The sequence below is a fragment of the Eretmochelys imbricata genome, chromosome 5, assembly GCF_965152235.1.
Source record: "Eretmochelys imbricata isolate rEreImb1 chromosome 5, rEreImb1.hap1, whole genome shotgun sequence".
Classification (NCBI taxonomy): Eukaryota; Metazoa; Chordata; order Testudines; family Cheloniidae; genus Eretmochelys; species Eretmochelys imbricata.
In genome coordinates this window covers 85,831,877-85,903,965 of record NC_135576.1, presented here as the reverse complement: position 1 = coordinate 85,903,965, position 72,089 = coordinate 85,831,877, and positions in this window count along the sequence as shown.

The window sequence follows — 72,089 nt, the reverse complement described above, 5'->3', positions numbered from 1 at the left end:
CCTGGAATTTAAACTATGGGGAATCAAACTCATTTGTGATTTTAATACAGAACTTCTTTAATATGATCCAACAAAGAACTCTCTTACCACATTCAAAAAAATTGCATACATGGCTGATGAATGCACCGATGCAAATGGGCATCAAGTATTAAGTCATTGTGTACGTTATTTTGATGTCAGTTGTAGGCCACTAGATGCATTTCTAGATGTTCAAGTTATAGAAGACACATTGGCTGCATCTGTGACAACCCACATCTTAGAGTTAAATGCTTGTCAATTGAACCCCAAACAGATGGCTGCTTGTGCATTTGATGGAGCTGCGAACTTCTCTGGAAGACATGGTAGAGTACAAGCTTTGCTCAGAGAAAAGTGTAACCCTAATCTCTCCTATACACACTGCAGAGGCCATCTACTCCAACTAAACCTAGTATGAGCTGCAGAATCTTCAAAAGACATTAAAAAAAGCTATAAATTTAATGTCTTCATTATATTCTTCTTTCAGCAAGTGTCCAAAAAGACTGTATATCTTGGAAAATGTAGAAGATACACTGGGACTGAAGTTCATATTAATCCAACCTGGGAAAACCCTCTGGCTTTCTCATGGGCGATCCTTGGCTGTTTTTTTAAAATTACTCCAGCTGTTATTACTGGCTTTGGAAACTATCTACCAACATGGGATGGATCTAAGTAGTGAGGCTGGTGGATTACTTTTGCTACTACGTTCAGAGAAGACTATTGCCATTCTCTCTCTCGTAAGTCTACTGTTGAAACCACTTGGGTCATTAAACAATGGCATCCAGGCATCTGCTACAACAGTAGTAGATCTTTGTCAAGCAATAGAAGCTACATTTGGATCAATCAGAGAGCTATCCACCGAAAAAGTACTGGAAGAAACAAAGACTTCAGTCCAGAAGTTGACTAATTAAGGCATTTGTATTGAATCCTTAAGTGAAGAGGACAAGAAGTGTTTGTTAAGCCATCTGAAAAAGTACACAGACTTGATTCTTAAAAATCTACAACAGCGACGTCTAGATTCTACTCAACCTCTACGTAGCTTTTACAGATGCCTGTCCTATAAAACATTGACAGTTGAGTGGAGTGAGGCACTACCAGCAATGCGGCTGCCATGTGATCAGGACACATTAGAGAATTTGAACACAGAGTGGAATATCATACAATGAATGAATGAAGATTTGACTAGTGGCTTGACCCGATCTTTGTGCTATGTTTCCTGGGATGAAAGAAGTAGGAATTCATCTCTTGCTACTCTCAGCCAAAACAGCCAGAGTTCAGTGTTCTTTTTCATCATTGAATAGAATTTTGTGTTCTGAAAGAAGACTCCTTCTGCCTGATCATGTGAATGAACTAATGAGCATATCAACTGAAGGAATGGAAGTACCGGACACACGAGAAGCCTCTAAAGATGAATGCATTGCATTCAAGAAGTTCATTAACAGAGTTGTACAAAATTATAACAAGAAACCAAGAAGGATGTAGACGTAGTGCATCATAGAAGGCTTGAGTAGCCAACTTTCATTTGTGTGATGATTTTAAAACAGGAGTTAAATCTAATAAAATGGTCATGAAACATTTTTCAGTTTTTACTATGGTGCCATAAAGCCCACCTTCACCCTCACAGTCTCACCCTTATTGTTGCTTAGCAAAGTGCACAAGAAAAGCAAAGAATACTACTAAGACAATCTAGACAATCTTCTGCAAGTGATGTCTTGCTTTAATGTCCCAAGTGGGTGGCGCTTGGGACAGCACTAGCTCCATTTCCCCCCAGTTCAGCCTTAGAGCACAGCTGTCTTGGCAGGCCATGGATGGAGATGATATCACTGATGTTCTGAACTGGCAAAAAACACAGATTGAGAATCCACAGAGGAAGTGAAACAAAGCAGTGATGTACTCAGCTTCTGTATTCAGACCCAGCTGCAACAAGTTACAATAATCCAGCCTGGACCTGATGAACATGTGGATCGCTGTGGCCCATCTTCACCCAAAAGGAATGGACAAAGTCTCCCGGCAAATTAAGTTGGAATTAGAGATCCATCTTTTCCCTTCCACCTTGTAAGAAAAAGAACAAGGTGAACATAGGTAATGGATACATTTTTTCTTCAACAAGGAAAACATATATGCTACCCTCATGTATATCTGCTCACCTAGGGCTTAACAAAATTTATATAATCTGAGTATATAATGCAGGAGGTTTGTGATCTTAGTTGCTTCCACAGGGCAAGAAATATTTGTTTCCTTCTCCCAGTGCTGATGAAGGTGCTCATAAAGCAAAAATGATCAATTTATGTACATAGCCAGTACTGATTGTATGTGTATATAGCGCCTAACACATTCTGATCCATTATTGGGGGGACCACAATGCAAATAATAATAATAGGAAAAAAAGTGTATGTTCTTTGGCCTCCTCTGCTGGTTGAATCTCACTGGAGCATGGCCTGGATGTTAGTTGATGGAATTTAGATAAACATCTAACACTATAAAATAGGAAAGTAAGATAAGCAAAATAGCTATTGTAGATGCATTAAGATTGTTATGCGAAACTTTACTTTTGTATTTCCTGACTTGTGATTGTTTAAAATTATAACCTTGATATTATGTGAACATAAGGGAGGTTGTTTTTGATAGTTAAATGCTGAGCCCACTAAGTCTAAATAATAAATGTCATTTCCTTTTTTCTTTTTGTGTTTGTTTAAGAATAATGAAAAAATAGGTTCATTATCTCACCTAAATTTAGTGAAATTAAATTAAATTGGGGATAAACCACTAGTCTATTTACATATTTAAAAAAGAAAACAACTGAAAGTCTTATCTTTCACACAGAGAACTGCAAACAGGTAAAAAAAAAAATGCATGAGAATTAAAACTACCCCCACTAAGATTATAATGTAGTGATTTTTACCAATAATAAGACCAACTGGAAAAAGAAATAATTTTATTTAATACCACCTGAGAAATGTCAAAGCTCCATTTTCAGCAAGACACTTAAGCATTCCATCTGCAGTCAGTGCATACAACTCTAATTCAGTATGAATTGTGGGAAATGAGCAGTATGCAGCCTTAACAATGCAAATTACCTGCATTTCCTGATCTCTAAATACACCTATCATAGCTGAGATGTCTCTCTACCATTATCATTATTTATCTAACATGCTTAACAATCTAAGAACTCCCAAATTGCCAATCTCCTTCATATAGAAAAGCAATGGAATGGTTGTGTATATTGGAGAATTAATTTCTACTGCAACAATGAAACAGGATTTTATTTTTAATTTTGTGGTCTGGAATGACTTCAGTGAAAATCATAATCACATATCAAAACAGCAATCAATGTACCGTGCACTTCATTTTCAACGAACATGGACTGAGTGAAACTGCTTCTAATTTAGTAGAATGAAAGTCCCAAAGTTTCAATGTATTACAATTTCATTTATACTGAAATTCTGTTTACAGGCCCAGATCTTTTCTCTTTTCCTCAGGAGTTCAAGATTTGGTGGTAGTAGACTTATTTTACCATGACAGGTGTCCACTGTTTTATAAGGTACCTCAGACTAATTACTCTAATAAACAAAAAGCATAGTCTGTTAAATTAACCAAATATTAAAAAAATCAGCTGCTGACTGCAACTCTGATGGTTCATGAATGCAGCACTGTAAAGTATCTTTTTTTAACCTGCAATGCGTTTGTCACCCGGAAATAATGCTGCATCAGAGAAATAACGTAAGGTGTGCACCTCTCTCTGTGTATCTTTGTGTCATAGCAACTGCTATCAATGTAGGTAAAGAATGAACTGGAGCTGAATAAATGAGACCAGAGATTAATTTCTGGCCGCATACTTAACCTACAGAAACAGTCATTATCTCCTGCACGAGTGCAAGAAACACGCACAACAGGTGAGTGAAATATGGAGCTGCTGATCAGTAGAAGAACAACAAAAGAGGAGTATACTTCTGACTCATTCATGGTCAGTATTTAAACTTTTTCTCATGCCAAGTAGAGCTTTTTAGCTTGGAAAGCCTATCAGAACTTCTATGCAGTATATGAAATACCATTAACAAATTGTGGCAAATTGCCAGCACTACTTTGATTTGTCTTGCTCTTTCTCTTCTTGAGGAGGGTTCAGGGCACCGTTTCTCACCCCTTTGAACTGAGGTATTAACTCCCTCTTCTAGGACACTAGTGGGGCAAGTGGAGCAGGAGGGATCCAGGCTCTACTCCAGGTCCTACTCTACTCCAGGTCCCAGCTCAGGAGCCCTAGGGATAGCGGTAAACTGCTTGAACCTGTTCTTTCCCCTAGGCTACTTCCCTCTCCTGCCCTTCAGCCTGTGGGGCTTCCGCCCTCCCTCTGCACAAACCAGGTGTCACTTTACCTAGGGTCTTGGTTTTCTTAGCTCACCACAGCACTTCTCCAAACTCTCCTCTGCTTCCCTCCAAACTGCTCTCTGCTCCAACACCAATCCACTCTGCTTCAACTCCTTCCCTTGTCTGATTGAAGCAGGGGTGGGTTTATCAGGTGACTGGCTTCAGGTGCTTTAATTAATCTATAGCAAACTTTCTTCCCTCTACAGGGAATAAGGCTCCCTTCTAACACTCTCGTGCTGCCCTCTGGCCATGCTGTATCACAAAATATTACGTACAACTGATTAATAAAGAAATACTGGCTATTGGTTTTCTTTTAAATCTGTTCTTTTTAAACACCTGTACAAAATCAAGAACATTCATAGATTTTGGAATTTTCTTGCTGACTATATATATTTTTCTGAATAGTTCAAAGATGGCATTAGCAAGTGGACATTGGATTAGAAAAGAGGTAATTGGAGACTCTCCAAGCCCTAGGTATGTCATAAGTAATAACGTACTATTGTCTACCAGTCTCCTTCAAATAGTGTGTTTTCTGTTTTACTTTTATACAGTAAAAGTGTGAGTCGAATTTAGTTCATGTTGTTGCACCTAATTTGGCCTATGAATAAGAAAATCAGCTGTTATTCAAACAGTGTTTCACATTGTCTATCTGCCCTTACAGCTTAACATTAATTAAAAATCACATATCTTTCAGATGAAATATAAAACTGAGATTCTGATCACTTGTGATTACATAAGATCCCATGATAAATTTTTGGCGTGGTTGGCAAACTTCTTGGCTTGAGGGCCACATTGGGGAATAGAAATTGTATGGCGGGTCATGAATGCTCACAAAATTGGGGTTAAGGTATGGGAGGGGTGAAAGCTCTGGTTGGGGGTGTGGGCTCTGAGGTGGGGCTGGGGATGAGGAGTTTGGGCTGTAGGAGTGTGCTCTGGGCTGGGACTGAAGGGTTCGGAGGGAAGGAGGGGGATCAGGGCTGGGACAGGGGTGCGGGAAAGGGTGCAGGTTCTGGCTTGGGGTGCAGGCTCTGGGGTGGGGCTGGGGATGAGAGGTTTGGGGTGCAGGAGGGTGCTCCGGGCTGGGACAGGGGGTTGGGGCATGAGGAAAGGCTCAGGGCTGCAGGCTCTGAGCGGCGCTTACCTCAAGCGGCTCCTGGAAGCAGCGGCATGTTCCTTCTCTGGCTCCTACGCAGAGGCGCAGCCAGGGGTGGCTCTGCACGCTGCCCCATCCACAGGCATTGCCCCTGCAGCTCCCATTGGTGCGCGTAGGAGCCGGATCGGGGCCATGCCATGGCTTCTGGGAGCTGAATGGTGTGGCCCCCGACGCTGCGCCCCAGCTAGAGTGCCAGAGTGGGGCAATGCTATGGCCCCTGACCTGCGCCCTGGCTGGAGGGGGGCCAAGCCACATGGTACGGCCCCCAAACCAGCGCCCCAGCCAGAGCGGGGCCGAGCCACGTGGTACGGCCCTGACCCAGTGCCCCAGCCAGAGTGTCAGAGTGGGGCCGAGCCGTGTGGTCCGGCTCCTGACCCCGCTCCACAGCGGGAGCTCATGGGCTGCCTTAAAACAGCTTGCAGATTGAATCCGGTCTGTAGGCAGTAGTTTGCCCACCCCTGCGCTAATCACTATTATAAAAGCGGTTTGTAAAGTGCTTTGGGATCTTGCCAGATAAGGGTTGTATACACAAGGTAATTCTGATGATGATGATGATTGATGATGATTATTATTTCACTTCACTCATTATGACAGAGTACCTTAGTTATCCATCACTCACTGAAGAAATCTCTCAATTTTATTTTTTAGCTATTATAGATATCAGAGTACTTTATTTACCTCCCAAAATTTAAAAAAGTTCATGGTGTTAAGCAGATGTGCTTAATATATTTGAAAATTTGCGTATATTTTAGTAGTTTAAATGCACCTTAGGATCTGTGTGTGCAAATGTGTTCACAGGAGTAGGCCTATGGTTTTAAAGTGGCAAGTGCTATTCCAGCAGAAACTGGGGAGGGAACCACTCCCTACCAACCATTAATTTGTTTGAAAAAATATTAATGGGATATATCAAGTCTAGATAAAAGTAGGAGATGAGTAGGGGTGTTGTAAAAAGGAGCATCTTTAATGAGGGGCGGGGAAAGAGTTTATGGATAAGAATATATAAAATTAATTCTTTTCTTGACGCTAATGGTCCATCACGTCATTTATTGATTTAATAAACCTAACCACACAGGCACTTGGTGATATTTTTTTTTTTTTAATTTACTGAAATTCTGTAAATATTTTTGTTTGGTCATTAATTTTCTAACCTTTGTACTTGGATACTTAATCACAGCTGAAGCTGTGCTGGAACATTCTTTATATTTGAACAATTCATCTCTGGAAAACAACTATGTCCCAGGGCTTGGTAACTAGAAGGACACACTGGTGATAATAATCTAAAGGATTTTTTTATTTCCCCTTCTCATCTGCTACAGTGGCCCGTGCTGCTTCATGTGTTTGAAGTGCCAATATTCCAGTCACGCAGCAGAATGTGCTTTCTTCTATTTATTTTCTTCTAGTTTCAGGTTCTCTGTTTACAGTGCTCTCTCCTGGATTGCTTAGTACCAGAGAAACTTTGCTTGTATTAGTTTCAGTTATTCCTTGACATTAGACAGCCCATGGAATAAAACAGTCCTAAGAGCAAGCTATATCTAGGTGTGACTAAATAAGACTGAAAAAATTACAAAGAGCTTCTCATGTCACTAGCAAAGCCCTGTGGAGATATTTCTGGAAGTGCTAAGCCAACCACTAGTATTATCTGCAATGGGGGAGAAAAGAAAGAGGTAGATTGAACACCAATGCTCCCCTAAAGTGGAGATGGAGAGAGGGATGGAAGATACGCTGCTTCTGTGTGAGAAGGGCTTTTGTCTTCCCTTGAGAACTACCAAATTAGGAAATCTCTAGGTGTCTAAAGAATCATTTCTGACAAGAAATGAGAGAATCATAGGAGTACCAGAAGACCTTGGGGATGTGGGCTTCAAACTATTAAAAGAATCACACAGTATTTGTTTCTAAACATCTAGCTCAGTGGTGGGCAACCTGCCAACCAGCCCAGAGGCTGCATGCGGCCCATCAGGGTAATCTGATTATGGGCCATGAGACATTTTACTAACGTTGACTGCCTGCAGGCACAGCCCCCTACAGCTCCCAGGAGCCACGGTTCTCTGTTCCTGGCCACTGGGAGCTGCGGGGGGGTGGTGACTTCAGACGGTCAACATCAGCAAAATTTCTCACAGCATGAAATCAAATTACCCTGATAGGCCGCATGTGGCCCGCAGGCTGCCCACCACTGATCTAGCACAAACTTTTTGCCCTAAACTTCAAAGGCATCTGCAGTTTACTCCACCTATCCATCCTATTATTTTGTTGTGAGGTTGACCCCTGCCCTCACTCTGCCAATGAGGACAGCCTCAGTAGTTCGCATCTCCCAGAATCAATTTCAGGCTCTCTCCCTTACTGTTACTTGTGTGTAGGAAAAGCCTCCACCTTCAGGTTCCTCCTTAAAACTCACCTCTGCTGCTATGCATACAGAAAACTAGCACTGGATAATGGGTAGGCAGGTGGCAAGCTGTGATTCCTGCTACTGATGCTCTATGAATTGTGCCCTGTGCTTATCTGAACTGACATCCTAATATTTGATAGTCCATCCTCTTCCTCTTCCCTTCCCTGACATGTGTGTAATTTGGGCAATAAACACTTTGGGACACTGATTCTTGTACAGTGTCTAGCACAATCAAGCCCTGACATGGCTTGTTGTTACCACAATATAAATGGCAAATAGTCATAATGAACAGCCTTGAGAGAAGAAAAAAATATTGCACAGTCATGTCAACGACTCAGGTTATTCACCATTGTTCTGTTTCATTTTTAGGCATGGACATGCATTGACAATGGCAGGCAACATAGCATTTGTATTTGGAGGCTGTTCCATCTGTAATACCTTTGTAAGTGTAGCTGGGTATCCTTGCCATAATTTATTGAACTGTTAACACTGAGCAATTTGCTGTAGAACTGTATTCAATGACAACATTTTTATTTTAAATCTAGTTTTACTGTTTGTTGTTCTGAGTTCAGAAATGTTTACTTAAGAATCGTTGCAGAAGCATTCCATCTATTGTGTGCTGTGATGTATTTCAGTACTACACCCACTGCTCCCTGGTAACAATCTGTGTATTATTCTTGTACCAGTCACTGTTTAATTAAAAAGGTTTTCCCTACTTTGGTGGCATTATTAATGTCCTGAAAATAAATATATCAACTTCAATTTCTCTCTCTGTCTCTCTCCCCCAGGATGATCAGCAAACATATTTCAATGACTTCTACATGTTGACAAGTGAGATATTATTCATCTTTTATGGCAGGCAAAATACTCATAGGTTTATTCCTCTTTTTTGGCTTTGCACGTATTTCACTGCGATAGGATGATTATTTGTTATACATATAACGTGTTATCATCATAGAAATAGTGAAGGGTTACTGAAAAAAGCAGTGAGACCAAGACTAAAATTGCTAAACAATAGTTTACAAATTATGTCAGGTTTTCTTCCTGTTCTGCTAGGTTTGAATAGATGTACTGAAACAAAAGCTGCATAATCATAATTCTCCACGGATTTGAATGTACTTAATATGATCAACCAACGTCTCCTCACTTAGAGTGTTACCAAGATATCTTGTTTAGATATATTTTACAATCTATTTGCTGATCTGCTGTGATTAATTATTTCTTTGTATTTCTGGAGCAGTGATATTAGTATAATATGCTGCTGCCAAATTACTAGCGCACAGAATGCCCAAATTCATGAGTGAAGTTTCTCAGCTTGAGACACATACTTCTTGCAGCCAGACATATTGCAAAGGTAATGAGTTTGTCTTGGAAGGACAAAGAGGAAGGGCAAGGGACTAGTAGGTCAAAGTTTTCTTCTTGCAGCTGATTGACACTCCGTGGCTCACAATGGGAACCAGTTTCACAGGAAGCAGTACAATCTTTTTCTCAAACGAAAATAAAAAGATTGCAGGAAGAATAAGGAAAGTCTATGAAGTTATTTTTAAAAGTGTACTAGTTCTAAATGCGCATTATGAGAGAATCTTATTGAGAATTTGAAGCATAACACTCCTTTTCAAACTTACTTTCCAGTGTGTTTATCTAATTATGTTTTATAGAATGATACTGATTTTAGTAATCCAACATATCCTTATTTATCAACAGTTACTCTTACTGATTTGACTTGGGAGAGGATACCTCAAGATGGACATATTCCTTGTGCCAGAGAAGGTCATACACTTTGGTAAGCAAAGAATTCAGAACGTTTCCTGCCATAGTTTGATAAATCTTTAGGTCATTCTCTCACACTTCCTCATTGTTGTTTGGACAACATTTTGTTCATTTAAGTAGTGAACCCTTGTAGTATTACTCCACATGCTAATCAGCAACTTTTGAAAAATTAAAACACGTAAGGAAAAATCAAATCTTTCCATTTCAGGAGAATTACTAAAAAGCCTGAATTCTGGTGGTAACTTAAAAATTGGAGATCACATTCAACAATTATTAGAATAAAAAACTAAATGGGTTGTTATAGCATCTGTCTTTTTCTGTAGACAAAGCTCCCAGAATTCAAAACTGGATATAGCATTAAGCCATGCAAAAAATCATGGAGAATTAAATAAGGATGCACCATTAAAGAAATGAAAATAAATAATAAAAGCTAGTAGTGGCAACAGAAGAATTTACTCATAAATAAATATATCGTTAACATTCTGGATTGTTCAAGTGCCTAAAAGTTGTGGATTGCAACTATTGCAGACCAGCCTATTTAGACGAAAGTTTGCTTAATTCTGCATTCCACAGCTGCAGGATGTGGAAGATTTCCCACGCTTGATTAGCAGTTGTTGTGGCAAATTTCAGCTTGATTGGACTGTAGTTTTTCTTCAGAGGTTCATCGAAAAATTCCTTGATATTCAAAAGTTTATGGTTGTGCCCAAGATTCACCCATAGAAATGTGTGTTTCACATTCCTATTTGATAACTATCAAATTAGAAAGTAAGTATGCCTCCTTCCTGCCAGAGCCTTTCTTCACTGCATGTAGCTATACACCGCAACGTGGACAATCCATCTTTTCACTGTGGCATGTGGCTACACACTGCCACAAGTATCATAGCCTAAATAGTATGTAAGAGATTTTGGCAGATGATTCATTTGATCACAGATAAATGCCATTTTAAAAACCTGTAAAGGTGCCATTGCTAATGAATAGCCAGACTTACTGTTGAGTTCTTAGAGAAGAAAGGCATGAAAGATTTTGTAGCATACAGACATTTTTAAAGATTATTTTTGAGATCATAAATTTTAAATGGTAACAATCACTTGGGTTCCAGTGTACTCCTCTGCTATTTGGTGTGAATGGGAGCAAACCGCAGAAATCTCATGTGGTTGAAAAAGAGGCTATGGGAAAGGCAATTGCATAGTAGCATTTTCTCCTACAGGGTAGCCAGCAGCAGCCACTACATGACCATTTTAGGAAACCACTTTATACGGCAATTCCATCTTTCAATACACAGAATGAACTAAAGAGATTGAGGTAATGTTGCTGAGAGCAGCATTATTTCTAGCTCTATACTCCAGTCACCCAACAGGAGAAATCATTCAGTGCAGGCACTGACCAAGAAACTATGAATTCCATATTTCTTTAATAATTAACACACAGGCAAAAAATTTCAAACATGCATGCCTAAAGGTAGGCTCCTAGATAAGAGTGGCCTGATTTTCAGAGGTGCTGAGCAACTGCAGCTCCCATTGACATCACTTGTGTTTCCAAGAAAAAATGGTTTTTAAGTGATCTGCACTTCCCTTGACTTTAAGAGAAGCTGTAGGTGCTCAAGATAAGGCCTTTGTTTTTAGCCTAGTTTTAGGCACCAAGTTTAAAAATTTTGGACACAGTATCTCTGTAAAATAAGGGATGGATATCCAGAACACGGTTTTTATTGGTTTCAGAGTAGCAGCCGTGTTAGTCTGTATTCATAAAAAGAAAAGGAGTACTTGTGGCACCTTAGAGATTAACCAATTTATTTGAGCATAAGCTTTTGTGAGCTACAGCTCACTTCATCGGATGCATTCAGTGGAAAATACAGTGAGGAGATTTATATACACACACAACATGAAAAAAATGGGTGTTTATCATGCACACTGTAAGGAGAGTGATCACTTAAGATGAGCTATTACCAGCAGGAGTGTGTGTGGGGGGGGGGGGGGGGCGGAGAGAAAACCCTTTGTAGTGGTAATCAAGGTGGGCAATTTCCAGCAGTTAACAAGAACGTCTGAGGAACAGTGTGGGGGGGAGGGAATAAACAAGGGGAAATAATTTTACTTTGTGTAATGACTCAACCATTCCCAGTTTCTATTCAAGGCTAAGTTAATTGTATCCAATTTGCAAATTAATTCCAATTCAGTAGGCTCTCGTTGGAGTCTGTTTCTGAAGTCTTTTTGTTGAAGAATTGCCACTTTTAGGTCAGAAATCGAGTGACCAGAGAGATTGAAGTGTTCTCCGACTGGTTTATGAATGTTATAATTCTTGACATCTCATTTGTGTCCATTTATTCTTTTATGTAGAGACTGTCCAGTTTGACCAATGTACATGGCAGAGGGGCATTGCTGGCACATGATGGCATATATCACATTGGTAGATGTGCAGGTGAACGAGCCTCTGATAGTGTGGCTGATGTGATTAGGCCCTATGATGGTGTCCCCTGAATAGATATATGGACACAGTTGGCAACGGGCTTTGTTGCAAGGATAGGTTCCTGGGTTAGTGGTTCTGTTGTGTGGTGTGTGGTTGCTGGTGAGTATTTGCTTCAGGTTGGGGGACTGTCTGTAGGCAAGGACTGGACTGTCTCCCAAGATTTGTGAGAGCAATGGGTCGTCCTTCAGGATAGGTTGTAGATCCTTGATGATGCGTTGGAGAGGTTTTAGTTGGGGGCTGAAGGTGACGGCTAGTGGCGTTCTGTTATTTTCTTTGTTGGGCCTGTCCTGTAGTAGGTGACTTCTGGGTACTCTTCTGGCTCTGTCAATCTGTTTCTTCACTTCAGCAGGTGGGTATTGTAGTTGTAAGAATGCTTGATAGTGATCTTGTAGGCGTTTGTCTCTGTCTGAGGGGTTGGCGCAAATGCGGTTGTATCGTAGAACTTGGCTGTAGACAATGGATCGTGTGGTGTGGTCTGGGTGAAAGCTGGAGGCATGTAGGTAGGAATAGCTTTCTATTTTAGTAGTTTTCCAGTATAGGGTGATGTTTATGTGACCATCGCTTATTAGCACCGTAGTGTCCAGATGGAGTAGATTAGTATTATCCCCCTTTTTACAGATAAGAGTCCTTGTGCCGCACTCTTGTTAAGTGTTTTGATAAATCTGTGACTGAGTTAGGAATAGGCTTTAGGAGACTTGCCTCTGAGCACCTTCTTTTGAACCACATTCCCTCCTTTATTTTTTCAGTCTAGGTGTATTTATTTATTTGTCATCACAATATACTTGCAATTTGGGAGTTTGTAGTAAACAAGTACAATTTGCCTTTTCAGAAATGTTTTATTTTGTTGGTTAGAACTCACTTAATGTGACACGAACAGTACTACAAACAGACAGAATTCCTGAGAGACAAATGATTGTATAGCAAGGAGTCCTTAGTGATAAGAGACAAGTGGGAGTCTGGCTGTGAAGAAAATAACTGACTTCACTTTATTTTAAAATGGTCTCTACTTGAGGCTTACATTTATAATCTCTAACTTCCATAACATGGCCCCAGGTGGGCCATAACAGTGGACTCTTTAAGTTTGCCTGCTCCTGCAAGGTAAATAGACACTGATGTCCAAGATACAAAAGACTTGTGATTTGGCTTATGTTAATTAAGCCTGCTGTTCTGAAATACTGTAATTATCCAGCTTCTTGGCTCAAGAAATCTAGATTTTCATAATAACATCCATTAATTCATCTTCATGTAAGTGAAATTTGTTAGGGATACTGGAATGCGTTGGATGTTAAATACTGTCTTGTTTTCCAGAAATGATAATGAATCATCATAACAAGGTTGTGTCCATACTTTAAGCCAATAAGTGACATGTATGTCTACAAAAAGGGCTGCTTAGCTGGAACAACATACATAGAACAGTTGGGCATATGCAATAGGTAGAAAAAAGTGCAGCACAAAATCCTTCTTTAGCAAAACCAACACTGCAGAAATAACCACTGACTAAAAAGAAATAATTTGCACTTTATTAGCATCTTTTATCAAAGCATTATATCTCAAAAGCACTTCAAAACATTAGCTATGAAGCACTGGTGTCAATAAGATGATATATGATATTTATTTGCTGCCACTTTCAGTTCTCCATTAATATTAATACAATGTAAAAAAATACAAGGAAATTGTGGCTAGAATACAAAAGCTCACATTAGGCAAATTTGAGAAAGAGACCATTTTAAAAGGTACCATTTTAACAGTGATGATGAATTAAATTTCAAATTATTGCATCAATGTGCTTTTGCTTTCCAGGTTTTTAATTTATAGATGAATTTGGTTTAAATACATAGACATGTTTCCATTTTTGGGTAAAAGGGTACTGCCAAGTATTTTCCTCAGTTTAAAAAAATACAATTCATTTTTGTAATGCTTTCTTAGAAACTTGAAAATAAAATGTATTTCCTTATTTGTCATGGCATCAGCAGGAATGTGCAAAGCTCTAGAAATATTTGCTAATGGACAGCTTTTGCAGAATAGCAGGGGGTATATCCACACTTCGTTTTTAGATGTATCATGAAGCCAAAACAACACTGAATATTTTAGTTACTCAGTGATGGAGTGAGGAGAACTTTTTATTATATTCTTGGAATCAGAGGACATCTTTTTCTATAATAGTTTTTAAAGTCTGTGGACCTAAACAACTTGACATTGTACCTTTTAGTAAATCTAAACAAACAGCGTAGATACTATTAGTGGGAAGGTAAAAACTTTATCTGGAATCCAGATAAAATTTTATTGCAGCTGGATACAAAATACAGTTTATATATGTGCATTGCTAACAGGAATGAATCAAGAAATATAATGGGTTTTCTATATAAATCACTTTTAATAATTCAGGACATGTTTTATGAACCAATTGTAAAATCATTATTTTTCATTACAGTGTAGTAAGAGGGAAGATATATTTATTTGGAGGGTGTTCAACCCAGGATGCTAAAGAATGTCTTCCAGGAGTCTACAGCTTTAACCTTAGTGAGTAGAAATATAAGATTACATTTTGTACTATTTATAGTTCACTAAGGTAATGACAAGTCTAAGGGACCATTATTCAAATTAAAGCAATATGCTGCTTTCATTATGAAAACTTGCAATGATTATTTTAATGTATTAATAATCATGACCGCCCCACATATGACTCCTAACACCTTTACCCTCCTTCAAAAATGGCATCCTTATCTTTTGTATGGAAAAGACTATGCTTTCTGCAGATTGAGAGCTGTAATTCTCTTAGAATGAGAGGTTTTAGAAGATGAAACCAAAACAAAATCTGCTTTAGAATCTGCATTTATAGTGCATCTGTTGGGGTTTTTTTTTATTGGCAGAAATATTTATTAGACCTAATCCCGCACAAAAATTGAGCTAATTCTGTGTAGACGTTGTTTCATAGTCAGTTAACTAAATAAAGATGGTTGGCAATGGATTAACTCTGTTTATTGCTATGTAGCTGTTACTCTAATTCCAGAGCTTACTTTTCCATGCCCTGTAGAGAAATAAAAGGAATACAGCTCATTTAAGAATGCCTCTCTGAGGTATTAGAGAGACGAGGTGGGCGAGTAAATATCTTTTATTGGACCAACTTCTGTTAGTGAGAGAGATGAGTTTACACAGAACTCTTCTTCAGGTCTTCATTGATATGTCTTCTTACTTCAGTCTCTGAGGCAATGTTATTAGTGGGTGAGATTCCCTGCTGTAAGCTTTCCAAGTGAAAGGTTAATTCTGTACCAAATGTCAGTTCATGATGCACTACATTTCAAGTCAGACTAACTAGTTCCACAAAGGAACATACTTTTAAGCACTGAGCTAGACCTGGGGCAAGACCCTCTAAAAGTTATAATTTTAAGCATTCATAGATAAAAAAAAAAAAAAACTTTAATGGCTACATTTTGCAAAGTTAATGTACAAGTCACTTTCCCAGACATGTTGCATAATGTACGTTATATATTTGGTTTGGGGGGGGAAGTGGGTTTTCCCCCAAAGATTAATGCATGTTTTCAGTGTATATTCACATTTCTTAGGCAGAGGCCATGAATATAAACACGATCTATATCACTTTGTACTGTATGATCATTGGATTTATTTATTTTGCAAAGTAAAAAACATTAAATAGTAATCAAAATTCAAAAGTAAGGGCCAGATTTTCAAAATATTATGCACAAAAGTGCACGAGCACCTCGCCTAGATATACTGATATGCCTGACTTCAGAATACGCATTAGGGCAACACACACAGTTTGCTTTGTATGTGACCCTAATTTGCGTACACACATTAGGAGATTTGCACAAGATTTTGGAAAGCTTTCTGAAGGTGATTACTATGTAATTTGGCTCAAAAATCAAGAGCAGAATTCAGTAATTACAAAAATATATTATTGAGTTGGTCTATAAAAACATTATTACAATAAACCTGTTTAAGATTGTTTGGTAATACTATAAAAAGTTGCTGGTAACAGAGATGTGACCTATGATATATGTACTCTCTATACAAATGATTTAACAGAGCAGACATGCTGTATGGCTTCTGGCATATAAATGAGGTAAACTTTTACCAACCCCTCTTGTTATTCATTTTGCTTTGTTTTGCTATTCTGCAAAAATAACACATTTTTTAAAGGCTTTAGCTTTTTTGATAAATAAGCTTTTTTATTATTTTTTTCAAGTAAGTAGCAACAGAAATAAAGGAACAAGTAACAGACAAGGTGTGTACCAACCAAATTCATGATGTAAATTTACAAAACAATGAAAATAAAAAGTGCAGTCTCAGACAGTTTATCATTATTTGAAAAGATGAGTATACCATCTCATGAGCATGGAAGTACACTTTATGCTAATGTTTAATATGTGAGTTAAAGGCCTGATATAAGTCCCATTGAAGTCAATGGGGTTCTTTCCAATGACTTCAGTGGGCTTTGGATTGAGCCTTGACCCTACCACTACCCCACCACTGTCTGTGGACACCTGCAAGGGGGGAATCTCATGCAACAGGGAGGAGGATTTTGTGGAGGAGGAGGAGGAGGAGGAGATGCGCAACAGGCAAGCAGTGAATCTGTTCTCCCCGGCAGTCAGGACCTTTTCATCACACTAGAGCCAATACCCTCCCCAGGCGGGATTCCTGACCCTGAAGCTGGAGAATGCACCTCTGGTGAGTGCACATTTGTAACTATAGTACAGGATTAAAAAGCAATAGTGTTTAATGTTTGATTTGCCCTGAAGAATTGGGATGCATTCGCGGTCAGTACAGCTACTGGAAAAGTCTGTTCACATGTCTGTGGATGGAGCGGGAATCCTCCAGGGACATCTCCATGAAGCTCTCCTGGAGGTACTCTGAAAGTATTCTGGAATCATTGCAGCACAAAGCATGGCAGCGAATGGTCCTGGGTTTTGGACTCATTCAAGCAACATTCGGTCTATATTTTTCTGTGTTAGCCTCAGGAGAGTGATATCATTCATGGTCACCTGGTTGAAATAGGGGAATTTTTGTAAGGAAACAGTAAAAGGACCCCATTCATGCTGGGTTGTTTGTGCTCGGCTAAAAGCATTCATCCTGAAGAATAGCCACACGGTGGGGTGGGGGGAGGTGTGTGCTGCACATCCACTTGAAAACCGCAGCCCCTCCTTTTAAATGTGAAACCCAACCCATTGCTTGCTATGGGAAAGGATGGCGCTGCAATTTGAAACCATTCCCACATGTTATGCATAAGAAGCCAACCCCGCGTACCCTTTGCCTTACCATGGCTGTCTGGAAACCGAATTCTGTTGCCCAGCCATGTGTGATGTGTCACCATACCGCCAGGCACTCTAGGTAAAAGGTCGCATTTTGCCTTTTATATTAAGTACATGTGCTGTCTGCTGTGAATTGCTTGATTCACTGTGAAACAGTCTCTCTTTTGTTCTCAGAAATGTATCATCTTAAATTTTACTCTCCCTTTTTGTCTCCCCCAGCTGAAAATATTTCTAGCCTCCCCCATCATCTCCGTCGCTGAGGTTATTGCAGATTAGAAGGCAAAAAAAACGTCCTCACAATGACATGTTTTCCGAGCTCATGCAGTCCTCCCACACTGATAGGGCACAGCTGAATGCATGGAGGCATTCAGTGTTAGAGGCGAGGAAAGCATTAAGTGAATGTGAAGAGCAGAGGCAGGAGCACGAAGAGCAGAGGCAGGAGGTGATGCTAAGGCTAATGGGGGAGCAAACGGATGTGATGAAGAGTCTGGTGCAGCTGCAGGAAAGCCAACAAGAGCACAGCCCCCCCCTGCATCCATTGTACAACCGCCTGACCTCCTCCCCAAGTTCCATATCCTCCTCACCCAGATGCCCAAGAATGCGGGGGGGGGGGAGGGGGGGAAGGCTCCGGGCACCCAGCCACTCCACTCCAGAGGATGGTCCAAGCAACAGAAGGCTGTCATTCAAACAGTTTGATTTGTAGTGTGGCTACAATAAGCAATGTGGCCTTATCCTTCCCTCCTCTCCCACCCCACCTGGGCTACCTTGTCAGTTATCTCCCCTTTTTTTTGTAATTAATAAAGAAAGAATGAATGGTTTCAAAACAATAGTTACTTTATTTCGAAGGGGGGAGGGTGGTTATCTTACAGGGAATTAAAATCAACAAAGGGGGCAGGTTTGCAGCAAGGAGAAATACACACAACCGTCACACCAAAGCCTGGCCAGTCATGAAACTGGTTTTCAAAGCCTCTCTGATGGGCAGTGCTGTGCTCTTGCTCTTGCTGTGATCTTCTAATCTCCCTGGTGTCTGGCTGCTCAAAATTGGACACCAGGTGATTTGCCTCAACCTCCCACCCCACCATAAATATCTCCCCCTTACTTTCACAGGTATTATGGAGAACACAACAAGCAGCAATAACAATGGGAATGTTGGTTGCGCTGAGGTCTGACCTAGTCAGCAAACAGCGCCAGCGAGCTTTTAAATGTCCAAAGGCACATTCTACCACCATTCTGTACTTGCTCAGCCTACAGTTGAATTGCTCCTTACTACTGTCCAGGCTGCCTGTGTACGGCTTCATGAGCCATGGGAGCAAGGGGTAGGCTGGGTCCCCAAGGATAACTATTGGCATTTCAATATCCCCAATGGTAATTTTCTGGTCTGGGAAATAAGTCCCTTCTTGCAGCTGCTCAAACAACCCTGATTTCCTAAAGATGCGAGCGTCCTGCACCTTTCCCAGCCATCCCACGTTGATGTCTGTGAAACATCCCTTGTGATCCACCAGTGCTTGCAGCACCATTGAGAAGTACCCCTTGTGATTTACGTACTGGTTGGCAAGGTGGTCCAGTGCCAAGATAGGGATATGCATTCTATCTGTTGCCCCACCACAGTTAGGGAAACCCATTGCAGCAAAGCCATCAATCATGACCTGCACATTTCCCAGAGTCACTGCCTTGATAACAGAACGTCAATGATTGCATTGGCTACTTGGATCACAGCAGCCTCCACAGTAGATTTGCCCACTCCAAACTGATTCCTGACTGACCGGTAGCAGTCAGGCATAGCAAGCTTCCACAGGGCTATCGCCACTCGCTTCTCAGCTGTCAGATCAGCTCTGGTCTTGGTATTCCTGCGCTTCAGGGCAGGGGAAAGCTACTCACAGAGTTCCAGGAAATTGGCCTTACGCATGCAAAAGTTTTGCAGCCACTGTGAATCATCCCATACCCGCAAGACTATGCGGTCCCACGACTCTGTGCTTGTTTGCCGGGCCCAGAATTGGTGTTCCACTGTGTCAACCAGCCCCAATGCCTCCATGATGTCCCAATTGCCACAGCCCATGCTTTCAGGAACGTCTGTGTCCATGTCCTCATCAAAATCGTCCTCGTGCTGGCTTCTCTTAGCCCGGTTCTGCATATACTCCAGGATAATGCATGAGGTGTTTACAATGCTCACAACAGCAGTGGTGAGCTGAGTGGGCTCCATGCTTGCAGTGGTATGGCGTCTGCAGGAGAGCAGGAGCGCAGGGTTGCAGCGGAAGCAGTGGATGACGAGAACCTGGAGAAATTTGTTATTGAGACTGAGCTCATTTACAAGAGCAGGAGAGGAGAGTTGCAGCAGAAGTGGTGGATGATGATGGTTAGCAGTCGTACTGCACCATCTGCTGACAGCAGCACCCAGGACACAACAGCAGCAGTGATGGTGAGCTGAGCTGAGCGGGCTCTATGCTTGCCGTGGTATGGTGTCTGCATGGAAAAAAGGCGTGAAACGATTGTCTGCCATTACTTTCACGGAGGGAAGGGTGACTGACGACATGTACCCAAAACCACCTGCAACAACCATCAGGCATTGGGAGCTTAACCCAGAATTCCAATACGTGGCGGAGACGGTGGAAACTGTGGGATAGCTACCCACAGTGCACCGCTCCGTAAGTCGATACTAGCCACAGTAGTGAGGACGCACTCCACCGACTTAATGCACTTAGTGTGGACATACACAATTGACTGTATAAAATCAATTTCTAAAAATAGACTTCTATAAAATTGACCTAATTTTGTAGTGTAGATGTACCCTAAAAAAGTAGCATTAAAATCTTTCCAATAGCTACAGCTGATTATTGCATATAAAGTAAGAAGTGTGAGAACAAATTTTTCAGGTACAGTAACATGGCACTGTGCTCACCAATGCCAAGAAGACAACAATGTGGAGTGGAGCTGGTGGAATAGTTTAGAGCTTATGCAGAAGGTTGTCCAGGTCAAGGAATTTTTGGCAAAGAATCATATAAATTTAAGGCTGGAGGGCACCTGGAGAGGTCATTAAGTTCATCCCCTTGCGCTAAGGCAGGATTAAATAAACCTAGACCATCCCTCACAGAAGTTTGTCTCATCTGTTTTTAAAAACCTCCAATGACAGAGACTGCACCATGTCTCTTGGAAGCCTATTCCAATATTTAATTATTTTTATAGTTAGAAATTTTTTCCTAATATCTAACCTAACTCTCCCTTGGTGCAGATTAAGCCCATTACTACTTCTCTTACCTTCGGTGGACATGGAGAGCAATTGATCACTGTCCTCTTGGTAACAACCTTAACATATTTTAAGACTAATCAATTCCCCTCTCACTCTTCTGTTCACTTGACTAAGCGTGCCTAGTTTTTTCACCTTACCTCATAGGTCAGGTTTTCTTAACCTTTTATCATTTTTGTTGCTTTCCTCTGGACTCTTTTTCCAATTTATCCACATCTTTCTTAAAATGTGACACCCAAAACTGGACATTCCAGCTTTGGCCGAGTGCTAAGTGGGGTGGGATAATTACCTCTCATGTCCTACATACAACACTCCTGTTAGTACACCCCAGAATTATATTCACCTTTTTTGCAACTGTATCACATTGTTGACTTATATGCAATTTGTGATCTACTATAATCCCCAGATCCTTTTCTGCAGTATTGCTGCCCAACTAGTTATTCCCCATTTCATAGCTGTGCATTGATTTTTTTCTTCCTAAGTGCACTACTTTGCACTTGTCTTTATCAAATTTTATCTTATTGATTTCAGACCATTTCTCCAAATTATCAAGCTCATTTTGAATTCTAATCCTGTCCTTCAAAGTGCTTTAAACCCATCCCATCTTGGTGTCATCTGCAAATTTTATAATACTCTCCACTACATTATCCAAGTCATTTATGAAAATATTGAATAATACCAGACCTACAACAGACCTGTTCTTGAGCCCACAGTGGGACTATGTCAAAAGCCTTACTAAATATCAAGATATTATTTATCATGTTACTGCTTCCCCCATCCACTAGGCCAGTAACCCTACCAAAGAAGCAAATTAGTTTTGTTTGGCATGATTTGTTCTTAAGTAATAGCCAACGTGGATTTGTAATCACCCTATTATTCTCTAGGTGCTTACAGATTTAATTGTTTAATAATTTATCCCAGTATCTTTCTAGGTATCAAAGTTAGACTGACTGGTTTATCATTCCCCAGGTCCTCTTTGTTCTCCTTTTTAAAGATAGGCAAACATAGTGCCTTTCTCCAGTCCTTTGGGATCTCACCTGTCCTCCAGGAATTTTCAGAGATAATCTCTAATGGTTCCAAAATTGATTCTGCTAGTTCCTTTAGTACCCTAGGATGAAATTCATCAAGCCTTGCTGACTTGAATCCATTTAACTCATCTAAATATTCTTTAACCTGTTCTTTCCTTACTTTGGCTTATGTTCCTTCCCCTTTGTTGTTAATATGAACTGTGTGTCACCATTAACCTATTTAGTGAAGACTAAAGCAAAACAGGCCTTAAACCCTTCAGCCTTCTTGATGTCATATATTATTAGCTCTCCTTTACCACTAAGTAGTGGACTTATACTTGATTTAATCTTTCTCTTGCTCCTAATGTATTTATAGAACCTCTTCTTGCCTTTTATGTTCCTTGCTAGATGTAACTCATTTTGTGACTTTCTGATTTTATCCCCACATGCTTGTGCACCTCTTTTGTGCTCATCCTTAGCAATTTGTCCATGTTTCCACTTTTTATAGATTTATTTTTATTTTCCAATAATTAAAGGGCTCTTGATGCAGCCATATTGGCCTCTAACTATTTTTTCTCTCCTTCCTTTGCATCAGATTGTAAGCTGTTGTGTCTTAAATATTGTCTCTGAGAAACTGTGATTTCTCCTGAACTGCTTTTTTTCCCTTAGATTTTTTTTCCATGTAATACTACCTACTAGTTCTCTGAGTTTGTAAAAGTCTCCTTTTTGAAGCCTTATTCTGCTGCTCCTTCCTTTCCTTAGAATCATAAAATCTATCACTTCACGATCACTTTCACCCACACCACCTCCAGATTCACAACCAATTCCTCCCTGTTAGTCAGAATCAATCTAAAATGGCTGCCCTCCCTCAGTAATTCCTCCACCTTCTGAAACAAGAAATTTTCCCCAACACATTCCAATAACTTATGGACATTTTGCGTTTTGCTGAACTACTTTTCCAACAGATGCCTGGTTAGTTAAAGTCCCCAATTACTACCAGGTCTTAAGTTTTGGATATTTCTGTTATTTATTCTAAAAATGCCTCATTAACCTCCTTATAGTGATTTTGTGCTCTGTAATAGGACCTCTACATGAGGTCACGCTGTTTTTTTTCTCCTTTTATCTTCAACACACACTCTCCCCGCCTTAGTATGACTATAGACTTTCAACTTGTCTGTGTGATAGTGAAACAGGAAAATGGTCAAACCTCCAGCAGACTGTACAATCTGTGACGTTTTCTGTCTGCGGTTTGCTAGTCTCCAATATAATCTGCTCTGTACTTTATTTTGAATTAGGAATATGTTGGCTGAAAGGTGGTAATTTTATGTTCTGTGATTCATCCCCTAATGAGATGTAAATATGGTCAGAGAACTTAAATATATTATCTGTCTCCTTCTCCCTCCCCACCCCCTTCCAGTCTGTCTGTATCACTTGTCTTCTCAGGACCTGATCCTGCAATCAGATCCATGTGGCTGGATCCCAGCACCTGAGCAGAGTCTCCTTTCACCTGCATGAATTCTGATCAGGATAAGGACAAGTGTTCATCTCAAAATCCTCAAATATCTCCTCCCCTCCTGCTGATATTTGCAGAAGCAAAGTTCTGTTTCTTCCCTAATTTTAGGACTAGACATCTACCTCCACAAATAGTCTCTTTGCCAAAACATAATCTTGCCATATTTTTAAAAGGCAGATATATCATCTGAATATTTACCTATTTTAGAGTTTGAAACAATAATTCACTAAGTGTTTGACTGTAGAGAGCAAGACTCCCACCCTACACACACCTGCATAGTCTTCACAAACCTTGGTACCAGCCATGCAGGAATGAGTGTGCACTGCACAGCTGCTACTCTGTCTCCAAAGCAGAAACACAGAAAGTGGACAGAGCATTAGCTATCGACCAATGTGCCAGCCAGTGATGTTGAACCTGCATGGAGAAAGTGGATAAAAAATTCCAAATATTCCATTCTTTGGGAAGCAGAGGTTTTGTTCCTAGATGAATTAGGCTATTGACACACACACAAGTCACCAGATCCCGGGAGTGGAAATGGAAAAAAAATCCAAAAAACTTATATTTTAAAAAGAGCTAGAGATCATCAGAGTCCTGCAGAGACTCAAGGACATGTGTGCCACTCGTATGAAAAACGTTGACAGATCTGCTGGGTTTTTTTCATAGAGCTGCTGTGCTGAGGAGAATTTGTATAGTGTGTAAAAACTAAAATGAAAATGTTTGTTTCCCTTTCTACTTGGTGAAAGTAGAGGAAGATTCTCTAAAATTTTGATTTGTTGTTTTAGGTTCTTTAACATGGCAGAAGGTAAAAACCAATGGCATTGCACCTCAGACCCTCAGACACAGTTCAGCAGTAGTAGGAGAAAATATCTATGTCTATGGTGGAGTTCATTATGGAAAAGCTGTTGATGACCTGTATATGTTCAGTACTGGTAAGTAAATCTACTCTGTTTATAAGAAATCATTACTCAGATTCTAGGAAAATATCTTTGAGTCCCACTCTTGCAAAACCATACGTAGAATATTTTTTTCACAGAAAGATGCATCTTCCAGGCCAATGAAAAATTCCTGCATTAAAAATCTAAACATTTTACCAGCATAAGAACAGTGGGTTCTATATATCATAAACTTGACCAGCTAAAGACAGTTTACAAATTAGTTTGAAGACTTACTTTTGTTCCTCATACTAAGATTTCTCAAAAAGGCTTCAACTTAGCCTTCATTTCCCTGGGCTCATGTAGGTACATAGATGTCTAAATGATAGCATTTGTACCCACAATTAATTGTAGGAACAATTTTTGTGAACCTAAATTTGTGCCTTCAAAAATGGAAGCCAGCCTCAAAATTAGGCCCTTTAAGTCTTTTTTTTTTTTTTCTGCATCTGCCATATGAACATAGAACAATTTCTTAATCATCAGTAACTTGCTTGTTCTCTTTCATATTATGCACATGAGGTGAGACCCAAGAGTGAGCATATAGGCCAACATTTTTCAACTTGGGCACTTAATTTTTTTTTAAATGTTGGTCATATTGCAAGTAAAATACATACTACCTTCCTATAGCAGTCTACAAAACTACAAAATCTCTCTTACACCTCACATTCTATTCATGTGAACTATTGTGCTCTGAAAAATATGCGGCCATATTGTGCCCACAATTTTTAAGCAGAACTCATGACTGAAGTCCAGAAAAAACAATTATATGTTAAATCAATTGGGTTTTATGTATTACTGTTAGTTCAGCATATTAGTAATGTCTTATTTGCATTGCTGTTACTATATCCTGTATTTAAAATTCTATATTATGTTTCAGTATCTCTCAGCTGGACCCCAGTCAAAACCACTGGTTCGGCACCTGGTGCCAGGTTAGTGATTTTCTAAGACTACCCTCATAGGGAATAAGGGATTAAATGATTAAGGGGACTGGATCAAAATGGAGTCACATGCTCAGAAGGTTTTGCCAATTAGCTCCAATTTCTACCCAAAAATAGAAAGAGTGTACATCATATTTGGAATAATGTTGTGCTTCTTTCTGAGATTCACGAAGAAACAATGGCAACTTTTTAATATAGTCACACAAAAATAATTCATTAAAATTATGTTTAGGCTGTGATAAAGCAAGGTGGTGCACAGGTAGGGAAGAAATGTACTGGATTCTTCTGTACTGACAAAATAGGCCACATACAAAAAGTCAACTATAGGCTCCTTGGGCCATTAAGTTAGAGAACAGGGTGTGTTCACACCATAGCAATGCTTTGGATCTGGGAAAAAAAATATCAGGCTCAAAATAGAAAGAACTTTGAAGGAGAAATTTTCCTGGACATTCAAGACTAAAGAGAAAAAACTTTTACCTAAAAAAAACAATCAGCAAATATTTCACTAAAAAAAACCCCCAAAACCCCAGTGTATTTAGCTGACTTCTGAAGAATTGTTGAGCACAATCTGGAAACTAAGCAAAGATATTTTTAATCCCTGCTTTAAGTACAAATCTCAGTGCCGCCTCAATGATAGAGCCGTTCCCAATACTCAGTCATTACCTCAGCCATTACCAATACCACTCCATAACTCAGTGCTTATGTAATACTAATTGGATTACTTTAAAATAATTCTTCACTTCACAGAATAAGAAATGTCACTTTCATTATTAATATTATGTTATTTAATGCTGTGTTTTGGCATGTGTTTTGCATAAAACAGTGAAGAAACACAAAATGACAAATTAACAGTTATTATGAACTGTATTGAAGGGTCAGAATCTTCACTCGTTTCTCAAGCCTTTTTCTTGAAGGTTTATTTTCAAAGAGAAGCTTTTGAACAATTAAAAACAAAATAAAGATTAAATCCCATTAGGCATGACAAATATGTATTGCTTTAGTGCTGCTAAACCTGCATGTAGTTGGAGAAACATTGAAACAATATCACTTTCCATAACCTCATACACTGTAAAAGCGGCTGCATTATTTTTGCTAGATCTGGCAATCTCCAGAGTGAGTTTGAAAAGAAGAAACGTACAATCTTTTGTCACTGTTTTAGGGAAATTTCATATAGCCCTACTGAGCTTTGACTTCATTTTCCTGCCATGTCAGTAGAATCATTGACACATAAGAGAGGCACAAACAAGTGTTTCATAAAGAAAAATAAAAAATATGGTTAGCTTTTATTTGAGAACATAAAATGCATGTGTTGGGGTCTTTGGGCTTTTTTCAGTATGTGGATATATCAGGATCAGTATGTGGATATATCTACCTGCCTAGGATAGCTCCCTATCACAGATTCACTGCTTGCTGTTTCCCCAACTGTCCCTCTGCACTCCAGCATGGGATTGTGCCCATTCTCTGTACAGAGGAACAGGACAGAAAGGCTCCTTGTGTTCTTTCCCTACCTCTTGTGTGCCTGCAGGGTATGGGCTACAATCTGGACCTAAATATTAAAGATGTTTGTTTCTTACAGCTTAACAATACAAAACAGTATATTTTTAAAACAGTATTGGAAAAAACGCTATATATATTACCTATATACACACACAATAGATTTTGCCTGCCTATTAAGATTTCCCAACACATCCCTCACCACAGAAACTAAGGAGTGAATGGGTACAGAGACTGAACCACTGTTTCATCCCTAAAATGTCCATCTGAGTCTCAGGTGAAGCACATTGGTGGAATAATGTGGGGAGTTTGCATGAGCTCTACTCTGGCTTTTTTTTTTTTCCTTCATAAATGGAAGACTTCAGTCTCCAATTCAGCCAATCCAGCACCTTCCATAAGCACTAACGTCACACTTACAAACAAACAATGTTAAATCCATAAGCACTAACATCACACTTACAAACAAACAATGTTAAATCCATAAGCACTAACATCACACTTACAAACAAACAATGTTAAATCCATAAGCACTAACGTCACAGTTACAAACAAAAATGTTAAATCCTAGCTAATTTACAGCCAAGCTTCTCGTGACTATTCTCAGTCATTAATTAATTAAGCTCCAAACTAATTCTTAAAATGTGAGGAAAACTTCTATTTAGGTCATCTTCTCCAGCTCCCTGTCAGTTCAGGATGTTTCAAACAGTCAATTTTTTGGAGTTTGTTCTGTCTAGTTTTAAAACAACTCAATCGTTCCCTTAGGAGACTAATCTATAGTCTAATAGACTTCACTACTAGGACATTTTCCCCCAATGATGGACCAGATTCTGCTCACAGTTATATTGTGAAATCTGAGTGGAACTCAATGGGAGTTAAACCTAGATGCTGACAGCAAGTTTTGTCCCATTGGGTCTACATTTTCCTTTCGTAGATTTCAATTAATTTAATTACTCCTAGGTATAGTTCCTTGGAGTCACACACATAGTTTCACAAAAAAAATGAAGTTTAATGGCTCTGTCTGCCAAGTTCTAATTTCTAAGATCAAACAAGGAAGTTTCTGCTCTTTGTTCAGGGGACAATAGTCATTCTTTCCATGCTTTTTCTTTTCTCTATTTCTCATTTTCCTCTGTTTATAGAGACCATGTAGCACCAGATTTTTATATAATTCTTGACATAATGGGAGTGTATCTCTCTACAACACAAGGCAAGTGTTGCCTTGGAAAACATTCAAATTCTGAAAGCATGATAACTGGTGTTATATATTTAGTGTAAAGCCTTAGACTCCTTCCAATAAAAGTAGGGTTCACTGAGAGCTCATTGAATGTAAGGACAAACAGCAAGAATGGTACAACAAAAAGCCTAGCTGGCCGTTTTCATGGGGTTCCAGGTGCAGTCCAGACTAGTGGAGGGTTGTCTCACTATTTGCCCTGCTAACAATGATTTGCCGCTGAACCTTCCAGACTGGGATGCTCAGAGCCAGCCCACAAGCATGTAGGCCACACCCTAAGTGTGTGTGCTACATAGCCGGCCCTGGTTCAGCAACTCTGATCCCAGCAGCCCATCTATAGACCCACTCTGGTGTCTACCAGTCTCAGTTACAACCAGCAAGGGACCCCAACACACACCCAATCCCAAATTGTCCCAATGTTCAGCCCGCTCCTGGATAGTTCAGAGAAAAAATAAGGTTAATTTGTTCCTTTACAGAGAAGGAAGCATATCACAGCTTATTAACCCAAATGAGGTAACGACACCCTTCCCTACAAACGCAGCACTGAGGTGGGCTATAGTAAAACAAATTTAATAGCAGGACATAGGTTAAGTGATGTCAAGTAAAAGGAATATAGTTAGAAAGGGTACAAGCAAGTAAGAGTGAAAACACATCTAAAAGTCTAAAACTTAATCTAGCAGGGTACAGGTTTTGTTGAAGATGGTCTCTCTCGACACTCGTTCCTCTCGCCAGTCATTCTTCTTCCCAGCCATGGTGACTTTCATTCAGTCAGGACCTTCAACAGAAGTACATGATGCAGGCTTCCCTTGTCTTTCTAAGTGAAAGATCTTTGTCTAAACAGGTTTCTTACCTGTATTCAGTTTCCAGAGACTTCAACCCCTCCTTGGTTGAAGGACCCATCTTTCTCAGCTAGCAAGAGCTCTGTTCCCTTGAGTCTGTCTAGTGATGGATGACCAAGATGGCTTCTATCCTTGCATTTATCTTCAAAAGTTCAATGACCTCATGCTGATTTTCCCTTCCTGTGGGTTTCCCATCCCCCTGTATGTAAATGGGGCTTCCATTGCTTTGATTCCACTGTGCTTAATTTACATAGGAGACACTATGTACTCTAGATTGGGCTCTGGCCATAGGAGACTGTGTTCATAGGAGACTGGTAGATAGCTGCCTTCTCTCCTGTCTGACAGGGAATCTCTGTCTCCTGGTTTAGTCACAGGCTTTAAAGCATAATATCATTAAGTATCTATATTTCTTCATATAGTATTACTACATGCATGTCAGTGACATTAATCACCAGTGTGTCATTAACTTTTAGAAAAGACCTCACTCTATACACTTTTTAACACAGTAATGTAGTATACAAGTGATTTCAATTGCTTATCACTTGAGGATCAATGCCCCTGGCAATGATGCAATAGGATTTAGCCACTGGCTACTCCACAGGCATCAGTTCAAAGTTCCCTGAACCCCAAAACTGTGGCAGGATATATTTCTTCCCCCTTTGGGTAGGACGTGGGATAGGGACCACAGTGTCCATTGCTAACCTATAAAATGCCTCTTGTATTACAGGCAAGGGGTGGAGACAAACTTTCTAGAGTCCTGCAGGTCTTTTTCTTTTTTGAGACAATTCATAAGATCTGCAATAATCTCCCACCTCATTCTGTGTCCCTGACCAGTAGAAATATTTCTTTAACCTCTCATAGGTTCTCTGGTCCCCTAAGTGATCAGCAAAAGGACAGTCCTGGTGCTGGGCAGGTACAACCAGCTGCTTGTAAGGTTTTCCAGGGTTTTTCCACCAGGGGAAATTCCCTGCATAGTCTCCCTGCTTTTCAAAAAACATTTCCCAATTTCCCTTCAGTGGGGGAATCCCTTCAGGACATATCCCTTTATGCACCCTAGAATAGGGTCTGCCGTTCGTTCATCTGCAAAAAACTGGCAGCTGGGACAGATTCTGCAGTAACAGGGGTTAATTCTTCCCATCCTCCAGCTCTCAGAGCATACTACTTTCCTTTGCTATGCTATTTCCTTTGCTATGCTATGCTCGGCACCTCCCACACTTGAAAGCACATTGCTTCTTACCACTGAGCTAGGGCTGTCCCATTCCCTGACAGCTATTTCTTTATCTACACAATTTTCTCTGAGATCATGGGACAATTATTCGTTTTTACTATGGGTTACAATTTTAACAATTTTGCACATATTAAGAATATCATTTCCCACCAGCATTGCTGTGGGAATGCTTTCTAACTACCCCAGCTTTCAAGGTAACTTTCGAGCCTTCCCAATCCAAATGCACTTTAGCCAGAGTTACAGGGATTTTATATTTCCCCAATGCCAGGAGCTCTACATTCTCACCAGGTAACATATTAGTTTTTCTGACCATGCTTTCCCTGACCAGAGAAATTTGTGCACCACCAGTGTTTCTCCAGGCTGTGAATTCCCTGCCATTTAGTTCAGCAATGTTGATAAATGCCAGTTCCACCTCCCCAGAGTCAGACCCCACAAAATTAACCAGGGGCTCAGCATGAACCTCTGTGTGTCGTAACTGGGATGTGGGCAGTCAGACCTAGCGGTCAGAGCAGGGGTCAGGCCTGGTCAGGTACCAGAGGGCCAGAATCCAAGACTGGCCAGAGGGCAAAACAAGACCCAGGCATCAGGAGATGGGCAGATTTGGAAACCAGAGTCTGTGGTCCCTTGCACATAGGTCTGAAGCTGAAACAGGCAGGCAGTCTGACTTAAGTACTGTGCCAGCCAATCAATGGGCTGTGAGGAACTGCCACATAGATCCTGCTGGTCTTACTTCCTGCTGAGTCCAGCCTCACAGGGTCCTCCTGCCAGAGCCCAGCCTAAACCTCCTGTAGTGATGTGGAGCTTTCAATGGCCCAGGTACCCCATAGTACAGTGTGTTAATAGTCACAGTATTAACCTGGGTGGGGGCTAAATGTTTTGGGGGTTTTTTTAGCTTAGAGCAATTATGCTCAATAGAGTTACAGTGATAGCACCCTCTTTGACCATTCTCCTGCACAGGAGATCTGTGATGGGGATTTCTAGGAGGGGAACAATTCTGAGAAGGTGAGTGCCTGGGCTTCTCACTGCCCTCCGTCTTCCCAGGGATAAGAGAAGGGCGCCCCCCCTTTACACCAAGCTTCTGCCCGTCCTTCTCTGTCTTGCCCTCATCAGACTTTTGGGCTTGCACAAAGGAATCAGGATGTCAACTTCCTGTACAGAATGTAGAGATTTATCCCATACTGTGTTTCTGATTTCCCCAGAACGTTTGAGCAAAGAGGTCAAACAACTGGACACAGTTCTCAGCCCCTTGTCCCTTTGCCTGTTCTAATTCAATCTCACATTTTATAGACATACTCACTATGACTCATGCCAGCACTTTTCCTGAGATTTCTGAATTTCAACCTTTACACCTCAATGGTAATTTGAAACCTTTGCAAGACAGCTTTTTTAATTCGGGACATTTCAAAGCTTGTTCAATTGGCATTTCATTAAATACATTTAAGGTTTTATCAGACAACCTTGCAGTCAATGTGGGGTCTTTCTTGTGTTCTGAAACTACAGTATGATCCTCACATAACCTTTCAAAAGTGGTAAAGTATTCTTATACAGTCTGCTTCTTTATGTGCAGGGCAGAGCTTCTCCCAGGTGGGTGTTCCTTGGATGGAGGGAGCACCTGGGAACTCTGGGATCTTCCCCTACTTGTAAATTATGCTCTGGGCATGCAGCTTTTCCTTCCCATTTTCTTGGGTTCCTTTTCTTTCAGCTCCATGGCATGTTGGTGAGCAGCTCGTTCTGCTTCCGGACCCACCAGTGTGTTTCTTCTTGCTGCTGCCTTTCTGCCTCCCTCTCCGGGGCTCTCATGTCTGCTTCCCACTTTTGGTGTTCACACTCTTGTCTTTCTGTTCAGCTAATCATTTTTGGTGTTCATGCACCTCTCTCATTTTGTCATTCTCCAACCTGGCCTGCAATAAGGGCTAGTCTACACTAGAAGTGCTATGGCGGTAGCCACTGTGGGAGCTCTCCCATCAGCATAATAAAACCACCTTCATAAGAGGCAGTAGCTGTGTTGGCGGAAGAAGCTCTCCCACTGACATAGCGCTGGCCACACTGGCGCTTAAGTCGGTGTAACTTACATCGCTCAGCTTATTCACACCCCTGAGTGACAAGTTATACCGACATAAGAGGTAGTGTATACAAACCCTAACTCTGTAGTTGCTGACATTCCTGTTTTCATCTTTATGTTTGTTCTATTTCCCTTACCCAAAATAAACAAACAGAAAATAATAAAACTGTAACCTTTCTTTTACTGTTCCCAGCCTTCACACCTGAGAATCACTTAAAATTGTTACACCAGTGATTAAAGTGAAATACTCAGTTAAAATAGCAAGCTGTGTGTAAACCTTGGTTTGACTATGCCACTGTCACCTTCTTGTAGGGTGACCAGATGTCCCAATTTGATAGGGACAGTCCTGATTTTGGGGTCTTTTTCTTATATGGGCTCCTATTACCCCCTACCCCCTGTCCCAATTTTTCACACTTGCTGTCTGGTCACCCTGCCTTCTTGGGTGCAATCCAGACTGGTGAGGTGTCATGCCACCTCATACCCTGAACTACTGAGTGCCTCAATGCTTTGCTCCTGTAGCTCCCAGCCTGGGACACTGTTAGCAACAAGCCCGCAGGTCACACTCGGAGTGTCTGTGTTATGCAGCCAGCCCTGGTTCAGCAATCCTGACCCCAGCAGCCTGTCTGCAGCCCCTCAATCTTTATAGACCAGTAAACCTTTGAAATGGATTCTTCTAAAGGTTACCCCTGATAGTAAAGTTTATTTAAGCTGTGAGGAAGGTGACATGGAGTCTAATGGTGAAGGAAGCTCCAAGTTTTTTCTTCCCCTCCTGCTGTTGGCTAAATGCAAATTGTTCTGTTTCCTTCAGTCTCCCCCTCCAGCCACCTTGTTAGTTTGATGGCCCTGTTTACAGCATATATGCAAATTGGAGTAAACACATATTCTTTTGTTTAAAGCAGACTTTGCTTACGCACTGCTTGTGAAACACATTTTAAGAATATAATTCTGGCACATATCATAACTCTTAATACCCACCACATACATACAACACACAAGAATATTAATGATAAGTGAGTTATTAGTTTTCAAGTGATACCTCAGAAGGCATATTTTGTAAAAAGATTACTACAGTGTGTGTAGGCTGTGAATACAGGGGTGCTTCAAGTTACAGGTATATTTTTAAATTAAGGGATTTCTAATATTGTGCCTGGGGATGATTTGCTTTATTGCTTTTCTCACTTGTTGCACCTTTGCTGATAGAATCAAGAAAGTTTCATTGTGAAATTAATCCTATAACCCCTTATCACCCTCTATGAGAGCTTCTTATTTTTTCATAGTGCTTTGTTATTTCTGTTTTAAACTAAATTCATTCATGATGACTGACAGAATGATTGGTACAGGTTTGAGCATGACTCAGACACGTTAATAATCCAAGATCTTTACCCCCTTCTTGTTTTTCCCTTCAGTTTAATTACAAGTCTAAATTAGGGAAACATATGACTGTACTATGATGATTAATTGTAGAGGCAAATGTGATGCTTAAAAGCAGGAATTGTTGCACTGTATTTATAAATAGCAGATGAGGAGCTTTAGATCAGATTTAGCCCTGCAATTGTTTTTTGCACTCTGTATGCTAGGGTTGAATTTGGCTCTGTGTGATTGAATATATATATATATATATATATATATATATATATATATATATATATAGAATGCAGAATTAAAAAATTTAGTGTCCAGAAATGTTGATGGCTAAGATACCAGTTATATAATCACATCAGTAAATAGCCATGTGATTTTCAGCAATCTTTCAAAGTACTTTAAACCCAGTAATTGTCATGGAAATTAAATATTTCTCATACATTTGCATTTACCATGAAACATGTTTTACCCTAAAAATCACAAGTTCTGCTTTATATATCAGGTGCACAAAGAATTGGTTGTCGAATAGAATTTATCGGACCCTGGCTCTGTATCTATATTTCGATGACATGGGATTACTCATGGCAAAGAAAACAAGGGGGTGGGGAATTAGTAAATAAGCTTAAATCTTCGCACCTGCCCAAGGCTTGATTAAATAGGCTTCCCACAGAGGAGTTCTGCAAGGGCTATGGGGAATAGAACCTTCCTTTGAAGGTCTTGGAGTGCAGCATCCTACTCAGGAATGTGCGACACACACAGACACACACACTGCCCTCCAACTGCCGCAGATCAAGACTCCATGAAGCAGTGCTCCACAATTCAGAACTTCCTTTGCAGCTCTCCACATCCTGCTCCTGCTGTTTACTATGAGCCAACAAGAAGCTGGCCAAAGTAAATAGGTCAGGGTATCTTTAAAGTAGTTTCTTTTTCCTCTCAGCCAAAATGTTGCAAGTTATGATTGAGATGCATTGGCAAGGCTATGTGGCTGTTCACTAGGTGTCTCTTCCCTGCCATCAGTGTCACTTTCATTAACACCGTAGAAACTTTGAGTTCCAATTCTGCACTAAGCTGTGTGGACCTTCACACCTACATGGAGGCTCAATTAAGGTCATTGGGATTCTTTAGCAATGGTCTTGTCTACACCCAAAAGTTGTTACAGCTTTAACTATATTGGTATTGGGTTTTCCATGGCCAGGTGGCCTAGTAGCTGGTCTTTCTGTAAGCCCAGAGAGGGTGGTAGGGGGACCCAGGCCCTCCCTCTCCACCAGGTCCCAGCCCAGGGCCCTATGTAGGTCTACCCCTAAACAGGAAAGATGGGTCTCCCTCCCAGTGTGTGTGGGTGAGTGTCAAGACCAGCTTCCATGGGTTACTTCCTACAAGTCTCTTTAGTTTGGAGCATGGCCTCACTAGTCCAGTTGCCCACAGCTAGGGCTTATTTGCACACTCCCCTTGTCAGTGGAACCCTTACTTGCCTCAAATTGCTGTGCTGGCTGGAAGGTTACTGATCCATCTCAGCCAGCAGATAGCTCCTGCCGTCTCACCACTCAGCTTCCCTTATTTTCTACCCCGTCCAGGCCTGGTATTGGCTGCAGGTATAGCAGGGCGGGGCTAGCTGAACCCAAAGATTTTCTTTAATCCCTGCTGTGCTGGACGGCAGTTGCTTTGCTCCTTCATAGGTCCTGATTCTGCAACTGATTGGGCCCTACGATAGGTGCAGTGGTTGCTTCCATGCTAACAACTGCAAGATCAGGGCCTAATTCTCCAACCCCCCAATATCCCTGTTACTCAAAATTTGTGTTCTAGCCAACCCCATATCCATAATTCTTATCAAAATTAGTAGTTACAAAATCCCAGTTTTGTAAAGATTTTGTGATGTTCCCTGAGACCTTAAAAATTAATAAATCAGGATTTATGTGTATCACTGCTGACTTGCACAGGAAATTATATCCAGTTTGTATTTTTCTCTATGCTGTATAAAAAAGGCTTGAAAGTCTTGTACAATTATATGTCTGTTCTTTATATTAGCAATGCAAGTCTTGCCTGAGCTGAAAGACTCTACAATGCCTGGAGAACTAGTGAAATGGTGACATCACAACACCCAAACGAGTGCAGTTGTGGGGGAGGGATTTAGTTAGACTGTTTAAAATCTTTTTGGGGTGTGTTTTAGTAATAACTATTTAATTCCAATGACAAATTAACATTTGGAATCAAGGGAGCATTTGTTAAAAGATCGAGATTCTCTTCAATCACAATAAACATCCCTTACACGTCCGAGGCTTGACAATCCAGAACCCTTATATTTCTATGGTGAAAAGCAAGTATTAACAAAGCAAATGACAAACAAGGCATTTGGGCAGACTTTATAAAGAAAGGGACACAAGACCAATTTAAAAAAAAAATACTTCACAGATCACATTTAGGGTTAAACTGATTCCTGTAGCTTTTATATTTTAATAAAATGCTCACAGGCTAGACTTTTGAAGGTATTCAGGTGTCTAAAGCTGCAGATAAATGCTTAGTGGGATTTACAAAGGTGCCTAACACCTATTGATTTCAATGAAAATTAGGTGCTTGTGTGCTCTTAAAATCCGACTAGGCATCTATCTGTATGTATAAGCCTTTAATATACCTTTAAAACTCTGGCCCTACATCACTTTTGAATATTGCAAATCCTTATTCATGATGAAAGGATGATATTTTAATGGTGCTACTCATACATGCACTTGTAGGTCCAGCCTGTTCTATTAACATTTTGGGAAACTTTTTGGACTTGGAGAAAGCCAAACATATTCTCAATGCAAAAAGTCTCTCCTCTCTGAATCAGGAAGAAATGGTAATCAATATGGTCAATGTGGACATTTCTAAAAGCTCTCTTCTACCAGAATTCTCCCATCTATTATTTTAAGTCTTCTCTTTCTCTTTTAGGATATAATTTAGTGTAGGAGTTTTCCTTCTATAAAGCCAATTTAAAACAGGAAATTGCTGTATCAGAGTTGACTATGGAGAAATGATTTCTCAGATGTACAGCTGTCTAGTCTTTGTTAATTATGCTTTAATTAGAAAACATAAGGGTTTTTTTCTTTTTTAACCAGATTTCTTTTGTAAAAGGGATTTGTTGTTGCCTTCTTATATCTTCATTTATCTGCACTGGCATATAACAGTCCCGAAAGATCACTTGAGAACCTCATGCCCTGCCCCACCCCTGACATGTCCCCTTCCTTTCTGCTCCCAAAATGTCCCTCACATAGGATGGGGCAAGAGGAGCTCATGTAGGGCTCATTACTCCATTCCTGTGCCAGCACACTCCCTGACATCCCTCAGGTTTAGGAGGTTGGAAAGGTGGGGAAAACCACCTAAGCCCACCACGCCACCTCCATGCACTGAGCCCCACGTTAGTGCACCTGGATTTAGGCCAAGATATTGAAAGGTGGATAAGGGAACCTCTCTCGAATGACAAGGAAAAATGCTTGAGTTGTTTGTAGATGTAATGCACACAAGCACGTGTGCAGCTACTATATGGAAATAGAAAAGGAGTACTTGTGGCACCTTAGAGACGAACCAATTTATTTGAGCATGAGCTTTCGTGAGCTACAGCTCACTTCATCAGATGCATACCGTGGAAACTGCAGCAGACTGCTGCAGTTTCCACGGTATGCATCTGATGAAGTGAGCTGTAGCTCACGAAAGCTCATGCTCAAATAAATTGGTTAGTCTCTAAGGTGCCACAAGTACTCCTTTTCTTTTTGCGAATACAGACTAACACGGCTGTTACTCTGAAACCTGTCATTATATGGAAATAAGAGCTAATGCTTCTTCAGAGAAGGGGAGGAAAGCACAGAGGCTGTAACACTACACCTCTAAGAGTGTAACAGACGGAATATATTTTCCCCTATGTTGTTCTGACCTGTAGCAAATAGCAGTCTGGCTTCTTTCTGTTTCAGTAATTTTGCTTACTTAGTGAATGTTAGAAAAACGGTTGGCTTCAAATGTTATTTTATTCTTTTCAGGTCAGGCCATGCTTTTGCAACAGTTGGACAAGTAATATACATGTTTGGTGGTTGTTCGGGTGAAAATATTTACTGCACTGATTTGCATGCATTGGATACAGGTATCTTTTAGAATTGCAGATGATTTCCTTCTTAGTGCATTTTATAGATATATAAAGTGTGAAAAAAGAAGAGGAGTATTACAGACCTGTCTTACAGCTCCCGTGGTACTATTTCTAACCTCCGAGCAGGATCCAGAGTTGGTGCAGAATTGTTCTTCAGCCAATACTCTGTTCTGAGGACAGGACTAGGCCCCGCAGCCTTAGTGCCCCTTCCACTGATAGAGGGATTGGAGAATCTGCACAACAGTAGGTGCTTCAGTCAGACCCCCAAAGATCTGCTGCCTGTATGTGGCTGTGCAAGACCTTCTTCTGTACTGGACTCTACACAATGCAGAAGAGCCTGCACTCACTTTGTGAGCTCTTGGATTGTTTCTTCCTGGCCCCTGTGCTGCAGAACTACCGAGGTTCATCTGTGTTAGTGGGCACCTACAGAGGAAGGGAGAAAATTTTGACCTTTGTGTGAAGTATCATTTTTGTTACCTGTTTTGGAGAGATGCGCCAAGAATATAGTCTTAAATATAAGCTTGTAAATATAGTACTGAAAAGGTGAATTCACAACAGAAAATTAAAGCCAGCCAAAGTATATTGAAAGAGTTGCATAGTTTTATTTAATTACATTTGCCTTATTCGTAAGTCTGATAGGCCTGCAAAATAGAATCCTTAAAAGAATCATAGAAACAGGCATACACAGCTAGAGTGTAGATGAAAATTTACCCATTTTTCTATCCTTCCCACTTAACTCTGTCCTCACCCACCACATTTACTGTCTTCAGAGGAACCACACAGGGTAAACTGAGGTACTTCCTGGAAAGTTCTCATTGGTTCATTTCAAATATCTTCTTTCCAAGGGTGGATATGAGCTAACTGATGTGAAATAACTGTATTGCCTTGTCATGCATTTGGCTATTGCCTCATGAAAATACACCCAGTGTATTTACATCTGTAGACCAGATTCAGGGACAACCCAAATTATTAGGAGGGGCCAGTCATTAAGTTGTTTGTCTGCAAACAACTGCTTCCTTCACCTATCCTGAGTCAGGAAAAAAGAGGTAAGAAACAAGCCATTATCTCAAGCCCCTCTTGTGAACTGTTTGTCCTCTGGGATAAGTTAATTTCCCTCTCCCAACTCACACTTGAATTTTAATATGTCCAGATGGAAATAGGCCATTTTTGCAGAGAATTTGGCTTTTTCACTGTAAAGGGAGTGTTCCATCTGCAAAATCGGCTTTATTTTTATCAGAGGTTTGAGGTGAGACTGCATGGGGGGCAAATTGGGTGTGGCCTCGGTATGGTTGCATGGGACCAGGTGTGGCCCCTGCACAACCACATGGGCTCAGAGGGGCGAGCAAGACAATTTACCCCTCTCTGCAGCTGTGCAAAGGTTACACACAGACCAGTCTCTGTGCTCCCTGCACTTTGGGGAGCACAAAAACAGCCTAGCCTTGGTCAGCCTAGCCTAACCCCCTGCCCCCAGGAAGCAGAGCTCCACAAAGGGAGGCGGGAGGAGGCAGGGCTGTGCTCCCACTCCCCTTCTGCATCAGCTTGTGCAGTGGAGCCAGCACATAAAGGTAGCAGATTGCTCACCCCTTATGGCAAGGAGCATCACCAGAAAGATTGTGCCAACCTCCCGAGTGCTCCTTCGGAGGCATTGCAACTTGACATGGCCTTCTCTTCAGGACAGTGGCTAAAAAGCCACAATCTGTCACAAAATGTTTCACTCCAGCTGACCTGCAAAAAATATTTTTCACGCACATTGTTTCTTCAGCAGTGAGAGTTGGTGGTTTTGCACCACTCTGTTTTGCTAACCCAGGAACTATAACTGTAACTTCCTTTGATCTATTAGCCTTTCAAGTAAAACTTCTTGCAACAATTTACTATGCTGTCCCACCAAGTTTTCTGCTGAAGTATAATATAGGAAATTTAGTTACAGTCTGGATATTATCAGAAAAGTAATTGTGGAAAAGCAGCATCACTTGCCCCATAACCTCAGCCGTGCAGAACACAATGCCATCCACAGCCTCAGGAACAACTCCGACATCATAATCAAAAAGGCTGACAAAGGAGGTGCTGTCGTCATCATGAATAGGTCGGAATATGAACAAGAGGCTGCTAGGCAGCTCTCCAATACCACTTTCTACAAGCCATTACCCTCTGATCCCTGAGAGTTACCAAAAGCAACTACAGCATTTGCTCAAGAAACTCCCTGAAAAAGCACAGGAACAAATCCGCACAGACACACCCCTGGAACCGCAACCTGGGGTATTCTATCTGCTACCCAAGATCCATAAACCTGGAAATGCTGGGCGCCCCATCATCTCAGGCATTGGCACCCTGACAGAAGGATTGTCTGGCTATGCAGACTCCCTCCTCAGGCCCTACGCTACCAGCACTCCCAGCTATCTTCGAGACACCACTGACTTCCTAAGGAAACTACAATCCATCAGTGATCTTCCTGAAAACACCATCCTGGCCACTATGGATATAGAAGCCCTCTACACCAACATTCAACACAAAGATGGACTACAAGCAGTCAGCTTGGAACAGGAACAGTATCCCCGATAATGTCACAGCAAACCTGGTGGCTGAACTTTGTGACTTTGTCCTCACCCATAACTATTTCACATTTGGGGACAATGTATACCTTCAAATCAGCAGCACTGCTATGGGTACCCGCATGGCCCCACAGTATGCCAACATTTTTATGGCTGACTTAGAACAATGCTTCCTCAGCTCTCGTCCCCTAATGCCCCTACTCTACTTGCGCTACACTGATGACATCTTCATCATCTGGACCCATAGAAAAGAAGCCCTTGAGGAATTCCACCACGATTTCAACAATTTCCATCCCACCATCAACCTCAGCCTGGACAAGTCCACAGAAGAGATCCACTTCCTGGACGCTACGGTGCTAATAAGCGATGGTCACATAAACACCACCGTATACTGGAAACCTACTGACCGCTCTTCCTACCTACATGCCTCCAGCTTTCACCCAGACCACACCACACGATCCATTGTCTACAGCCAAGCTCTACGATACAACCGTATTTGCGCCAACCCCTCAGACAGAGACAAACACCTACAAGATCTCTATCAAGCATTCTTACAACTACAGTACCCACCTGCTGAAGTGAAGAAACAGATTGACAGAGCCAGAAGAGTACCCAGAAGTCACCTACTACAGGACAGGCCCAACAAAGAAAATAACAGAACGCCACTAGCCATCACCTTCAGCCCCCAACTAAAACCTCTCCAACGCATCATCAAGGATCTACAACCTATCCTGAAGGACGACCCATCACTCTCACAGATCTTGGGAGACAGGCCAGTCCTTGCTTACAGACAGCCCCCCAACCTGAAGCAAATACTCACCAGCAACCACACACCACACAACAGAACCACTAACCCAGGAACCTATCCTTGCAACAAAGCCCGTTGCCAACTGTGCCCACATATCTATTCAGGGGACACCATCATAGGGCCTAATCACATCAGCCACACTATCAGAGGCTCATTCACCTGCACATCTACCAATGTGATATATGCCATCATGTGCCAGCAATGCCCCTCTGCCATGTACATTGGTCAAACTGGACAGTCTCTACGTAAAAGAATAAATGGACACAAATCAGACGTCAAGAATTATAACATTGAAAAACCAGTCGGAGAACACTTCAATCTCTCTGGTCACTCGATTAGAGACCTAAAAGTGGCAATTCTTCAACAAAAAAACTTCAAAAACAGACTCCAACAAGAGACTGTTGAATTGGAATTAATTTTCAAACTGGATACAATTAACTTAGGCTTGAATAGAGACTGAGATTGGATGGGTCATTACACAAAGTAAAACTATTTCCCCATGTTTATTCCCCCCTCCCCCCACTGTTCCTCAGACATTCTTGTCAACTGCTGGAAATGACCCACCTTGATTATCACTACAAAAGGTTTTCTTCTCCCCCCCTCCATCCCCCACCCCCGCTCTCTTGCTGGTAATAGCTCCTCTTAAGTGATCACTCTCCTTACAGTGTATATGGTAACACCCATTGTTTCATGTTCTCTGTGTATATAAATCTCCCCACTGTATTTTCCACTGAATGCATTCGATGAAATGAGCTGTAGCTCACGAAAGCTTATGCTCAGATAAATTGGTTAGTCTCTAAGGTGCCACCAGTACTCCTTTTCTTTTTGCGAATACAGACTAACATGGCTGCTACTCTGAAACCTGTACATAAAAATGGTACCTCTCACTCAACATACCATGGTCCTTTATGGCTTCAAAGCCTGTCCACTTACTTTCCTGACAAAAATGAGTTTTTAATACTGTTAGCACCATAGAGCCATCCAAGATATGTAAGAGTGAGCTAGAGTCTATTCTGCCTCAGGCATCATCAACAAAATTGTCGAATAAGTTCTGACAGCAGTCTTTATTATTGGTAATAATGTAAGAAGCAGAAAGAAGATGGTTTGGTTTTCAGATCACACATTGTTTGCAGTGTTGTCAGTTCGAAAAAGTATCTTCTAACTGGTGAATTGAACAAATTGGGAGAGAATAAATCTGGATCCCCCACAAGTCCATTTTGGCAACCAGCTTTTGGATTATAGCTGCACTTTAAAAGGCTGTAGTATGTAAATTTTATGATTTTCAGATTGCAAGGGAAATCAGTGGAAAATATATAATTATGTGAGGCTCTTTTTTAACAGGTTTGTTAACCTGGCAGCAGTGTGAAGTCAAGGGAGGGATACCCAGTGGAAGGACACATCACACATTTACAGCACACCATGACAAGGTATAGACCAAATGTCATTTTTCTGTCCTGGTTTATTTTTTCTGTAATTCCAGTATGGAGGGAAGATGTAGGAATGTCTCCTTCTCAACGCTTTTCAGATATATACTCTTAAAGAAGGTGTAATGGGATTTCACCTCTAGGTTTTTCTGAGCAGCTGTATGATCAACAAGTCTAGTACAGGAGTAGGAGCCAGGAATTCCCCAGTTCAAATTCTGGCTCTGGCACTGTATGAACTTGAGAGAGTCATTAAGGTGCAGATTTTCAAAAATGCCCTTTAATTTTTGTCTACTCAATTTGAGGCCCCATTTTCAAAGGTGCTGAGCAGCCACAGATCCCATTGACTTCATGTGGCTTCACATGGAATTTTGGGTGCTCCATGCCTCTGAAAACGTCTCAACTTGAACACCAAAAAATTGAGGCATCTGATAGAAATGGCCGCTTTAGAAAATGTTGATCTTATATCTCTTCCCCTGTTTCCCATCTGAGAAACAGGGATAATAATACTAACTTACCCCACACAAATGCTGTCAGAATATATTCATTAATGCTTGAATGTGGAGTATATTTGTTTTTCAAATGTAAAGACATATGCAAGTGCTAAGTTTTCAGTTGGGATTTCCTCATAAATATCACTGGCACAATGTGATCCATTTGGCATACAGATCACTTGTTCAAATTTAGCCCAGATTACTAGTGATTGAATGTTATTGCTCTCTAGCTTTTTGTTCTGTGTGAGTGAGTGGATGTCCCTGGTCCAGTTCCCAGTGGACAAGTGCCCACATCAATACACATCATTACAGTTGGCAATCTCATCAGAGAGACTCTAGACCAGTGGTGGGCAACCTGCAACCCGCGGACCGCATGTAGCCCATAAGGGTAATCTGATTGTGGGCCACGAGACATTTTGCTGACGTTCACTGTCCGCAGGCACAGCCCTCCGCAGCTCCCAGTGGTTGGGAATGGCGAACCATGGCCACTGGGACCTGCAGGGGGCCATGCCTGCAGACGGTCAATGTCAGCTAAATGTCTCGTGGCCCGCAATCGGATTACCCTGTTGGACCACATGCGGCCCGCGGGCTGCAGGTTGCCCACCACTGCTCTAGACTGAATGGGCATGTGTGATGTTTAGATGTTGCTTGTAATTATTAGAATTGTGAGCATTGGCTGTTGGGAGTCTGAAAGGACAGGAAACAGTAGGGGGGGGAGGAGTTGAGAGGCTGGGAGAAAGCTACAGAGGGTGCAGCATCAGCTTGGTTAAGGGGTTTCCACTTTTTAAAATAAAGTCCTGTTGAAGCTTGTTAGTTCCTTGCCTGGCTGATACAACATTTTGGCGATGAGGGTGGATCTTCTGCCTCTGAACCCACCTGCACCCTTTCTGCAAAGCCCAGGTAAGCCTCAAATTGCTTTTACTACCTGGATCCATATGTTTGAGATTTATCTGCTTGCAATCAGTGCTACAGAGATTTCTGAAGTAAGAAAGGTTTCAGAGTAACAGCCGTGTTAGTCTGTATTTGCAAAAAGAAAAGGAGTATTTGTGGCACCTTAGAGACTAACCAATTTATTTGAGCATAAGCATCCGATGAAGTGAGTTGTAGCTCACGAAAGCTTATGCTCAAATAAATTGGTTAGTCTCTAAGGTGCCACAAGTACTCCTTTTCTTTCTTGAAGTAAGAAAGTATGCTCTGCTAATCCACTGCCTTGGAGCAGAAGGGCAGCGTATATTTTACACTTTTCCCCTTGCAGATGATAAATATGAGACTGCACTCACTGCATTAAAGAACTTTTTTGTGTCAAAAATGAATGTAGTAGCTAATCGCGACAGATTTCTCCAGCGTGAGCAGAAACCAGGGGAAACTATAATGCAGTATATTGCTTCAATGAGGGGTCTGATTGTAATTTTCGACTTTGGGAATATGGCAGATGAGATGATTAGAGACCAGCTCATTGAGAAAACAACCATGCTTCATGTAAGACGACACTTACTTTTAGAACCACAACTTACACTAGGAAAAGCAATAACCATTGCTACTCAGATTGAGTCAGCTACAGCTGAAGCCAAAAAAATGAGCGTGGATACAGGAGGCACAGTCTAGGCTGTGACTCCTTTGCAGAAAAGTTCACTACCACTGTAGACACACAATTGCAAGAGGAAAACTAATGAAAAACCACCAAATCAGCAAATTCAAAATACAGTAAAAGCATGTTTTCGCTGTGGATCCCCACAACATCTTGCAAGCTACACAGGATGTCCAGCAAAAGTAGCTCAGTGCAATCATTGCAAGAAGATTGGACATTTTGCTAAAGTATGTCGCGGTAGCCAGTTCAATCAACAGGTGCATGCAGTTACAATACCAGATGTTACTGTGCTGAGCGTGGACAAAATCACTACTGCACATATTCCAGAACAGATAAAGTGCACTGTGAACGTTTCTGCCATACCCTCAGGCAAACCACACTCTGTTCAGCTGATGTTGGACACTGGCTCAGCAGTATCTATACTACCTGATTCCATCTGTCTGCATTACTTTAAAGATGTGCCTCTTACTGAACCCAAACTTCACTTGGTGTGCTATTTGAAAAACTGTATTCCAGTACATGGCTGCCTGCCAGTAATAGTTACTTTTGGTGATTGCTGTGTAACTGCAGAGTTCTACATTGTCCACAAAAAGAAAAGGAGTACTAGTGGCACCTTAGAGACTAACAATTTATTTGAGCATAAGCTTTCGTGAGCTACAGCTCACTTCATGCATCCGATGAAGTGAGCTGTAGCTCACGAAAGCTTATGCTCAAATAAATTGTTAGTCTCTAAGGTGCCACTAGTACTCCTTTTCTTTTTGCGAATACAGACTAACACGGCTGCTACTCTGAAAATTGTCCACAAAGACACTCCTATCCTTGACAGAGATTTTATTGGCTGCTTCAAATCTCAGGGTAGTTAATGGACGAATTGATCTTCCTCAGCAAAGCACTCTTGCGGTTCACACACCAGTTTCACTTGGGACCCAACACCAGGTTGAGGAGAAACTCAGCTGTGCTTGTGGGTTTCTGCATAAAGTTAAAATGCGGAATAATATGATGCCTGTACGACAGAAGTTACGGCGCTTACCATTTTCAGTCAGGGAAGCTGTTTCAGAGGAACTTAGAAAACTTGTTCAAAAGGACATTATTGAAGAGATCGACTCCTCGGAATGGGGTTCACCTATAGTAGTGATGCAGAAGAAGGGTGGAGGCATTCGCCTTTGTGTGGACTTAAGGGAGCCAAATAAAGCTATTGTGATTGACAGCCATCCTCTTCCTCACACAGAAGAAGTATTTGCAGAACTCCGTGGAGCAAAGATGTTTTCTACTCTTGATTTGTAGAGTACATACCACCAGGTTATGTTGCATGAAGATAGCAGAGACCTCAGAGCATTTATTATACATGAGGAACTATTTTGTTTTAAACATGTTCCATACGGTCTCGCATCTGCGCCATGTGCTTTTCAAAAGATGATGTAATTGATTCTGAAGAATCAACATGGAGTTCATTGCTGTCTGGATGATATTATCGTGTTTGGAAATACTTCTGAGGAGCATGACAGTAACCTGCAGTCTGTACTAAACTGCATCAGCACAGCAGGCCTCCAGCTCAATAGGTCCAAAATGCAAATTTAGACAAACTGAACTCTTCTTTCTGGGGCATACAATTTCACAGGCTGGACTAAAACCTGATCCAGATCATATCTTGGCAATTTCAAATGCTCCTTCTCCAACAGATTTGCAAACCTTACATTCCTTCTTAGGTCTTACCTCCTGGTATGCAAAATTCATTCCCAATTATGCTTCTGTCATTGAACTTACTTAGTACTGGGAAGTACTACAAAGAAATTCAACCTTAGTGTGGACTATGGATGCATAAGCTAGTTTTGAAACGGTGAAAGACTTGATTGTACATAGTCCAGTACTTGCACTATTCAGTCCTGCATTGCCCACAATTGTAACTACTGATGCTTCTGATTATGGACTTGGGGCTGTTCTCACACAACTACATGAGGACAACACAGAGAGGACTGTTCCATTTGCTTTAAGGACACTAAGTAATGCTGAAAGACAATATTCTACAGTCGAAAAAGAAGCACTTGCTTGTGTCTGGGCTACTGAAAAATGGAAAACTTACCTGTGGGGCCACACGTTCAAGTTGCGCACAGACCAGCGCCCTTTGACGACGTTGCTCACCACGGAAGGACTGGGAACAGCAGGATACTGTGTTGCTCAATGGTCTGCAAGACTACTCTCTTTCAATTATGAACTGGAATATAAGCCTGGAAACCAAAATGTGGTCGCTGATTGCCTTCACCAGATGGTCCAACGGAGAATGAGGATGTAGTGGATGTGCTTATTACAAGCACTCTCACTGCAGTTACAAGAGAACAATTTCAAGTTGCTTGTTCAGCATGTCCAATTCAACAAAAACTATGGGAATTTCTGACAAAGAGATGGCCCAGTCATCCTAAAAACCTTGACCCAGTTTTGCTGCCTTATTTCAGAGTTTGGGATGAACTTTCTTTGTTTGATGGCTGTGTGCTACGAGGTACACACCAGCTCCTTGTGCCAGAAGAATTCCATCAAAACTCATACACCTGGCACACGATATTCATCAAGGAATTGTCCGAACCAAACAACGACTACGGGATCTGTATTGGTGGCCAGGGATGGACTCTCAAACTGAAGCACTCATAAAATCCTGTGTCGCTTGCCAAATGCATGATAAGACAGCAGTGACATGTACCCCTCCATTACAGCCTTCCTCTTCCTGAATCTGCATGGGAAAAAGTGGCAATTGACATTGTGGGACCCTTTGATACTGCTCCAATTGACTGCTGTTATTCCATCACTTTAATAGACTATTTCAGTAAATGGTTTGAGGTAGTGTTTACATGGCAAATCTCTTCTGCTACAGTAATTAAGTTCCTCTCTTCAGTTTTTAGCAGGGAAGATAACCCCAAAGAACTGGTTTCAGATAATGGTAGTCAATTTACTTCCCTGGAGTTTGCAACTTTTCTAGCACAGAGGAACTGAATTTGCACAGAAGGTCATCCCTATATTACCCTCAAGACAATGGGGAAATCGAACGGTTTAACAAAAGTTTGAAAGACAGTTTGCAAACGGCTAAACTGGAAGGGCAATTGTGGATACCCCTCACTACTGATTTCTTGCAAGCGTATCAGGCTACACGACATGCCACAATGCAAAGATCACCCGCAGATTTACTGCATGGGAAACAGATGAATACTAAACTGAACATTGCTCGATTCTTAAAGGCACAACCAGGTGCCCCAAACAAGGATGATGTGAGAAAAACAATAGAACAGAACCAAGCAAAGTCTAAGGCTTTCACAGACAAGCAGTGGGGTGCTAAAGAACCAGCGTTTGACTTTCTGATGGGCGGGTATGGAATGCTTCTTATCTTGCACCTGCCTATGCACCAAAAGGAGATTATGCCAACACCCAGTCTGCATTGGATGACTTCACTGTAGTACCAACACAACAAGACATTGCACTGGAACCGGGGCTTGAGAGACGGCCTGTCAGACCCAGATGACCACCTGTCTGGACTAGAGACTACGTTATGTAGTATCTACAGTGTTTTCAGTGTAATATTTCTGCCAACAGTACAGTGTCTTGTTTCATATTTGTTCCTGTGGTTAGAACAACAATGTTTATTTTAATTGGGAGAGTTTCTTAAGAGAGGAGGGAATGTGGTGTTTAGATGTTGCTTGTAATTATTAGAATTGGGAGCACTGGCTGTTGGGAGTCTGAAAGGACAGGAAACAGGAAGGATGGGGGAGGAGTTGAGAGGCTGGGAGAAAGCTACAGAGGATGCAGCAGCAGCTTGGTAAAGGGGTTTCCACTTTGAAAATAAAGTCCTATTGAAGCTTGTTAGTACCTTGCCTGGTTGATACAACAGCATGGAGGCTGAACAAACCTCACAATCCTTGCAGCATTCTTTCCAGCACAGAGCTCAGGACCAGTGGCAGAGCAATGTGGATTCCTAGCACAGCAAGCGCTTTTTAGCAGTACATAAATGAAGGAGTTCAGTTTTCAATACTGTCAAGCATAGCAAATAACTTTCATGCAAACACGTGCTCACTTTTAAAAATATCATTACTTCCTGCATGACTTGCTTATGTCTCATAGTTTCCTCTGTTGCCACACTGCATATCAGCCTGCACGGGTTGCTGAAGGAGTGCTGAATGCCATATCTTTTTCTTCTAAAGTCTAACCCCGCTCTATGCGCTACCTTCTGGGAATCCAACAACCTGGATGAGGAGTGACAGTACTGATTCTCTTCCTTTTCACTGCAGTCTGAAACACCTCTTACTTGCAAACACTGCAGCATTTTTGCATTCACTAATATATGGAAAATGTTCAGAATGCCCAAGAATCTGTCTATTTTAAAGTTTTCTATAGCCTCATCAATGTAATAACCAAGCAGTAAATCCAGGTAAATTATTTCCACATAGGGAGACCCCAGTAGATTTCATTACATTGTCTACTCTTCTCTTTTCATTAGTAATAAGAGTTAATAAATTATTAGGTTCCCCCCCTCTCTCTTTTTTTTTTTTTTTTTTTGCAGGGTGGGACAGGGGATATTGTGTGTTGAGAGGAGAGGGGAGTTTTCATATTGTTTTTCTAGATGCATACAGCTAAATTGCGGGGAAAGAGACTTTCCATAAGATAATACTTTGAGTACGGAGTCATATATATTGTATTACAGTTGCAGTTCTTGCCAACAGGATATCTATTTGTTTGGAGGAATATATGAGTCTAAAGATGGTCATAAAACACCAAAGAATGATGTAATGAAATTAAGCCTAGGTGAGTAAAAATGCAAAAGGAAGGTTGTCAGCACAATTTTTTAATCACTGAATAGAGCAAGATACTATCCAGAAGTATCCTAAAGCAAGATGGCTGCACAAGGGCATAGTCTTGTAATAAAATGAACCTGAGTACATCTTTCAGTATGTGTGGAGCTACATAAAAATACATCCAAATGCACAAGTGCATCTCTGTAGTCAATATATGATCAATCACTTAACAATTTCTTGAAAATTTGTAAGATTTAATTAAACATTGTATAATATTTATACACACATATATGCTCCAAATCTAACACCATTCTCTATCCCCTTAAAGATATTAGCACACCTTCCAGCTTTGCCTGGAATCTGTAATGTAAGGCTGCACGGCATTTTATGGTTTACGTTAGGTTGCAATGTTTCTCTAGACAAGCTCTGTAAACCACTTTAATTCAACGCTTTTTGTTGCCTGAGAGATTGCAGAAAATGCTGCCTTTGTTATCTTTTGATCATACAAACCTCTGAACTTCCCCCTTCCTTCCTTTGGTGAGCAGTTACTCACCTAAGTGGTTCTATAGAGACAACGTAGGCAAGTAACCATTCAAGAACAGGAGCAGGAGGTTCACAATGTGACCTACAGTGATTTGGGAAGGCTGCAAAACACCATTCTTTAAGAAAGTCAGATTTAAAATATGATTTCACCTGTTGTTCTAAACAGTGGACATGCAAAAAGAATGGCCATTCCGTGGAGTTGTACAGTACTCATGTTGGGCAGCAGTTAGTAACTGCTTAGCCGATTTTTTTCTAACTGTTTTCCTTAAACAGAGAAGAAAAATGTTAGACCTGTTCATAAATTCATTGTCGTTTAGTTTTTCCATGTTTTTGTGCAGAGAAGCTTTTTTAACCAACTTTTCTGGTTTAAAATAAAAAAGTATATTTAAAATTAAATAGTTTCAATGACATTTTAAAAAAGTTAAATCTGGATCACATTGGATCACTTTTCTGTGTCTTCTTTCAGGTGAATCACTGCAGGACACAAAGTAAAAAGGAACTTTATAAGTGTAATTTATTATGGAGCCACAGTGTTGATGAGAATTAGGGGGAGCAGGGAACTATTGGAAATATTTTCAAGAAAATTCATGCAACTTTTTTTAACCGGGTTTTGGTTGGTTGGTTGGTTTTTTGCATGATTTCACACCCCAGAATTTCAGGTGGCTGAAAATTATTTGCACTGAAGACTGCAAAAACTTGAAAAGCCACTTGTGCATGAAAATTCACCCACATGAATTTTGACAAAGTTGCTGGAGGAAGTTCCTTCCAAAACCCACATGATCTAATGATTATGTACTGCAGACTAAACTGTGATCTGCTGGTGCTGATTTATTCTTTTCAGAAGTTCTACCTTCTTGGCCATAATGCTGTATGGCAAAGAGCATGATCAGACAGGGATCACTCACTGTGCTTTATTGCACATGCACACCCCCATATTGTGAAATGTTTGTACACAATTTTCTATTGGATCTACCAGAGTAACAACACAAGTCACAGAATCCAACTTCTACCTTGTGTGTTCTTTGTGTCCTTTGTCACATATAATCACTCCTACCACATATCTTTTTGCTTGACAATACATATCATCACTTTTTATTATGGCTGTCCCCTTGTGCCCTAAATTATTGTTTAGAGTTGCTGGTCTTGAATCAATCCTGAGATATTTTTGACTTCTATCAGCTTATTCCAGCAAACAAAGCCTTTGGCGGCAGGAAGCCTACCTGGAAGTGGGATTGACACCTGTAACTCATGCTTGGCCTTGAGATCCAGATCCAGATAGCAATTATGAAAGTTTAAAGCTTCCAAACACTTGGCGTGTGTCTCTCTACAGCAGAGCTACCCTCTTTGTCACAGGGGAGTGAATTGAGTTCACGGTGTGAAGCTAAACAGATGCCATGCTCACTCCATAGATGGCTGCATTTCACTGATGGGCAGAGATTCCTGTATATGGAAGTGGGAAAATACTTTGGGATCACTTGAGATTAAAAACCATTATATAAATGTAACAGATTTACTGCATTAACATTATTATCCTCCTTGACATTACAAATAGACTTCCCTATCATCTCCCATCCTTGGAATGTTTTTCTTAGCTGCTTATTTTGAGTAAATCTATTTTATGACAATAATTTGAGTATACATTTCTTTTTGGAATGTGTTTGGCTTTAGTGATTTTGATCTTTCTGAGGTCAGTGATTAGTCTTCGGAAGACTGAAAGATACCTGTCTGAAAGAACCTTTCCTTTTGTCATTAGAGGATTGCCCAGAATTCTTTGGTTTGCATTTTCCCTGTGGCTTTCACTATTGCTGTTCTTTACTTGGCAGGTAAATTAATTATAATTAATATAGTATCATTATAATTATACAAATGTCTTAGGGTTGCAAATGTTTCATGTGTAATACTGAGACTATCTAGGGCCTAATTTTACTGCAAAGACACGTTTGTCAACGCATTGACAGTAGACATGTTCTATTTTTGATTTCTGTCTTTTGTATTTTACAGCAAAGATGAAATGGAAGATGCCACTTTATGTAGGGATCCCCCTCGCTCTCAGACACAGCCATGTAGCATTTATTCTTCATAGCCATGTAAGTGAATGTAATGTTAAAGCCAGAATTCTGCCATCCCTAAACTTTACTAACTGTGTTTCATCTTTACTGATTTAAAAAGCCTACCTGCAATCTTTATTTATTCAGGCAACATACAGCTCAGCTGTTTCTTCAGTTCTTCAGCGTATATGTAGTCACTGTATAGACCTACATATTAGTTTTATTTTCTATTAAATCCCATGTTGATTTTAATCATTGTTTTCAAAACACAATTTACAACAATTAAATAGTTGCATTTAACAAAGTAAAAACAGTTTATTAATACATGAAACAATGTACCAAAAGTCCAATAAATCAAGGTTTTTTCCCACCCTTAAGGGCAGTAGTAGCAGCAGAGTGAAGTACGAGCAACGCTTCTTATGGATTGTCGTCGCTCACCACACTGTTTCAAGTATAAATGCAGACTTCCAAGTATTCCACTCAGCATCTTTTTGACTGTCATTAGTGAAAGAGTTCTCCACAGGAGCTACACCACAAAGGCTGTTGCTTCAGCTCTTCTTCACATCCCAGCAATATCTCTGGATATCCTTTTCTCAGATTCTACCCTTTTTTCAGTGATTAAATTTCAAAGGTCTTTGCCTTGAGCATTTCAATACGTTTTTGCTGCTGTTCATCAGTTGTTTTTTTCACTGCTCTGGTGGCTGACTCTGGCATCTGCTTGAAGCTCTGGCACTCCTGGTTTCTTGTGCTTGATATTGTCTCTGCACCTCAATGGCTGTTTTGGTGCAGCTGCATTTTTTTTTCTTTGCATCTCAGTGCCTATGCTTCTAGTGACTCAGTGCTACTGCAGTACCTCACCAGTGTTTCTCAGTAGTTTAACACCAAACTTTGCATTTCAGCTTGGCTTCCATCTTGGCATTTAACATTTGCTTCACTCTTCTGCTTCTTTGGGACACCACTTAATGTAGCAGTTTGTCTATTAGGTATGGTGGGTGCTTCCCTGGAGGAGCCTACACCCTTTTCCTTTTCACAGGAAGTAACTTCTAAAACGGAAGGAAGGTTGCACAGTAGCAATTCATGTGAGTGAAACACAACCAATGTCTGTGATGACTGATAATCTTTGTGCCACCTATCTTGGCATTAACCACAACGTGCATGGGTGACAGATTTGCTTGCAAATATTATCCAAAGAACTTAAGAAATGTGCAGAATGAATCCAAGCACTCTTTGATAAACCCCTGGGATACTCCTTTAAGTCCAAAACAAGGCTGTCAGGGTGTGTCACATCACAGGCTAAACCCTCAAGGCATAAAACTGAGTTGGCCAAGACCCCTGAGCACTAGGACCCAGCACTGGTGCTGTGTTGGTACAAACCAACCTTCTCTATGGCAAGTCCATTGTAGCCTTTTCCTCAAAGTGGCCCACACCGTCTTCTGTAGCATTAAGGGATTCCACTAAGTATTGGTTCCTGAATGTACTCGCAGGGTCTCGGAGCCTGATCTTGCAGTGAGGTCAATGACAAAGCTCACATTGACTCCAGTGGTGCAGGATCAGGCCCTTAGTCTTTGAAGTCAATTGTTCTGAGCTCCAGCTTCTCAGGTGAGGAGGGATCCTCCACATGAGAGACTGCAGTAGAAGGCACTGATTGCAGGCCAGCAGCACTAGCTTGTTAAAGCTGCTAACTAGGCAGCTCTATCATGTGGGCTGTAAACTTTCTTTTTCAGGTAGTAAATATAAACCAAAAAGGGTTTTTGTGTTTATTTTATTTATTTAACACTCTCCACCCAACAGTGTTGATTGGAATGAGCAACAGAAATTAATCAGGACTGTTCCTCCATGAGATTAGATGGTAGTGGGTCTTCTTCCCGTGCTGACACAAGGACTGTGGGAACAGCTAAGGAGGCTCTCTTCTGAACTACTGGAAGTCCCAAACTGAGCATAAAGTCACTCTCTGGGATGAGCTGCTCCTCTTCTTTCAGAGGGGCAGTGAGATTGGAAACATCTTCTCTAGAGGGAATTAGGGAGCAACTTCTGCAAGGTCCTGCATAGACCAGGCTGAGCAGTTCCTCTCCTCCTTTGGGCAGGGCGGGCAGATTATGTCAGAGTCTTCTGTGCGGGGATCCCAGGCAGTGACACAATCAGGCATTTTCCATTTAATGGAATTATACAGTTTTCTTCAAGAAGAGTTTTACTGTGTTTGATTGAAGTGAGCACCAGGAACCGTAAATACAGAATGTACTATACTAAAGGGCCTCTGCAAACATTAACTGATACATTAATGTGATTATGTAACCCTGTCATTATATTGGTTTGCTACTGATGTTGCTTGCTTTTTCATTGTTCCCAGCTCTATATCTTTGGTGGCATGAATGAGGAAGAAGAACTCAATGATATAATGGGGATGAAATTGATAAACCCTTCAGATAGACAACCAAGTAAGTTTACTATGCATGTGGTAAATTCTAAACTTACAGTTAATTTGAAGCCAATTCTTCATGTCTCTGTCCTTTCCCACTCCCATCTTATGCCAAATTCTGTGATAATATGCCTACAGTAAGACAGTACTATTATGTTTGTTTAACATAGGCTTCCAGAGCTGCTGTTCACTCCTTAAAATGTTGTTTAATACATCAACTAAACTGACAGTCATGATCTCTGGAAAACATACACTCTATGTAGTCTTATAGGGCCCAGTCCTCTGAGGTGCTGAGTGCCACCTGTGAGGAACTGAACTCCTTTGACATTCATTGACTTGAAGATCAAATAGGAGTGTGCATATTTTCTGAAGAAAATAACTTTCAGTTAACTTTAGTGAGTTAAGAGCTCTCATCACCTGGTAGGATTACATGCTCAGGTATTACCTTATTTTACACTGTAAAATAGTATACTAAAATGTACTTAGTCCCTTAATACCATAGGATTGGTTTTCCACCTATTGGGTTATTCCTAATGTCACTTCACACATGGTATAAAGTTAAACTCTTACTTTTAGCCTTTTTAAAATAAGAATAATGGTGATATCAGCTAGTTGTAGTCATAGATCCAACTAAAATATTGTAAGTGTGACAGGGTGCGGCCCTCTGCTCACTTTTGTCATCTTGTTCAAATGGCTGTAACAACTCTGGTTTGTAAACTCTGACAAAGGTCCATCTAGCCCAGTATCCTGTCTTCCGACAGTGGCCAATGCAGGTGCTACAGAGCGAATGAACAGAACAAGTAATCACCAAGTGATCCATCCCCTGTCACCCATTCCCAGGTTCAGACAAACAGAGGCTAGGGACACCATCCTTATCCATCCTGGCTAATAGCCATTGATGGACCTATCCTCCATGGCTTCCATTAGTCAGGTCTTCCTTGGGGAAACTAATTGGACTTAAATTGACCAGAATGCTGGTTCAGCTGCTGGTTCTCATCACGCTGCCACAGTAAGTAATAGTTCATCTGAAATGTGTTTCTTATTAAATGTCTGAGTAAAATGATCACAGTATCTCATAACAAAAGGAGCACGGGCACTAGCCCTAAGGCAATCCTACCACATGATCTTGGTGTCACTTACAGGTGGGATTTTTCTTCTTGCACAAAAGCCCCAAATCAATCAGGGGAAGTTCTAGAAAAGACTCTAAAATGGCCCTTCAACCAACCTTGGCCTATTGCTGACTACAGAAAACATTGCCAAGCGTAACAGACTGTCTAACAGTTAATATAAGCGCTTGATTACAGTGGTTACAAGTACTGTTTTCCTCAGTGTTTCAGATAGTACTGAGTATAATGAGAAGACTCCACAAATAATAATCTAAGTCCCCAGTTCAGCAAGGTGTTTAAGCACCTTTTAATCTATTGAAGTAAATGGAATTTATGCATGTCCTTAACTTTAAGTACATCATTAAATGCTTTGCTGAATTGAATCCCTTGGCCACACTGCATAGCGCCATCCACCTGCCACTGCACACGCTTTTACCTGTTGCATTGAGCATACCAGACACAGTACAGTACATATGAGGAGAAAATGCTTCGTGTGATTTTGATATGTACTGTAACGCTTGATTTATTTCAGTGGAATAGCCACTTAAAAGAGCAGCACAATGGAATGGTGTATGGGGTGGATGAGATAGGAGTAAAGCTATAAAGCTGGAAGAAATGTCATTTTCACATAAAGTTGTGCTAGTGTGATCACAGTGCTTGCAATACCTAGAGATGAAACAAACAATTTTAATAGGTCAAGATTGTCCTAAAATAATAAAGGGTTGAAGTTAAGAGCAAATAAGAGTAATTTACTATTCTGTGTAGCTCTTTCATTAGGAACCTCTTCTCTGAGAAAAGACCACAGGGAGTAACTCAAAGTTATTATTGCCTCCTTGTGATAAGCTTTGTTAAATCAGTCGAAAGAAAAAATCAGTTCTGATAAATGGTGCCTTTGTACGTCCTGTTCTCTGTTTGCTAAACTTTGTGTCCAACGTATGAGTGGAATTTCATTTTAATAAAGTTTGATACTTTTATCATTTTTACAATCATTCCTCTGACTACTGGCTATCATCAATCCAGAGCATATGGATAAGACAGGAAATAATTTCATTAGCATGCAAAATATCTTTAACAGTAAGTACCTCCAAGTTGTAATACTCCTACAGTGGACACCAAAAATGAAATGCACATACATATAGTTATATTAGTATTCTGGACATAAACACACAAACATGATCAGTGGATTTGAATAACTAATAATGCTGAATTGATTTTAATTCATGATGTTACTAAAAGCTATTTTAAAATATCTGAGAGAATACATGATTTTCACCCATAAAAAGTGGTGTGAATCTTTAATGCCTACAGTGCTTATTTTGTGAATTAGGGGTCTTAATTACCAGCTTCCCAGCAATATGTGTCTACCATATTTCCAAACTTGACAGCATGTTACGGAGCGAGTAGTGTTGTTTTCACAATTACCACAAGATGTCATCACACTAACCCACTTTGTGGGTGTCAGCCTAGTAATGTGCTCCAGCTTCACTTGTACACTGTGTGACTGGTGACCATTTCAGCTGCATACATCCTCACTGTCCCTCTTTATAATTAGCAATAGGTAATTCTCATCAGGGACAGGATTTAGTTCAACATTACAAATTTTTGTTTTCATTCAAAGCTCTGAAGCTTTTCCAGTATCCCTTGGACAGTCCCCAATTGTCCGTTTCTCTACAACACAGTCCCTCCTCCAAGAAGCCCCATCTCCCCTCAACTAGCAGCAGGATCTAATTTGAGGTGTGGGCCTCTATCTTCCCACTGGAGGCAGTAGCTAGGTGGCAGGACCCTGAGGTCTAAGTGATGCATTTCTCTTCATACTTCATGACACAGTGGCATTTCCTGTGCTTTCACCCAAGAATGCACAATGTGTGCTTCTCAAGTCAGGGAACAACTGAAATCTCATGCTTGCTGCATTCTGGGACTCAAGTTAGTAGTAAAGCCTGGCAGTGTCAGGAAGTTGGAAGAAAGCTGCAACAAATAAGGCTGTAAGCCACTGGGCATATTCTCTGGCTGGGGAAGGTATAATTAAGCTCCCAACAACAATTTAGGCCAAGACCCTTCCTAAGGGCTGGCTTTATTTTCAAACCTGTCTGCTGTCCTTGTCTAAGGGTATGTCCACACTGCAAATAAAAACCTGCAGCTGGCCCATGCCCACTGACGCGGGCCCAGGCTGCAGACCGAGCCCGGAAGTCTGCACTGCAAAGAAACAGCCCTGCAGCCTGAGCCCCGGGAGCCCAAGTCAGCTGGCACAGGCCAGCCGCAGGTGTCTAATTGCACTGTAGACATACCCTAAAAAGCGGGAAGCATTATATCTGCCTTCCGGTAGGTTACATATTTGGTATTAGTCATGTGCCCTGCCACTGCAGCTCACAGTTTTAAAAGGCTCAAGGACTATAACAAGTGCCCTAAGAGTCTGGGACATGTGCATGTTCACCAAGGCCCATCTTGCATGTATGCTGAGGTACAGATGTTTCCAAGTGTTGTGTAATGAAATGCAAGAAAAGAAAATGAAGAGTTGGAGTGAGAGAGAAGCAAGAGCCCATCTCAGCTGATCTCAGTCCATCATGCTGGTACAGAGATGCAATTCCTGAGGTAGCTAGAATCCAAGTAATATAGGGGTTTACTCTTATTCAATATTTATATAACAGTAGTACCCAAAAGCCCCAAAGAGGATCAGGGTCCTATTATGCGAGGCCTTATACAAACCAAGATGTGGACATAGTCCATGTCCTGAAGAGTTCAATATCAATACCTTAAGCTGCATCTAAAAGTGAATAGGGATAGTCTTTGGAGTCTTGTATAATATGTTCCAGGCAGCATACTGCATTGCCACTGTGGCAAGCTGGCAGCCACATTCTGTATCAGCTGAAGCTTCCAAATGATCTTGAGTGTGTGACTTGCTGTGCTAATGTTTTATCACTTCAAAATTTGTCTTGCAGATAAATTCATAGCAGTTAAAAAAGCTACACACATGTTATTGTAATTATATGGTCTTGGCCAAAATACATTATGAATATGATAGAAAGATCCCATAATGGTTCTGATCTATCACTCCTTGTTCATAAAATGTGTTAATGGACTAACAGCAAATTGGTGCGTTAATTTCAGTAATGAAGGAGATTCTCTCAGAATTTGGAATCCATGGAGTAAGCAGCAGGTATTCTTTATATTTTTGTTTCTTTGCTTTCTTTCCCTCGATGGGAAAAGGCAGGGAAGATTGAATATTTGTGATGTTTTTCATATTGGCTCTGCCTTTGACTGAGCTGGCCTCTCCATGCAGTACAAAGTATTTTCTGTGTATAAATCATCATAAATATGTGATTAGTTGATTTTTTTAATCTGGCTCATCACTAATAATTGCCCACATTTCAGTGACAAATACAATGGCCGATGGCCCAACTAGGTAAATCAATTCCCTTGCTACCCAGAGAACAGCATTTCATTGGGATAAAGGAATAGGCTGATAATCAGATGTGGGTCCTATTATTCTGGACCATTAATACAAAGGCTGCCTGCCTTTACTCCTCTCATTCTCTGCTGTATCTGAGGCTATGTCTACACTGGGCATGTACCCAAGTCCTGGCTCGCATGCATGCATCTGTGTATTAGCTAAGCCCACCACCAGAGTCCACACTGCAGAGCTGCACAGACACCATACCCCATGTGGCCATGTCCATACCAACAGTTTAGCTACATGACATTTCATAGTCCTGAGTGTCCTCACCATCTGGAGCAGCCCTAGTATTGGTTTGTGGGAGACCCCTGTGCAGAGGTGCTTTCAGCGTACCACATTTTAAATGCTGTTTTTTTGTGAGGCACTTGCAAGTCGTGAATGCTGTTCACTTCTGTCCAATCCATCCCGGGAAGAGCCTGGGGACCAGCTGATCAGCTGCTTCTGTTTGCATATTAATGGTTTATGTAGCAGAGCAGACGTTCAGCAAGACACTGGATGGCATTTCAGGAGCACTTTCTGAGACAAAGAAAGCAGCTAAACTTGGAAGAGGGTTCATTCACAGCAGACTGGACACAGCTAATGAATGCCACAATTGGTGCTTATTTTCCATGTATAGACTGACATTTCTGGTGCAGGACAACTAGCATAGTGTGGTAGGACCACATGCATCCATCTTGGATACCATGTAGTGTCAGCCAGGTGAGGAGGGAAATCTGAGGACAGGGTGGATGCCCTATGGGAGTCTCTTATGTACCTCCTTCTGACCACTATAAACAATAACAGAGTGTTCAAAAATAAACTTTTCTCAGCTTGGCATCCATCTTGGATACCACATGGTGGTGGTGGCAGCTGGAGCAACGGGGTCTGGAGAGAGGGAAGGTGCGTGGTGAGAGTTTCTTGTGTACTGCCCTCCACTCAGGATAAACAAACCTGTTCCCAGAACATAACTCCTTCTCCATAGAAGAACAGGGAATTGTGTGAATGACGGTGAAAGAGTAAGTAGACTCGAGGACAGGTCACCATGTCATAGCTATGACCACACCACACAGTGACCAGGTAGAGAGGTGGGTCATGTGTCAATGTGCAACCTTACCCAGGCCCCCAGACAGGTTTGCCAACTCCATTTCTACACACCTTTGAACACACATCTCAGGGATTTGAGTGTGGATGATAGGGACATTGGAGGCAATGACTAGCAATTTGACACACAGAAAGCCAGAAATGTAGACATACTCTCAGAGAACATCTTTTGCCACCCTAGTCTCCATGTGGGCAAAGTCACTTATCTGTCTTCTCAGCAAGGATGCCAGTGATATTCATTTACCTCCTGAAGACTTAAGGAGGGAGGACCTGAAATAGTAGATTGAGGATATCAAATAGGAAGATACTGGATATGGGGAGAGAAAAATAGAAGAGTCAAAGATGACACTAATGCTGAAAGATTGAGTTCTCAAATATTGCTACTGTTTTGGAAATGTATTATTTAATTCAGCCAACTGTAGCATATAGCTCTATGCTTAACAGCTTTGTCCCCTTGAACTAAATTAATATTCTAGTACCTGACCTCAAATAACTTCCAGAACAACCAAGAGAAAAAGAGAATTAATTTCCTTTGCAGCCATTTGTATTTGTTTAGAAAAGTGTTTAGTTTCAGGCTCTTTATCAATACCATGATTTTGTGTGTGTGTGTGTATGTGTGTGTGTAGGTTTACTCCCACCAAAATACCCAAAGTGAAATATGAATTAATGGCATCGCCTTTATCTGCCAGAATGGAGTCCCCACCTGCAATCCCAGTAAGTATCTCACCTCAGGTTCACTAGATCTAAGGAGGTTTGTTTCTTCGTGTAACATTGGAGCTGTGGTTTTATCCAGAACACTTAGGAAATGCGCATTCACCTGAAAGTTAAGCAGTAAGACATGACAGGATGTGCTTCATGCTGTACAACATTACCCCTCAGGTGCCTTGTGAGGAACAAAGCTAAAGCAAGTGTCCTGAATCTCTTAGGCATGATGTTGTACCTTATTGTGCCTCTGGATAATGACAAAATGGCTTTGTGGAAGAAAAATTATTCCTGTTTGCCTGGGGGCTTAGTTGGTTGGTTTTTTAGTGTGGATTTTACATAGATCCTTCCACTTGGAGGGAAAAAAGTCACAGAAATAAACATTTTAACGGCCAGATCTTTCTCTCACACACACTCTGACTGGAATGCCCAAGAGGGAGGGGAACTCCATGAGGTGACCCTGGCAGAGATTTTCTTGAACCAGCCCTTATGGATTTGTACTGAGAACAGGAATTGTCTTACAGGGGTGACTGCTGCGTTGCTGCTTCTTCTAGCCCTCCCCCACTCCCCCGCCCCCCGCAACATAATTTCTGAAGTTATTGGCTGGGGTCTCCCTTGGCAGCTCAGTAACTGCTGCAGAGGTGAGCAGGGCCAGATTAACTTTTTGTGGGCCTGGCGCCAAACGTATTTGAGGGGCCCCCGGGGGAATGAAGGGGCCAGGGGCAAGAGCACAGCGCTGAGGGTGGATTTGGTCAGGAAGACTCAACTTAATAATGGTTTTCTACATAAAAGTGCATTCTTGTTGGTTGTTATGACCTTAATACATATTCTTCACAGCTCAGAGATAGATATAAAACCTACACTGAGATAGATGTAGGTTTCATTTTTAGAAGGTACACATTCTATTTTTAAACAGTGATTTATTTTGAAAACTTTTCAGATGAGTTTTATAGCTATATCAGAAAATGAATGATTGTTTGGTTATTTCATTTACCAAAGATAATTGAAGCAGATATTTATAGATTTTTTTCCTCAAAAATCCAATTTAAATCAAAAAGCTTCTGCCGCCGCCCCCTCAGGAGAGAGCAGGGGTGGAGAAGAGTGGGCTGGGCCGGGGCCCCTCTGGAGCGTGGACCCGGCGCCATTGCGCTAGTGGTGCCATGGTAAATTCGGTAGTGGAGGTGACTCAGAGGGAAGCAAGATGACTCTCAGCTATAGTGCTTTCACCTAGCTGTCTGCAAAGCAGTTTGCAGTGCCTCAGAAAGCAACACTTCCCCTCTTCTACTTCTTTGTCTTGTACCATAAACTCAGCAGTATTCCATCCATGATGCAGAGCTGCAGCAGAGAAGCATTAGGGTTGCCAATTTGGTTGGCCATATTCCTGGAGGTTTCATCTCAGGACATGATCTTTGATTGAAGATTAATCTTTAATTCCTGGAGACTCCAGGGCAATGCCGGAGGGATGGCAACCCTAAGAAGCATCCACATTCGGTAAGGAGAGGGAGATGGAGCAACAGAGGAAGTACTCTCCCTCCTGTGCAGCAAGGCCAAGGGCTTGTGCCTGGCTTTGTTTATACTAAGCATGAAAGTAAGAAAAAGGGATCTACAGAACCAGAACCTATTTTAATCATTTTGTTAATTCTGAAAGAGGTTTCTCTTCCTTTCTCCTTTGACTTAGCAGACATGGGGGTTAAACACTGAACATTTTCTTTTTTGGCGGAAGCTGCTTAAAGTGTTCGACTATCTCCAGTTGGAGTAGAATTATAGAATATCACGGTTGGAAGGGACCTCAGGAGGTCATCTAGTCCAACACCCTGCTCAAAGCAGGACCAATCCCCAATTTTTGCCCCAGATCACTAAATGGCCCCCTCCAAGGATTGAACTCACAACCCTAGGTTTAGCAGGCCAATGCTCAAACCACTGAGCTAGCCATTAATTAAATAAATAAACTGGAGAGAAAGTTCTCAGGGGGGACATAATATATCTCATCTTTCCCACCTGACAGGTGTATCAGATTAATGGCCTCCACTCTGAGTCATCTCTTTTGGTTCTAAGGTTTTGAGTTGGGGTTATTTGCGGGGAGGGGGAGGGCTCTGTAAGGTCCCAGTTCAGTAAAGCTTTTAAATACATGCTTAAACACTTTGCTGAATAGGGCTGGGTGGCTGAATTAGGGCCTAAATTGCTCCTTCATTGTCACTGTACCTTGCATAGTAATTTTAGCAGTTATTTTCAAATTATGGGCTAATAGACTCTTTTAATTTGGTACAGGCCATTCAGGTCAATTTTATGTATTTCTTATGGTATCACATGGAAAAAATTGAGTATGCCAGCTCCATATGCAACCTGCTTTTGGGGATATCATTTGAAAATTATTGCTACAATACAATTACTATATAAACTATTTGCTGTTGGGAACAATTTAAATGGGTCACATGTTCCTTGAATCACTTGCATATAAAGATTTCCCAGATTACCCAATAACACCATTACTTTGCAAATAAATAACTTATGTAGTAAAATATTTAATTATTGATTTAATTGCTAAGTAAATACGTTGCTCAGTAAAGGAATTAATTTCAATTACTAAACATTATACTACAGAGTATTTGCAGAATGGATGAATTATTTTATTACTATTAATAATTTCAGTGTAGGATTCCATCCCCCCTGCAGATGATTTGAGATCAGCCTTCAGAAGAATTTCAACCCTGTCTCGGAGACCAGTGGTAGAAGCCAACATGTGCAGGCCACTCTCCTGGAGAGACTGGAACTTAATAACTAATGCTTTCAACAGGATTAAATGAGGAAAATTCATAGCAAAACAAATGTGTTGTTTAGAACAGAAAAGGTAAAAATCACTGCTGAGGAGAGACAAGGTGGAAAAATGTGCAAATAAATGACTAGAGTAAACCAAAAATTACAACTGGCATCCCCCTATGAAATAATGATCAACATGGTCTGTGTTGTAGTGAAATCTATCATCTCTTATCATCACCAAGGGAAAAACTGGTAGATAGAACAGTGGGTCTTGATGGGAAAACTCATAGATGACTTAGACCATTGTAGGTTTAAGGGGAGATGCTAATAATCATTAAATGCCTTCTCTTCTTCTGTGATTCTTTATGGTATCTCAAGCTGTGTTACCTTATGACTTTCTACACAGGCAGCTCAACTCAGAGATTTCATTTCTGTGCGTAACCAAGCAATGGACATGATCACAAGGGCCTTTGACTTGCTTGACTTGGAGTTTCAAAAGCTAGACACGTACGTATTACTTAGAGTCTCTAGAAATGTTCTTTATATGTTTTGTGGGAGACAGGCTGGGGGTAAAAATTTCTTAAAGGGAGCAAGGATAAGGATTATCATGGGAACCAATGTTTTACTAGCAAAAAATAAGATAGACATGTCTACAAATGTAAAAGTTCAGCATGATGATTTGGCTTTTTAAATAAAGGGCTGCAAGCTTCATTATCATTAAACAGTAGTATGCATCATATGGCTGTGGCTGCTGCCAAAAAGGTAATGTGATATTCAGAAACCTGCAAAGGGTATAATTGCTGTACTGTTTGCTCACAATTTGTTTAAAGTTTAATATACAGTATGTATTTTAAAATTTGGATGTTAGTTATTATATCATGAATGTCAAAGTATTTTAAGCAACTTACAGAGAAACATGGAAGAGTTACTACTAGGCTTAGTTCTAGTTCTCATGAGCCCGACTGCCCCCTCTGGCAGAAAAAAAATACAGAAAGGGACTCAGAGGGAGGAAATTTCTCTCCGGATCCTCTTGCAGAGATCCTTCCCTCTGGTTGTTTCATTAGGGGAGTGAGCTTATCCGCTATGGTACAGGTTGCAGGACCCACCCACAAATCTGAAGGATTCCTGGGGATCTGTGAGACATCAGAGTCATCCATGTGGATAACCTGAACCTCCACAGCTGCTTGAGCCCCCAGTGGAATCCTGTGCCCCATCCCTGGCAGCACACCACCACCGTAGCTATGTTATCAGGGCCTTGCCTGCAGCTGCCCCTGGGAAAAAGATAATACGGTCCCAATTTGTATTTTCTCAGTAATCTTTGCAGGGCTATACTGGGGGAGGGGGATCCACCCAGGTCCACCTATTTTCTGTTCCTTTCTCCAGCCCTGTGCCCACAGAGTGCTCTTCATGTGGTAAAGATGAGGGGAATATTACCCAATTTCTCCCTCCTTCTTCCTAGAGATGGGATAACCACCCTCAGTTCTTAGGGTATGTACCATCCCACACAGAGATGATTAGTTGAAGGGCCTTTTGTCTTTGCACTAATTTCCTTGTTACCTACCTTTTGGTTTTGTTTTCAGTGTTGTTTAGGGCTTATTTCTTTTGGATGTTTAATTTCCTTTTAGACCCTTCTGTAGCAATGGGTGAACCACACAAAATTTGGAGGTTCAGATCAACAGCATAAAGTTTGATGCCTATCTGAAGCTTTTCTAAAATCTTTTTGGTCTGAAAACCTTGAAAGATCAAGCTCTGGCAGGATTTCCATTATTTACTACAGCTTTAGCCTGGCTAGAAATAGCACACAAAAAGTCTTTTCCCATGGTTTTCTGATTCCTGCTGTCCTAGCCAGAGTCACTGTACAGAGATGAGTGATAATTGTGTTGGGAAAGGGCCCGGGGGAGGCTTACTTGCTTCTCTTCCCTCTGAGTTGTAGTGCTCAAATTGCCATTGGATTTATAACATAGCTGCTGGGCTTCTGTGAATGAGCTGCTACTGCTGTGAGTAGTGTGTGTCTGGGCAGGTACTGGTTGCTCAGGTTCAGCAGCTCCCTGCTGGTTTTGAGAGGCCTTGTTCAAGTGCAGCCATTTTCAGTAGACATCAAGTCAAATAGTTCAAGATCATACTACATATCCCATTGCCAATATTTTTTTTCTTTCAAAATAAAGCCCCAAGGAAATTGTGCACACAAAACTAGCATAAATGCCTTGCTGAAACTGGGAAATCAGACCTCCAGAGGAGAAGAAATGCAGAATTAAAGTTGGAAACCTTAACTCTGGCCCATCTGCTAATTCCTTGTTAATGTAATACAAACAGGGATTTCTTATAACAACCCTGTGTAAAGTACGGTTTGATTGTGTAGGAATGCACCGGAAGAGAGACAGGGCAGGTAGAGAGGTGTCTATGTAGAGAGTCTGTTCCTTTTAAGGGCAAAGGGGACCCGGCGTCAGCCAACTCTGTTCCAAGTCATGGCCCCTTTAAGAAAAGGTATTTTGGGGAGGATCATGAGACCAAAGTGGGAATAGGACACTGATGCCTGAGGCACGTGATCATCTGATGTGGATTAAAAAGTAGTGCTGTTAGGTCAGTTAGGAGGAACCTAGAGAGGTTACCTTGGGGTAGGACTGCATGATGATGGGATTGGGGAGCCTGACAGTTCAGACACAGCCCCAAGAAGGAGGGCTATGGTGACGTTATCCCAAAGGAAAGAGGAATTTGAGCCCAGGGACTGGTGCCAGGAAAAGACCTGGTGGGGTGTTTCTTACTAGAGGGGCCCAAAGGTTGGAGAGGGACAAACAGAGCTCCCCAGGCAGAGAAAGAATTGGGGAGCTGTGAGAGCTTGAAACAATGGCCTTGATTCTTGTCCATCTCGTGGCTGCTCACCACTGAATAGCAGGTGTAAAAGTGACTAGTCTCATGTTCACCTGACAATAAATCTGGTCTATTTCACGGTTGCAATTCAGCAGTGACTAGTATGAAACTGACAAGGATTGTGTCAATGTCAATGAGTGGCTTCCAGCCTCCATAGCTCCATTTGCAAAATGAAATTCTGTGGGATTTCAGTTCTGTGAAAACTTTTGAGTAGTTGGCTTTTCATTCTCATTTTAAATGAAAAATATTTTTTAAAATACAAAATTTTTTGCAGAACTAAAATTTGGTTTCCTGGCCAGCTCTGACGCTATCTGATTAAGACAAAGTGCTTCCAGGAGCCCTGTTGCAGCAGTGCACAATGAAGCCCACAGTTCCCAGTCTAAAATGGATCCGCTCCAGTGAAATTCATTACCTTGAGATTATTCCACTGATCAAGGTCTTACAGTAGGAAACTTTTGCTAAAACGTCTTATAGTTGTTCCTTGTGTTTGAGCTCCACCGGGGGTGACAATGTACGCAAAGCTGCCCTCAATTTCCAGTGTTTTAAGTAAAGTTGGGCAGGAACCTCACTTCCTGTTTCATGGGAAATTCTGAAATTTTTCTGTTTTGAAATAGAATAATAAAAAAATTTGAAATCTCCCAGGAAAAAACATTTTGAAAAGTTCATTTTTAGGTCATTTGAAATGTTTTGTTTTAATTTTCACTTGTATTAAAAAACTTGAAACAGTAAAATCTTTTCAAAATGAAAAACTGGAAATTTATTGGAATGCCCCATTGGGTTTTTTTTGTTTTGTTTTGGTTTTTTTTTAAGTGAAATTTTGTTGAAATCTACACAAATCTACACAAATTCACTTTTGGCAAATTGGCATTTTTTTCTGACAGAAAATGTTCCAGAAAATTTCTGACCAGCTCTCATTTTAAACCATATGTCATTTAGCTCTGTTAGACAACATGTGCTTAAAATGCTGATGCCTGTATCATGCTCTGTCTACACTAGTGTCATCACTAGTACTAACACCAGTTGTTGTCTGCTCCTTTTCAATTATTAATAATGCTTGGATTGGTTGCCAGTTGATCTGATTAATGAGCTGAGGGTAATAGGGCTCCTGTCCCAGAATCAATCAGGCTACACAGAACTAAACCAACCAGTTTGATATCTTGTAGGGAACCTCAAGGTGTCTGGCAAGGACACTCACACTGAGGGCAAAGTAAAGCCTTAAAGATTTTTATGAGGATCAATAATAAAGCTAGAAAAGCTCTGAGGCACATAGATAGGAATAATACAGTATTGGGAATATTTGTGGTACCATTCTTTGCAAATGCTCTTAGATTTGAATACTTATACCCTTCCTTGAGGAACTAATGGTAAGAGACAAAGGACCAGCCCTGTCTATGGCATGCCAAATGAGTCCAATGGTCCAGGTTCCTCAGATGAAGAGTCAAATGATGGAAAGCTAACCCCCTCCACATGGTGGTTTGCCCTATTATAGTTGGAGCCCTGCACGGATACAAATTTATACCCTTGGATGCAGAATCCACGGATATAAATCGGTATTTGTGGAACCGCAGGGCTCTCCCGAGAACGACAGCAACGAAAGGAGGCACTTCCAAGAGCCAGTGCCTCGCTCCAGCAGCTCCTCCAGCGCAGCTGTACTGCCCCCGTCCCTTCCATGCAACTGTCTGCATCTCCTGTCTGGGGGCGTGCGCACTGCTTGAACACAAGAGCGTGACCAGGGACAGCTGCCGGTGAGCCTTGTGCCCGCCCCAGTGGGCGGCGCTGCGGGGAGTACAGCCACGCTGGAGGAGCTGCCAGTGCAGGGCACTGGCTCCTGGGAGTGGTGGCCCCACATTCTGCTCCTTTCGCTGCTGCGGTTCCCAGGAGAGCCCTGCAGTTCCATCGATGCCCATTTATATCTGCAGATATCTGCGGCTACGAATATGTATCTGCGCAAGGCTCTAATGATAGGGCCTGATCACTAGCATGAATATTCGTTCTAATGCTCAGCCATCCATCTCCAAATCTAATTTCCTCACCCTCAAAATATTGGGGTTCACTTATCCTACAGGTTAGCATATTAATACATATTCATACCTTTTGACTCATTATTTTATACATCACCTCTTGCTCAAGCAAATTTGTGTTTAGACATCTAATGATTGTATCCTAAAATATCCCAGCTCAGTATCGCTTCTGTGTCCCTATGGTTACTGGGTACCATTAGGTTCCAACTTCTGCTATTGAGCAAGCTATTCCTAATTCCCTAAAAATCTAAGAATAAATGTCAGGCCATTTATCTATGCCCAGGGTCACAGGCCTACTATATTTGACTATACTTTCACTAACTTGCTTAAGTGAATATCTTACAGTACACAGGCCTGTTAGTTTCTTGCATTACAACTTCGTATAATAAGGCTAAGCTAGCTCTATGGGCTACTCAGTGGGGCTGAAACAGTGGGGACATTTTAGCAAAAGTATTCTAGCGTAAACACAACTTAAGTGGTGGAAAGTAGTTTGGCACATTTAGTATAATTTTTTTAGAGTGGACAATAGGAAGCCGTCCTGCGCAGACAAGGAGCTGGACTAGAGATAATGTAACAATTAGATCTTTTCGGTCTCTATTTTCTGACGTGTCTAGATTGTAAGCATGAAAAAGGGTCATTTTTAATTAATTTGCCAGGGTGCCAATTAGATTTTAAAGCTGAAATCTAACGAACTAGGTTTGCCAGTTGGGTAAGTTATTTTTCTTGAATCCAGGGAATGTTAGCTTACCAGTTTTAATGATGGGTTCTTTCCAGGTCAATTTTTAACTTGAACAGTATTCCTTAAATCAGGACACTTCACACTTGCTTATTCTTAGCCAACCAATAATTTATTAATTCACCCAGAACTGCATTAGTATACAATCAACAGTTGACCACTCAAAAGTAGACACAACCAGTATTCTAGGTGTGTACTACGTACACAATACAGTCTTGCAAAAAAATATCACCGAGTAGAGTTGAGGCTCAGCAGTTATATTGAGGAACAGTGCAAATGACCAAGATTTCTTATTATGTTTACTCATCAATTATTTAATACCTAACACATTTATCACATTTCCAAGGATACACTTCCAAGGATACAAGTGACTTTGAAGAGTTTGGGTAGTATGGTACAAATGGATTGGTCCGAAAAGGACAAGTTTAGAATATTAAAAGCAATTGCTTAAAGTTATTGTTTTCAATCTCACTTGGTTTATAGAGGAGTTAAAATTAAACATATGGTTGCTTGAGAGAAACCATTAGACAGTGTAGGCTCGGTAATACTATATACAGTTATTTATGTTAAAGAAATAGGAGTAATACAGTCTCTGAATTGAAATCTCACCACTTTTTATTCCTTTAGCCCTGGGATGGGGGAGGGTCATTTCCACAAGGCTGGTCTGGTCTGGTCTGGTCTGGACATAGGTCACATTTAGGATTCCGAAACTTCTTGTTAGGTTCAGTCAACTCTCTTGAGCACATGGTGACCTCAGGTTATATACCCTAGTTTCAGGACTAAATTGGAAGGGGCCACTCTCTAATTCCTAACACATGCCAAGTAGGTGCTCAGATTTCAGCCCTTAGTTTCTCTGCTGCTTTCATTGGTATCATCCAGTAGATGGCACTGGTGTATAACAAATTTTTGTAATCCTTTTCTTATCGGAGGCTTTTTAAATTTGATTCATTTCAAGGATTGTTCTTCATTATTAGCCCCTATTAATTGCAATCCCTTCTTCTCCCTACCCCTTTTAAGCAATCCTTGGAATTTCTAAACATTATAGATGACAGTTTCCTAACTCAAAAAGTGTTACAGCCAACATGGGGGAATTCTATATTCGGCCTTGTCCTAACATAAAGAGGAAAAGACCACGGAACTAAAAGTTATTGGTAGCTGAGTGTACAAGTGACCATGAGTTGATCATATTTATAATGTGCAAATAGAATAAAGTCCAGACCAGAAATATATCTATGGTGCTTTAATACAGCTGAGCCAACTCAGCTGGTAGAAAGAATTTAATCAGAAAAATGTGCATGATAATTCACATCCTTTAAGAATGCCTTACTGGATACCCAAAAAGCCACAATCCCACAACTGAGGAAGAAGGCTGTGCTGATTTTAAAAAAAAAACAAAACAACCAACAACCTGGTTTAGAAGGGAAGTGAAGACAGCTATAAAAATAATAAAATAATATATAATTAATGGAAAAAAGGGGGAGTCCATAGTAATGAATATAAATCAGAAGTTCGGAATTGTAGAAAATTGATAAGGAAAGCAAAGAACACAAGGAGAAATGTATTGTCAACAGACAAGGACAAAAAGGAGTTTTAAAAATATATTATGTGACAAAGTTCCTCCCCTACCTTGGTGGGTCTTGCGCTTATTAGCGGATTTGCTTGCCTCGGAGATTCATGGCCGCCCTCAGTTTGGCCGTATTCATGAACCCACAGTCCAGGTCAACCCCTCCTGTGTCTGACCAGGAGTTGGGAGGTTTGGGGGGAACCCTGGCCCACCCTCTACTCTGGGTTCCAGCCAAGGGCCCTGTGGAATGAAGCTGTCTAGAGTGCCTCCTGGAACAGCTGTGTGACAGCTACAATTCCCTGGGCTACTTCCCCATGGCCTCCTCCCAACACCTTTTTTATCATCACCATAGGACCTTCCTCCTGGTGTCTGATAATGCTTGTACTCCTCAGTCCTCCAACAGTACACGTTCTCGTTCTCACTCTCAGCTTCTTGCGCCTCTTGCTCCCAGCTCCTCACATGCACCTCACAAACTGAAGAGAGGTCCTTTTTAAACTCTGATGCCCTGATTAGCCAGCCTTAATTGATTATAGCAGTTCTTGATTGGCTGCAGGTGTTCTAATCAGCCTGTCTTGTTTCCAGAAAGTTCCTGATTGTTCTGGAACCTTCCCTGTTATGAGGGAAAAGGGACTTACTCAACCTGGGGCTAATATATCTGCCCTCTATCCTGTAGCCATCTGGCCCAACCCTGTCACAATTAGGAACAAAAAGAATCCTGACAATGATATTGGTTCATTATTAGATAGAAATGAAAGAACTGTCAATAATAATGCATAAAAAGCAAAAAAAGGAAAAGTGCTCAATAAATATTTTTGTTCTGTATTTGAAGGGAAAAAAGATTATGCAGTCTCATTATATGGTCATAACACTCTTTCCATTCCACTAGTATCTCTAGAGGATGTTAAACTGAAGCCTTCAAAGTTAGATATTTTTAAATCAGCAGGTCCAGATAACTTGCATCTAAGAGTTTTAAAAGAGCTGGCTGAGGAGGTCACTGAACTTTTAATGTTCCTTTTCAATAAGACTTTGAGCTCTGAGGAAGTTCTAGAAGAATGGGAAAAATACTAATGTTATGTCAATTTTTTAAAAGGATAAACAGGGTGACTCAGGTAATTATGGGCTTGTCAGCCTGATGTCAATCCCAGGCAAGATAATGCAGTGATATGGGACTAGATTAATAAATAATTAAAGGAAGGTAATGTAATTAATGCAAATCAACATAGGTTTATGGGCAATAGTTCCTGTCAAATTAATTTGATATCTTTTTGATGAGATTACAAGTTTGGTTGATACAGGTCATAGTGTTGACATAATGTACTTAGATTTCTGTAAGGATTGTGACTTGGTACCACATAATATTTTTGATGGAAAAAACTAGAACGATATAAATCATCATGGCATACATTCAATGGATTAAAAACTGGCTGATAGGTCTCAAAATGTAACTATAAATGGGGAATAGTCATTGAGCTGGCCTGCTTCCAGTGTGGTCCTGCAGGGATTAGTTCTTGGCCCTATGCTATTTAACATTTTTATAAATGACCGGGAAAAAAATATAAAAGTTTGCAGATGACACAAAAATTGGTGAGGTGGTTAATAATGAAGAAGAAAGGTCACTGATACAGAGCTACCTAGATCACTTGGTAAACTGGGCACAAGCAAATAATGTGTGTTTTAATACAGCTAAATGTAAATGAATGTAGCTGGAAACAAAGAATATTGGCCATACTTATCATATGGGAAATTATCCTGGGAAACAGTGACTCTGAAAAAGATTTGGGGTCATGGTGGATAATCAA